Source organism: Chionomys nivalis, chromosome 22 (genome assembly GCF_950005125.1).
Source record: "Chionomys nivalis chromosome 22, mChiNiv1.1, whole genome shotgun sequence".
Classification (NCBI taxonomy): Eukaryota; Metazoa; Chordata; class Mammalia; order Rodentia; family Cricetidae; genus Chionomys; species Chionomys nivalis.
The window spans coordinates 22852838-22924926 of record NC_080107.1 but is presented as its reverse complement, the minus strand read 5'-3'; the positions used below and the strand labels follow the sequence as shown (position 1 = coordinate 22924926).

Genomic DNA, 72089 nt, shown 5'->3' with positions numbered 1-72089 from the left:
TATAGTTGTAAGGATGGAGCAGTGAAAAAAAAGAAGTATAAGAAAGCTACAGTGCATCAGGAGATAGACTGGGTTAGCAAACAGATACTTAAGTCTTAACTTGGCATTCTAAAACCGGACATTAAGGAGGCCCCCATCTTGGCAATGCTCTTGTGGTGCTAGCCTATCACAGCTGAAAGGTCAGGATCCAAGAGAAGAAGCCACCCTCACCTACCCACTGCTTACCCAGGGTCAATTGGAACACTGCACTTGATTGCTAACTGTGAATTTTTCCTCCGTCTTGAAAATAGCCCTCTTCGTTTAATAAAAATGAGTCTGCTGAATACATGAAAAGACCATCTAAATTTACCGTTTTGAACAAAAGCTAGAACTGCACAGCTGGGGCTAAAAGAACATTTACCCTGAAAACAGGTAGAGACCAAATGTACATTGTTTACAAGAGGTGGGAGGATTTTAACTCAAGTGACTGAACCACATGGTAAAAATCTTTCTTCACAAACCACATGCCTTCCAAAACTTCCAAAATCCACAGTTCCTTTCCCAGACACAATTCTGCCAAGTTTAGATCATCCTCAGATGTCACAGTTTTGATTCCTGAACTGATCTGCTTACAAATAGCAAGTCACATCTTTTAAAAATGTTTTGTTTGAACTAGTATGAAATGCCTTTTAAAAAAAATACCACCACAAAGACGATCACTAAGCACTCTTGGAATTATTTAGTGATCCAATAATTTGGGAAAATTCTTAAGGAATAAAATAGTGGCATATTTGAGGGGTTTCATGTTTGTCTAGCTGAGGAGGTATCCAACTACGAAATTCTTTGAAGACCCATCCAGGAAGAGTCTTGCTTATCAGCACAGCAGCACAAAGTGGACTTTTGTTTGATATTGCTAAGAAATTATTATTATTGTTGTTATTATTATTGTCATCTCATTTTCTTTTCTCATGTGCTCATGTCTACTGAACCTGCAGCAGATTGTTCGGCAATTGAAACATGCTTATGTCTGCTGAGTCCTGGAAATTGCTTTTAAAACATTTCAAAGTTGAAGAATAATAACATCAACCACGTTTTTAGCTAATAAGAGTGTAATAGACAGATGTCCTCAGACCAAAGTCTACTCCCGCATATCTTGCTTTGTTGCTCCTTTGGGATGGTATGGATGTGTAGGAAATTAAAAAAAAAAAAAAAAAAAAACTGGAATTGCAAAAGGAAGAACAGATATTGGTGATAGAGGTGGTAGAATGCACCATTCCTAGGCTTTTCTTTTTTCTCAAAATCAAACAAAAATTGTTGCTGTGGATAGCCCGAACAGGCAACTCTCAGCATGAACCCTTTCTAACTAGTGGATGATTGTTTTTCTACTGTCATGTCCAAATGACAAAGGAAAACATCAAAAATAAAAATAAAAAGTTTGCATCTGTGGGGTACCACCTACATCTGCCTACAGATCTCCATGACGCAAATTGAGTCTAAAGTACGTGTGTGCCTAAGCAGAGGGGGCTGGGGCTTAGCATGAGAGTGAGATTGGCAACGAAGTGCATTAGTGGGCTGAATGATGCCTGCCTGATAAACAACATTTGGGTTCACCGCAGGAGGATTTGGAAAGAGAGGCTGCTTGCAAGAAGCTGCATACACTTAAGGAGAGAGCTCTCAGAGGAAACAAAATAGAATTCTGTTAATTACTGATGGTGACAAACAAAAATCACTTCTAAGATCCCCTGGGTAAATTGGGAGGGGGAAAGAGGTTACGAAGAGCGGGGAGGAGAACATAAAGGAATGAGATGATTGAGTTTAAGGAAGGACAGAGAGAGAGCAAGGAAAAAGATATTTTAATGGAGGCAGTCATTATGGGGTTAGAAAGAAACCTGGTGCTTGGGAAAGTCCCAGGAAACCACTAAGATGACCTTGGCTAAGGCCAGTGAAGAGTGTACCTGACCTGACCTTCCTCTGTAATCAGATTGATAATTACCCTAATTGTCATCACAGAATCTTCATCTAGTAACTGATGGAACCAGATGTAGAGATCCACAGCTAAGCACTGAACAAAGCTCCGGGAGTCCAGTCAAAGAGAGGGAAGAAAGATCATATGAGCCAAGGAATCAAGATCATGATGGGGAAACCCACAGAGACAGTTGACCCAGCTAGTGGGAGCTCACTGACCCTGGACTGACAGCTGGGTAACCTGTGTAGGACCAAACTAGGGCCTCTGACTAGGGGTGACAGTTCTGTGGCTTGCGTAGGCTGTGGGCCCACTGGCAGTGGGAGCAGGATTTGTCCCTAGTAATAAATTTATCCCCAGTGATAGTGAACTGGCCTTTTGAAGCCCATCCCCAATGAAGGGATAGCTTGTTTAGCTTCAGTACATGGGAAGGGACTTTGTCCTTCCTCAACTTGATAGGCCAGACATTGTAGATTCCCCATTGGAGGCCTTGCCCTTTCTGAGGAGTGGATAGGGGTTGGGCAAGGGGACGGTAGGTAGGGGAAGAACTGGTTGGTATGTAAAATGAAAAAAACTTTTAAATACAAAATTAAAAAAGAGAGACACACAAAAATCATTTCTTCAGATTATCACCTGTATACTCATAGGGTTGGGATGGGGAGTGAAAAGTCACTATAAAACCTTAAACCTTGGAGAATTTGGAAGACATTTGAGATAGTCTATTTCCATAGCTTCAGCTGCATTAAAACTAATTCAGTGCTAACACATTGAAGGCTTATTTCTGTCCCACAATGTGTGTAGTATATTCAAATACAATGTGCATTTATTGAATTTATGTCTTAAACAGCAATCATGGTAAACTGAATTAAAACTCTAATCATTTATCCATGAATGCCAAGGATTATTGTGCATGCAGTCCCCCCTTTTGAAATACTGTGACTGTCACACGTCCTCCTCAATTCTTGATGCTTTTTCTTGGCTTAATGCATTACCTGTCTCTTCAAGACCATTTTGAAAAGGAGCAATAACTCTCAGCAACACTATACCATTCCCCAAAGCCAAAGAACTTTAGCTTTCCCCACAAAGTGTGATGTTTATGAGTAACTTGTGGCTGTCCTTTATCAAATTAAGAGTTCCCTCTATTCAGAGTTTGATATAGACCTTGGCTTATGAATAGGAATTTAATCCTAGCATAAGCTTTTTCTTATGTGTGTTGAGATGGCCTCATATTATTTTTCCTTTGCTAGTTTGTAAAGTCCACTGACTTTTAAAATTATAATAAACCAATTTACATTCTAAGAAAAAATTCTAATAGTCTTTGAAATGGTATCCTTTCTGCGCAATGGTATATTCAGTTTGCTAAACAGCATGTGATGGGCAAAATGTTTGGTTAATGACAAATGTCACTGTCATTGAGAGTGGTTCCATGAGATTATATCATCTAATGATGTCATTTTCTTCTTTCTAGTCATGTTTCTTGCTCCCCCTTGTAACACATTAGGTAGGTTTTGAGATTTTAGGAACTTAGTAATCTTAACATTCACATGGGTCAAACTTACTTTTTGTAGTTGTTCGCAATAATTTATTTTTTTTAATTTCAGAACAGCCTGTAACCATAATGTTTAGCCATATCATAATACCAGTTATCTCTGCCGCAGTCTTTGCAATTTATTCCTCTCCTGATCTGCTTTCTGAAGTCTTTCCAGTTTCTTTCTTTGACCATTAGGTTGTGTGCTTTGCCAGTCTCGATTGGGTGCTTCCTTTCACATTTCTTCTGCCATTTATTATCCTCTATTTCACTCTGGTTACACTGCCACCTTAAAATCTTGACCTGAGCACATACCTTTGCGATTTTCAGAGATTTTGGAGGGGGGAATGTCATACTCTATACTTATCTGTAATCATGATTTCTGAGGACACTAACAGCTTTTGAAATGTGATATTGCCATCATGTTTTATGCGGGGGTGCTACCATTCTCATTGTGCTTTGTTTGTTTGTTTGTTTGTGTTTGTTTTTGTTTTTCTTTTTTTTATCATTGGTGTTTTTTATTTTAGCCATTCTGACAGGTGTAAGATGGTATCTTTTTTTAAGTATATATTTTTTAATTTTTTTATTATTAAATAATTAATTAATTTAATTATTAAAGATTTCTGCCTCTTCCCCGCCACCACCTCCCATTCCCCCCTCTCCCAATCAAGTCTTCCTCCCTCCTCAGCCCAAAGAGCAAGCAGGTTTCCCTGCCCTGTGGGAGGTCCAAGGACCTCCCACCTCCATCCAGGTCTATTTACGTGAGCATCCAAACTACCTGGGCTCCCACAAAGCCATTACGTGCAATAGGATCAAAACCCAGTGCCATTGTTCTTCAGTTCTCAGTAGTCCTCATTGTCCGCTATGTTCAGCGAGACCGGTTTTGTCCCATGCTTTTTCAGACCCCGGCCAGCTGGCCTTGGTGAGTTCCCGATAGAACATCCCCATTGCCTCAGTGTGTGGGTGCACCCCTCGCGGTCCTGAGTTCCTTGCTCGTGCTCTCTCTCCTTCTGCTCCTCCTTTGGAGCGTGAGACTTCAGTCCAGTAGCTCTGGTTGGTACCTGTCCTGGAACTAGCTCTTGTAGACCAGGCTGACCTCGAACTCACATAGATCCACCTCTGACTCCCAAAAGCTGGAATTAAAGGTGTGCACCACCACCCAGCATCATTATACATTTTGTAATCATGAGTTATTTGGAAGCTTGCTTTTTGTAGATTTATTTGAAGTTATGTGTAGATGTGTGTCTGCAGGAATGTAGTGTATGTGATAGGGAGGCCACAAGATGATGCTGGATGCCTTGGATCTGGGGTTACAAGGGGTTGTAAACTGCCCAGTGTTAGTCATGGAAACTCAGTTCCTATCTTCTGGAAAAGCAGAAAAACAGCTTTCATCTACGAGCCATCTCTCCAGTCTCAGGGTTTCCTGTTCTTTTTCCAAATATACAAAAAAATTATGAAAACTTATAAATAACTTATTTCTTATTTAACTGCATTGTACTCCAAAATATATATATCATCAGTCATTCCTTTGAGATATTTGAGACTTAAATGATAGCATCCCATAACATATTTTTATAAATAGCATATTGTTGAAATTTTTATTTCTTAAATATTTAATTGTATATTAGATTATTTATAATGCAACACTTGATACACTTGGTTTAAATATATTATAGGGTAAAAGGGCCAGCCAAAGAAACACACTCTGACCTTTAAACCGGAGCCAAAGAAACACACTTTGTTCCTGTAACCAGAGGCAGTGAAAAAAAAAAAAAATATCCTGGCTCTGAAACTAGAGCCAAATGGTTAAAAGGGACAGTAAAGAAACACACTTTGGCCCTGAAACCAGAGTCAAAGAAACATATTCTGCACCCATCAACTGAACATCAACACCAACCAATCCTTGAGCATGAAGCCAACCAATCCCTGAATATGAAATCTAGTCAATCTCTGAGCTTTTTAAGATCAGGGGATTGAAATTTGACCAATTCCCTCCCTGAAAATCTTCTCCCTGAAAAAAACTCTGCCTCTAAGAAGCCAGATATAGGCCCTGTGCCTGTCTAGTTGGCATCTGCCCGTTTCTACCCTGGCAGAGACAGCTACTTCTCTGGATTCCTCCCGCCCAAGTAAGTATCTTCAAAGAGTTTTGGGTAAAGACCTTCTTTCCTTGGAGTGGATCAGAATCTCATATGGAAAACTCCCTGGTGGATGAGCAGAGCCAAGAAACAATGAACACCTCTGCTGAAAAAAATCCCTTAGGGAAGCAGAGAAGTAACAACTTTTCTCTGGAGCAGGAGCAGACTGCCACATTTCTATAGATGTTTCCCCCTTAGCCTAGAGAAGCAGAGAAGTTACAACCGTGGCTAGAGTTGAGAAGAAACAGACACCTCTGCTGGGAAGCTCTCTTAGGGTAGCCAAGGAAAGCTAAGCTGTACTGACTGTCTCTTGGAGACGAGCAGGACTACCAAATCCTGTGTGACCGACCATCGTCCATTGGAACCCAGCTTCAGATAGAGTCTGACTTCCTGACAAGTCAGGATACCTTTCTCCTCACAGCTGCAGGTATCCATGATTCCTTCCTTCACAGCTCTAACAATTGTCGTAAAGCCTTACATCTGACAGTTAGGGTACTTTTTCTTCGGAGCTGTAGGTATCCTTCACAGCTACAGGTACAGCCTGACTTCAGACAGTCAAGGTACCTGTCCCTCCACTCACATCTACTCTTTTCCATCTTTTGCTTGTTCTACCTTTCCTATTATTCTTTCTCTCCCATTTTATTTTATTCAAATTGATGGAGATTTTCATGCCTAAAATTAATTATTGTTGGAGGAGGGGGATCAAGACAGCTTACTGAAAAAAAGGCATCTGTCGCCAATCTTGATGAATTGAGTTTGATCTTTAGGACCCACATGGTGGAAGGAGAGAACCAGCTCCCACAAGTTGTTCTCTGTCCTCCACACCATGGTACATGTATACACAGACACACACACACAAGAGAGGGGGGAGGGAGGGAGGAAAGGAAAGAGGAAGAGAGAAAAAGAGAGACAAGATATACCCATTTATTTAATTTACTGTGGAAAAATGCACATACAACACAATGAATTATGTGAATCATTTATATGTGTGCAGTCTCAATAGTTACAAATGTTTGCTACTCTTCTAGAAGACCTAACTTTGATTTTCATGAGCACATAATCCCCATTCCTCACCCCCACCACAGAACTGTAATTAAAAATAAATATGTTTTAAACTAAAATACATTGTATTATTAAGTCAACACCACTAGATTTCTCCAGACTCTATCTTGCAAAACTTACACTCTATATCCATTAAATGGAAACTCCTCTGCCTCCTCCCACCAGGTCCTGCCAGCAACTACTCTACTTTCTGTGTTATTCTGTGTTTAAAAACTAAGCGAAATCCCATAATACTTCTGCATCTTGTAACTGGCTTATTTAACTTAGCATTATGTCCTCAGGGTTTCTTTTGTTGGTTTTCCATGCTTGTATATGTGCATGTATGAGCATGGGTGGGGCATGCAGCACGTACATGTTCATGTAGATAGAAATGTACACAGAGTCCAGTTCAGGCCTAAATCTCTGGAACACTGTATACATTCTTTGAGACAGAGTTCCTCAATGCCTTGGAGATTACCAACTAGGCTAAATTGGCCAGTGAGTCCCAGGGATCCTCCTGTCTCTATCTCCACACCACTGGGTTGATAAGCGTTACTATCACCCTGCCTAACACTTGTTTGTAAATTCTGAACTTTAACACAAGTTCTTGTGTATACAAGCCAAGTGCTTTCCCAATTGAGCCAGCAGACAAGGTTCTTCTTCTAAGGTTAAATAATACTCCATTGTGTGTCTATATCATATGTTCCCTATCAATCCTTCTATTGACGAACCACAGCTCTCTCCATGTTTCAGCTGCTTTGAACAGTTGCTATAAAGGATGCTCAAAAATGCTACTCTGAATAAAACTCTGCCATCAGATATGCTGAGATACACATCTCAAAGTAGAATTACAGGAGGGCATATCATTTTTAAAGGAATTATTGTTTTCCATGACACCTAAACTATTTTCCACTTCCATGAGCAAGGTATGGGTATCCTAATTATTGCACAAAAAATGGTGTGATAGTCTTCAGAAATATTTTAATCTATTAACTTAAATTTTTGCATAATTTTGTGCTTATCTAGAAATTATAATGTGCATTCTTTATGTAGCAAAACACCTTTTCACATTTTTCTCATCTTCTAAATAATGTCAGAACTTTGAACTATTTAATTCAATTCTCCTCCACTTTGTATGCCAATGTCTTTTGATATCATAAATCCCCTTGTATTTTAAGTTAGCATTATTATTCCTACTGCACTGTGTAATTGGCTTCCATAAGGCCTAGATACATTTTTACAGTCTTATTATTTTCTTGGCCCCTTGTTGTTCTCTTCCAGATCTTAAAGTCTGTAGTCAGCCGTGTTTTCTTTTCTTCTCTCAAAATTATCTTCAGTAACGCTTATTGGGATAGTTTGCTCTGCATAATTCTCTTGTGTTGTCTTTGGTTTTGTGTTTATTTTCTGAAGATGTTTTGTTTTGTTTGATTGAAAAATTTTTTTCTTTTTATTCCCTCACTTTTTTATTTTTTAAGAAAAGAAAACAAACTATATTTTTGTCATTTTACATACCAATTCAGAACTTGAAAACAACTGAGATGTCCCTCAATTGAAGAATGGATAAAAAAAATGTAGTAATTTACACAATGGAGTACTACTCAGCAGTAAAAAAAATAATAACAATGCCATCTGAAATTTGCGTGCAAATGGATAGAACTAGAAAAAAACATCCTGAGTGAGATAACCCAGATGCAGAAGGATGAACATGATATGTACTCCTTCATGAGAGGATACTAGCTATAAAGCAAAGGATAATGAGCCTGTAGTCCACGACCCTAGGAAGCTAAGTAACAAGGTGAACCCTAAGAAAAACATATATAGATCCCATTATGTAGGCCAAGACTGCTTGTTCATTTCTTGTCTACCCAGACCAGAAATAATCACACAGAAACTGTACTAATTATAACACTGCTTGGCCAATAGCTTAGGCATATTCTTGGTTAATTCTTATATCTTAAGTTAACCCATTTCTATTAATCTGTGTATCCTCATGTGGTTGTGGCCTACCGCTAAGGTTCCATCCAGGGTCTGTCTCCTGCAGCGGCTACATGGTGTTTCTCCTGACTCTGCTTACCCTATATATCTCTTCCAACCTGGCTATGTTCTGACTTGCCATAGGCCCAAAGCATCTTCTTTATTAACCAATGGTAATAAAACATATTTACAGAATACAGAGGGAAACCCTACATCACCCCTGGGAAAGGGAAATAGACAAGTTCTACTGGCAAAATTGGGAGCATGGACATGGAGTTGGGGAGAAGGTAGGGCAGAAGGGGGGGAGAAGGGGAGAAGGAGCAAGGGAAGGAGAACTTGAGGGGATGGGATAGTTGAGATGGAGGAAGAACAGAGAGCAAGGAAAAAGTTATTTCATTGAGGGAGCCATTATGGGATTAGCAAGAAACCTGGCACTAGAGAAATTCCCAGGAATCCACAACAATGACCCCAGCTAAGACCCTAAACAATAACAGAGAGGGTGCCCAAACTGGTCTTACCCTGTAATCAGACTGATGAATATCTTAAATATCCCCATAGAACCTTCATGCAGCAACTGATGGGGACAGGGGCAGAGACCTGAAGCAGAGCACTGGACTGAGCTCCCAAAATCCAGTTAAAGAGTGGGAGGAGTGAAAATATTAGCACAGAGGTCAAGACCATGATGAGGACACCCACTGAAACAGTCTACCTGAGCTAATGTTTGAAGATTTTTTTCAATGAGTTATAAAATGTCATGCTCCCAATTCTTTATTTTATGGTTTAATTAAAGAAACCATGCCATAGCTTACTAATTTTGTTTGGGATAATGTTATTTTGTTTGCTTGCTTGTTTTTGTTTTGTTTTGAGAACTCAACTGTTAATCTAACTGTTTCCCTAAGAAAACAACAGTTGTTTCTTCAGTTATGTTGAAGACTTTTTTATTGTCTTTCACTTTCTGTTGTTTTGCTTGACTCTTTCTTGTCATTATTTGGATTTTGTACAGCTTCTTAAACTTTTTGCTTGATGAACTTTATAATTTTGGTAATTATTCTATATTATATCTTCTGTCATTTATTACATACCCTTTCTTCTCTGTCACAGATTAAACACCTGTTAACCCTTCTCTTTGTGTTCTCTAGTCCTTTTGCATTCTCAGTGAATTCTATTATTTCATCACCTTTGACATCTAAAGTGCTTCTCTAGGGGCAAATTTCCCTTCCAAAATTATTTCTAAAAACTGCCTCACTCTACTCCCACCACCTACCCTCAGCCTTACCTCCTCTTGTCACCCAGCCAGCCCAGATTTAGAATTCAAATACGTTTAGGAAAATTTTCTTTTTAAATATTTTAATCCAAATGATCTGGGTTTTGTCACCATGGAGATGGATCTCATATATCTTAGTAATGTTATTTCACACTCATGGTGCATGAGAGAAAGCTTATGGGGTCCTTAGACAATATGTGTGCATAGATGAATCATAATCATAAACCTGAATTTTGAAAATGCATCCATATTAGAGGGATGGAGAGCTGTGTGAATGACATATTTTACTTGATGTTCTTAGTTTTTTGGTATAAAGCCTAATTCCTAAGGAAGCAAAAGAGATTCTGTTCTCTCTATTCATAATAGCCATATTGTAAACAGCCATCAATTAATCAGTGGATTATGAAAATGTATATTTATACAATAAATTATTATTCATATATTTTAGAATTATGTTATAGGAATAACCAACCACTTTCTGATTGGATTTAGGGTCTGTTTTATAAGATGGAACCTATATATGACATTGATGAAGTGATTAAGAAAGTGGGACTTTCTTATGTCATAGGTCCTTGGGTAAAACATAGCACTATTGTTATGCTAAAGAAATATAGTAACAAAATGACCCCATTTATATTTTACTATTACCCATACACCAGTGCATCATCAGAGAAGCTTCTTTCTGTAGATGGGAATTAACACAGAGACAAATCACTGAAAAATGTCTCAAGTGAGACATATAGAAGAATTCAACCATCAGTGGGATATCTTCATCAACCATCACCTCATCCAAGGCTCAGGGATCAATGCAGAAGTAGAAAGATTGTCAGAGCCAGGGATGATATATGACTCCAAAGAAAGAGCATCTTCCAGCAACAACAGGAGAGATATGAAATTGGGTTGGTAGGGAGGTAGGGAGAATCTGGGAGGAGTTGAGAGAGAGGCAAGAATGATCAAAATATATTGTATGAAAACATTTAATTAAAACAAAAATGTAAGAAGGAAGGTAAATCTAGATACTGGTCTTCTCTCCCTTTTTGGCAGTGCCTCTGTTCAATTTTCTTAATATATTTTGACTATATATGCCTCTGTCCACCACTGTAGGACAAATAATAAATTTGAACCTCAAAAATATTGAGCTTCAAGCCAAGCATCAGAAAAGCGAAGCAGCCAAACCACTAGAGAGTTCTTATGTCTTCCAAGGTTCAGATAAAGGGACAATCCTGTTCTCAATGTGATTTCAGACTACAGTACTCTCCTCCAAAGCTCAGACTGCAACTGTCTCCACCATACCTCAGACTTCACTGCTCCTGTCTCCTCCCGCCTTATATTCCTCTCCTCAGTCTTATCACTCCTGTCTCCACCTCTCTAGTTCTGGGATTAAAGATGTGTGATCCTAAGTGTTGGGATCACCTTTGTGTGAGCTCTGTTTCTCTTTTAGACAGGTTCAATCTTGTGTATCTCAGGATGGCCTTGAACTAACAGAGATCCCTCTGCCTCTGTCTCCAGAGTCCTGGTATTAAAGGTATATGTCACCATTCCCTGGCCTCTAGTGGCTTAGCTCTGCACTCTGATCTTCAGGCAAGCTCTGTTTGTTAAAACACAAACAAAATATCACTACATTTACCCTTTTTTAAAATAAAAAAGAAAGGTATAACTTATATAAGAAAAACTATATACAATAAATACAATAACCATATACAATATATAGAGGCAATAAATATATCAACAAATGTCTAGTACATTTGCATTTAACAAATTCAGAGAAAATACTCCATTATCTATCCTACCTTGGTAAGTCCAAAGTCTTGTGCCTAATTAACTTTCTACCATAACGTTCATTACCATCCCAAACCATCTTTTAAAGTCGCTCAACCTTATACATTTTGCACTTCTTTAGTGAATTTCTTTTCTTTTCTGAGTCTTGTAAACAAGGTAAACTATAACTATCTTGTCTTCAACTACCTCAAAGACCCGAGGAGGAAATAACATTAACTGAGCAAGCAGGAAGTACAAGCAAGCGACTTTCAAAACATGTAAGAAATGACAGAAACAGCAGGCTGCCTGAACAGTCACCCAAAGTCCTCTGCAACATTGGGGTATTTATCTTCAACCTCAAAGCCTAGAATATTTGACAGTCTTTTCTATAAAGTGGTATTTTTGAAGGACTGTCCTGACTTGTCTTGACAAGACCTGGCAGGCATTCTCTTTTGTATTCTGTTTTTCCAATTAGTACAGCATACTGTCAGCAGTTAAGGAAAGGGCATTTTCTTCCCAGTGGCTTGCTTTTACCAAAGAAAGTAAATTCCATGTGGAGTTTCTTTGATGACCACTTTCTTTTCTAAAGTAGATTGGTGCTGCCAGGAGCACACAAGTCTAATAGTCATTTTAAAAAGAACCTATGTTATTAAAACATCTTAAATGTCATATCTGTAAATTTCTCAAGTGTCTGAATATGAACAGTCTATTTAAAATATATCTCAGTTTGACCTTGAAAACATACCTTTTTAATCTTACCATGTCTATATTCTCCCCCTTTTCCTTTTCAGAGTAGATTCAATACTGTACCCTTTTATCCTATCATAGCTGTATCCACCTTTTTTCTTTTCAAAACAAGAACGCTGAATCTAATCTTTTTGTTCAGCTTTCCCTCTGACAATAACCAATAAGAACTTGTAACCAACTCCCTGAAACAATGACAAATATCCACAACCCACTGAATAACTAAAAACCATTCACTCCACCTCTCAGGAATGTAGGCATCATATTCTTAAATTTACTTTGTGCTGTTTCAGGACAACAACATCTTTAAGGGATCCTGAAAAGAAAATTTTGGATTAATTATCAAGTTCTCAGACAGGTAGCATTATCATTTTTTGTTTAGTTTGCATAATGGGAAAGTGCAGGGCTTGTTTCAAGAATTGACTAGAGTAGCCTGTGAGGCTGGATCATCTCAACTAGTCACCTTGAAATTGTTCTGAGCTCCTTGTAGTTCAAAGTTGATATTTAGGTGGTATTTTTCAGCTTAGTGGTGTTACCATAGTCCTGGAGGAATCGTTGTTTTAGAGTTTCATCGTCCCTTTGGAGACTTCAAAGGTTGATGTTAAGTTCACTGCAGAACACTGATAGAAACCCAGACCAAAATCATATACAGGAAGAAGGATGAAGCCTTTGTCTAGGATCAGTTAGTACTCTATATGACCATTTATATCATGACAAAAATTAAAATACATTACATTGATTGATTTAAGTATGTTGAATCAACATATTTAATAAAATAAAAAAAACTTATACTCTTATACTCCATTAAACTGGAAAGCCTGAAAAAGAAAGGAAAAAAGAAACCCTGCCTTATTCACAGCTGGTGGAGTTCCATACTAGTGAAACTATTGTGGAAATCAGTATGAAGGTTTTCCATGAAAATTAAAAATAAAACAACAATATGGGCCAACTGTTGGGCATACGACTTTATATCCTAACAGAGTCCTTGGCATATATACAACCACGTTTATACCAAAATAATGGATCCAGTATAGCTACCTACCAACAGAAGAACAGATAATGCAATTTTGGCATATATATCCAACATAATTTTACTCGGCTGTTAAAAAATGAAGTTATGGGGTTTTTTGGTGGGGGGGAAATAAATACATTTAGGAAGTGTTAAGTGAGTCATAAATGTAATAAAAAAATTGTGCTTTCTCTTTTGTATGCAAATCTTCAATTTAATGTTGGTATGAAAAGAGGTGAGTGAGAGTGGGTATCAGCTATGAATCTAAACAGGAGACAGGAGCAGAAGCAGGGTGGAGAGCAAAGGGACCTGTGTGGTACAAAAGCTGGAGGACGCAAGGGGAGAAAGAGAACAGAAACAACAAGCTGACACTAGGCAATCTAGTATTTTTATTCTAATAAAAATAAACATAGTCAAACAAAAAGTTTAAGAGAGACATTGGCATCCAGTCAGATAGCTTTCCGAGGTCAACTCTTTGGCCCACCATAGCTATACCAAGACAACTTTCTGTACTGTTAAACTTTGTACTCTTGTCCTGAATCCTAAAAACTATTCCTCTTAGTGTGTCCAAACATTCCCACTGCACGTACTATAGACTAAATACCTACACAGACGTATATCTCTGATTATTTAAACAGAATGTCCTTCCTCCAGCAGAAAGTCACTACTCTAACAGAGGCAGGCAACTGTGCCCTCCTCATCTTCAATGATCATATCTTTCCCTGTTATAAGCATCTTAAATTAGTGTGAGGTTGAAAGATCATATCTTAATATAAGTCTCCTCCATCTTCTCCATAGAACTTGTGAGTACTTACTAGTTTCCTGAAATCTATTGTAAGCATATAGACAATCTCGTATACCTAACACAGAAGATGACTCCAAGCTTCCCATTCCCAACCTAGAGAAATATGGTGACCATAGCTGGAATATGCCGAAAGTATATGTGTCTGTGTGTTTTCTCTATGTGCTTTTAAAAACACCTGTATGAAGTCAGTTCCGCACAAAACAGTTATGTATGGTAAAGGTTGATCGATGAACGCACAATGAGCTGTAGGAACAGTTTTGACACTTTTCAATACATAGTCATCAAAAAGCACAATAATCATAACATGAAAGAATTGTATGGTTCAGTTCTCATCTTTCATATGTACTTGTGTTTCCTTCCAAATGAGCTGGTCAAATGGGAAGGGGAAATTATTGAAACAGATGGGAGAAATCAATTGGAAATATTGTCATTAAACCAAAGTACACATAATTTTGAAGAATCTCAACTCTGTTTTCACAAAACAAGTTAAAAATGAAAAGTAAACAAATTGATGTCAGGGATTTTTGTTCTGAAAGCAGTTTTTATGGCATTACCCTCTTTTGACAGATTCCACTTAAACACACCTTCTCTACTGGTTTCTGATAGGATAGTCATTAAAATTTGAGACTATGACTTTACAATATCTCACAGTCTTAAAATACCTCCTGAGTCAGTCAGTAAACAACATAAAATATTCACTACCAGTGTAAGGGTAAAACAGGGGAATGCTCTTAATTCCCATAGTTCCTCATGCATCGTAGATGTAGTGGTGTACACTCAACTGCTAGAACAGTCTCTGAGAATATGCATATGCATGCATCTTTGTCAAGAGTGGGAGGAGTGGAGAAAGGTTTGGTACCTATTTGTATATACAAGCAGAGATGAAAGAGAACATTTGCTGAATTCAGTTTTGTTGATGTCAGGGTGTGCTTCTCTCTGTCTGTAGTGATACAGCTCAGCAGCTTCAGAACTTCAAGGGTTGCTCTGCCATACATTTTTTTGGAAATTGTTATTTTTTTTATATTGTATTTGTATTCTGTTTGGAGCAGAGAAGTTTCGCAGTAAACATGAAATATTAATCTAAGTCATGCTATAATCAATAATATCAAAAATGTCAAAGCCCTTGCCAATGTTTTTTTTTAACGTCTATGTCTGTGCTTCTCTAAACACTTATGTGTAGGAAGCCATTTATCTCTATGGCACTGTAAGGATGGTACTCATTAACCTTGTTACACTAAGGTTAGAGTGCTTATTCAAGTCACAGTACTAAGTGGGGTATATTCAGAAACACAGAGTTTATCTCCATAAGTCACTCTAGGATCTACACTGGAATTTTACAGTTATTTGGGTTGGCATGATATTTGATGGAGTGTGATCAACCAACACTTTGAAATATATTGAGGATTTCATTTTTTCTCCCACTAATGTTGGTAACAGCACCCAGGCACAATGAGAACCAAAACTGGTCCCAACCCCCACTATTTCCAAACATCTGCTGTGAATGCAATTGTCCACATTAAAAATGCTGCAAACCAGATTTCACAGGCAATATTCCATGCCACCAAGGGTCCGTCTGTGCAAACACACAACCACACACATCAACAAGTTTATGTATATCATATATAGCCAAGGATTGAATAACTGTATTTTTTTACTTCCTCTTCACTTTTTTTCACAAATGTTCTTTTGCTTCAGTCCTTATGCACAAAAGGCAGAATAAAGGAAAGCAAATGGGAAGAGAATATTAAATCCAAGCATTAAGTGTGAGAGAAAGAAGTGGAGAAAACAGAAGTAAAAGAGATGACAGAAAGAAGAGGTAGTATAGGGCCTCTTGAGCTGCTCCTGAATCCATGAGCAAAATGAGGAAGCTCAAAAGGTCAGAGATCATCATGCGTGTGCTTCATCACTCTATTCTGTACCATGGAACTGTCCTGAGGTTCAATGTCAGCTTCATTTTTTATCTCAAGATACATATATAGCCACATCTACCTTTATGAATAAATGAAATGGGTGTATAAAGCAACGCCACTCTCTGGCACATCATACCTCAATGCTTATCTCTATAATTTAGAGAATCAGTGCATTTCCCAAAGAAGAAGAGATGGGATTGTCTTCTATTTGTTGGTCACATCCAAACCCCACGAAATTGCAGAATGGCCCCTACAACTTTTGTGACAGATGGTTGATCATCCTCTGCCACATTCCACTTCCACGAGCAGGCAGATCATCAGCTACTTTTAGAAGGAATCCACATCTCTTTTGTTCTGTACTAATTGTCAGAAAGGCGTCTCATTTAGATCAGACATCTGCTATGTCTCAGCTTCTGTCCCACCCTCTGAACCATATGGAATGAGTTAAATCCTCCCACATGAGATCCCTCTAAAATTCTGAAGCAGTTGTGTTGCCCCTGAGTACTCCCTTACCCCAAATAAACATATGTGAAACATATGATCTGTCCTCCAAAAGGCAATATGCCAGACTGCATGGCCAATGTCTCAATGTCTTCAGAAGCCTGGCTCTATTTCCACCTTAGTTGTACTCCCCCCACACACACTATATATATATATACATACATACATACACATATACATATATATATGCATATATGTGTATGTAAAGTTGGTAGGCTGTGTTGTGATCTCTGTGAATTCCACAAGGCACATGTGTATAAAGATAAATTCATACAGCCAAGCACTAAACACATAGAGTTCATATCCATATACAAATAGGCAGACACAGTAGCCGTGTGCATATGTATGCATGCTACATGCTGTAAGTCCTTCCTTCCCCCTCAAATGCTCCCTCCTTGCCTGGCATCACTTCAGCCCATTCATTTACCTAACTACAGGCTGACTTCATCCCTCCAGAAATAAGGTGAGTGCTTTAGAGCTGTATTTAGATTGCTTGGCTCAGTCAGAGCAGTGTGCACACTCTTTGTCGTGTGTGCCAGCCCTGAGCAGATCTCTGTCACCTTTCAAGGGTGAAAGCAAACACTCAGGCACTTCACAACAGAAGAGTCCAATACCTCTGCCCATATGCAATAATGTAAGCAAATGTAGATTGTGAAAAAAACTGCAAACCTAATTTTTGGGAGGATTATGGTAAGGTATGGGATATCTGAGTCATATGGTCGATTTATTTCTTTTCTTCTTTGAGAATTCTTCCCACTGATTTCCATAGTGGTTCCACCAGTTTTCAATCCCACCAACAGTGAACAAAAGCTCCTTGTTTCTCACATCCCCTCCAGCACTTGTTGTCTGTTGATTTCCTGCTCTTTGCCAGGGTGATTGAGGCAACATAAAATCTCAAAATTGTTTTGATTTTCATTTTCCTAATTGTTAGAGATAAAGAGTGTTTTTTCAGGTGTTTCTTAGCCATTCTTTTTCTTCTTTTAATAGTACTGTTCATGTCCTTTGTCTTTTGATTCTTTATGTTCTTTTGAGTTTGTTGTGGAAGATCTGAAATAGAAGTGGATCTTCTCACTGCTGATTACTTAATTAAGAAAAAAATCCCTCACAGGTGTATCTAGTCATTTGGATTTTAGGTAATTCCGGATGTAGTCCTGACAACCAAAAATAGCCATTGCAAGCAACTTTTCTAAATTTTCAGAAGAGATACTCTACCAGTTCATGAATCATTACTAGAAGCCAATGCAGTCTTCACATTTGTCATAATCCTGCCTTTGGTTATCACCCACTCCCCACTCTTCACTGTTTGTAATGGGTCTACCTTCTTCTCAAAAGAAAGAAAGAAGGAAAGGAAGTAAGGAAGGACAGAAGGAGGGAGGGGGAAGGGAGGGAGGAAGGGGCCAGAGAGGGCTAGAGAGAGAAAGGAAGGAAGGAAGGAAGGAAGGAAGGAAGGAAGGAAGGAAGGAAGGAAGGAAGGAAGGAAGGAGAAAGTTCAGAAGTCATCAAGTACAAACCCTTAACATTGTTTTCTTCCATCTATGCTCATCCTTATCAGTTTCCAAACAGATTCCATTTCAAAATTAAAAGCACCTAGTCTTTTTTGTAAAATAAAGCACACAAACTATTCAAAATACCCCACTGAGTCAGTAGGCAAAAGACCTAAAAATACATACCTCAAAAGATTTCTAACTGGCCAATGGTATCAAAGAAAATGCCCAATATTACTAATATAAAAAAGCACAAAACAAACCACTAATGAGATATTTTTTATACTTACTGACCACTTATAAAAATAAAAGGTACGTATCAATGAGAATGTGGAGAGAAAGAGATCCAGTACATTGTTGGTAAAAATATAAAGTGGTAAGTCAGTTGTGGAAAACACTATGCAGGCTCCTGAAAAGATTAGTCAGATTGCCATATGACCCAACAATTGTATTTCTGGGTATATATCTTTAAAGAAAATAAAAATCAATATTTCAAAGAAAAACCAGCATTCTCAGATTCTTCGCAGTTTTACCTGGAATCTCCCTAAGAATTCATCATGTGTCAATGAATAAAGAAAACACAGTAATGGAATATTAGTCTTATTTTGAAAAAAAATTATACTGTTCATAGCAATGTGCATAAGTCTGAAAAACATTATGCTGAATTCAACAAGGCAGAACAATCAGATTAATGCTGCATGATCTTACATATGGAATCCAAGAGACAATCAGAAAGGGAGAGTTTCAGTGGGGATTTCTAGAGACTCAGTAAAGTATAGGAACATGTTTGAAGAATAAAAAGGCTCACTTTTCTTTTGTAGCATGAATTAGACACATAACATTGTAGCATAAATAATTATGGAGAACTAATATACAGCATGATCAATCTGAGATATATATTTCCATTTATAGCTTTATAATTATAGTTGAGCAGTAGGATAAATATTATAAACAAAAAGCAGAAATTAGTTACCAAGAATATTCTCACATAGATAGGAAACAATGAATAACCTGAAAGACTGACTTGCATAGTGTCTTAGTTACTTTTCTATTACTACGAATATATACCATAAAAACAGACACATGACTCAATGGAATTGAATCAAACACACTAACATAAATCTACATACCTGTGAACACCTGATTGTTGACAAAGAAGTCAAAAATATACAAAGCATCCTCAACAAATGGTGCTGGCATAAATGGATGGTGACACAGGAGTCTGCTGCCTGAATATAACACCCGTAGCACAGACACTGAGAACAATTAATAAATGGGACCTCCTGAAATTGAGAAGCTTCTGTAAGGCAAAGGGTACAGTCAACAAGAAAAATGGAAACCTACAGAACCGGGGGGAAAATCTTCATCAACCCACATCTGATAAAGGGCTGATCTCCAAAATATACAAAGAACTCAAGAAACTAGAAATTAAATATCAAATAATCCAATTTTAGAAAGAGGGTACAGTTCTAAGCAGAGAATTCTAAACAGAAGAATTGCAAATGGCCAAAAGGTGCTTAAGGAACTGCTCAACATTTTTAGACATCAGCGAAATGCAAATCAAAAGAACTCTGAGAATCTTATACCTGTCAGAATTGCTAAGATCAAAAACGCTAATGAAAGCTTATGCTGGAGAGGATGTGGAGAAAGCAGAACACTCCTCCATTGCTGGTGTGAGTGCGAATTTGTACAGCCAATTTGGAAATCAGTATGGCAGTTTCTCAGAAAACTGGGGCTCAATCTACCTCAAGATCCAGCAATACTCAAAAGATGCCCAATCATACTATAAGGACATTTGCTCAACCGTGTTCATAGCAGCATTATTTGTAATAACCAAAAGCTGGATGCCCCTCATCCGAAGAATGGGTAAAGAAAATTTGGTACATTTACACAGTGAAGTACTACTTAGCGGCAAAAATAATGACATCTTGAAAATTTGCAGGCAAATGGATGTAACTAGGAAAAAAAAATGTCCCTAGACACAGAAAGACAACAGCTTCCACAGCCATGGCAGTCTGTCTTCACTTCTACACTTCTGTTAATTTATCAGTTTAGCACATTCAACTAATATTTCTTCTCTGGACTACACTATAACAAGAGGAGATAATTATATTCTTATTTTATCCTTCAAGTCTATAAGTAGACTTTTAAAGAACCATCCATATTTACTGAACTATGTCACCACAGAATCCAGGAGTTTTTTTTTATAGTAGATATTGTATATCAATATCCAGAATGTACCTATCTTTCCATGCTCATTACAACCTTTGATATCCTTAATGTTAGTAATTATGTGTCTTTATATTACATATGGCCTAAGCTACATAAGAAGGACCGATGAATACAGACAGTTTTATAAGGAAGAAATATCTGAGCTCTAATGTGACCACTCATGTGGCTATTCTAACATAGAGTAGTAAGGCTGTTACTGATCAATAAGGAAAATCAGGGGCTAAAAATATACTGTTGCATGTGAGTTTTATCTCCTTAGGGGCAAAGTAAAAGCTTGGTTCAACCAGTGTAGAAGGCAATGCCTAAGAATAAAGAATACAGAATTCCTCTCCCATGTTTCGTTCAAAGGATAGATGGTTGGCTCTCTGGAGAAAGTGGTATCATACCATCTCAGAATTTCTTAGAAAATAGATCCTGAGCAGTAATTTCAGACCTGCTGCACAATCTTTATAATTAGCGACGACAAAGTGCAGATCCTTGCTCAGTTGTCTTGAGAAGCATAGTTATTATTAGATATTACTTTGACAAGCAATTTCCCAGAAATGATGGGGTTGTAACATAGCTTCATTTCTTGGTGCTGTGATAAAACATCCCAACAAAAGCAACTTAATGGAGAAAGGGTTTGTTTGGCTCACAATTGCAGCGGATCTCATCACTATCTGGAAGTCAAGGTGGCAGAAACATAACACAGTCACATTATTTCCACACTAGAGGGAAATGTAATCAGTAACTGCACACATGCTGGCACTCAGCTCACTCTCACCGTTTCACTCAGTCAGGTTCTAGCCCACAAAATGATGCCACACACACACACACACAGAGAGAGAGAGAGAGACAGAGAGAGAGACAGAGAGAGAGAGACAGAGAGAGAGAGACAGAGAGAGACAGAGAGAGAGACAGAGAGAGAGAGACAGACAGAGACAGAGAGACAGAGACAGAGACAGAGAGAGAGAGAGGATCTTCCCACCTCAGTTGACCAAGTTAAGAAAATCTCCCTGAAGCTCTACCAGAGGCTCCTCTCCCAGTGAGTCCAGGTTTTTATAAGCTACCAGTTAGCACTAACCATCAGGGGCTATAGTCAGGGTTACTCAGAGAAACAGAAACAATAAGATAAACAGATATGAGAGATAAATGACAGACAGACAACAAAAGATGCAGTGAGAGAATTGGCTCTCAATTATGGATGGTGAGACTCAATCCCAAAATACATTTGCCATAGTTAGAAAAGTAGGAGGTTGACAGTGTAGTACTATTCAAGTTGGAAACTCTCAGGAGCAGACGAGGCCATTAGTGTAATTGTCAGTCTAACAAGAAAGGCCTGAGAACTGATGAAGCTGCGGGAGTAAGTCCTGGAGACCAAAGGCCAGAGAATTTGAAGTTCTGAGTTATGGGGAAAATGAACATCCTGTCTCTGGAACAGGAGGAGTAAACTTGCCTCACATCTTCCTTATTCAGTTCACTAGTTCAAATTCCAGTCTATTCCAGAAGTATCTTTACAGAAATCCACAGAAATGTTAGTGTATTGGCTGTCTGTGTCTTAAGCCAGTCAAGCCAACATCTGAAATTAACTATCATGTGGACAGTACTTACAGTCAGAAAAGGGTAGATTTTCTAGTAGACCAGTGCGTCACAAGTTTGACTGTACATTGAAAAGACCTGGGAATTTTTTAAAAATATGATACCGGAAAACAAACAATTTCTACTTCTTATAAGTTATTCAAAATTTGGGGGTGGTGATGGTCCATATTTTCAATTTGATAGGGTCTAGAATATCTAGGAGACAAGGCTTATCTCTGAGGAATTTTCTAAATTTGTTTAACTAAAATGGGAAAACACATCTTAAACATGGGTGATACCATTCTATAAACTGGTATATTGGGTTGTCAAGACAGAAAAAAAAAAACAAGCTAAGCCCACCACTGACCTTTTTCTATGCTTCCTGACTGAGTCTCCTGTGCCATGGCTTCCCCACCATGATGGATTGCACTCTTCCACTGGGAGCCAAAAATAAGGCTTTCTTCCCTTAAGTGGCTTTTGTCAGGTGACAGCAACAAGATAGAAGAGGACTACTGGCATTTTGGATTCCCAGGGTCACTCAGAGTCTAGTCAAAGTCTTGACACAATTTTAAAGCCATGACTGGTCCATGACTTAGTAAATACTGATATATGTATGTTGACTGAGGTTTCTGTCCCACCAGATCCCACATCTGTTTAGTCCCAAATAAACACACAGAAGTCTGTATTAATTATAAACTGATTGGCCTATTAGCTCAGGCTTTTTATTAACTCTTATAAATTATATTAGTCCATAACTCTTGTCTGTGTTAGCCACGTGGCTTGGTACCTTTTTTCAGCAAGGCGGTTATATCTTGCTTGCTCTGTGTCTGGATTCCTCTGTGTCTGAGTGATGACTACAGACTGACTGTTTTCCCTTCCCAGAATTCTCCTGTTCTCATTGCCCCACCTATATTTCCTCCCTGGTTGCCCTGCTTATACTTCCTGACTGGCTACTGGCCAATCAGCATTTTATTATACTACAGTTGACAGGGTATAGACCATTGTCCCACAGCATGTGAATGTCCTAATCCATTTAAGTTTCTATAAAAATAAATACCATAGACTAAGTAGTCTATAATCAATATCAGTTAATTTCTCATGGTTCTGAAGGCTGAGAAGTCTAGAATAGCAGACCTGGTGTCTAGTAAGATTTTATCACTTGGTTCCTTCAAGATTCCTTCTCGTTGTGCCCTCACATAGTGGAAGGGGCAAGGTAGATCACTTACTCTTTTATAAGCACACATATCTAGTGTATAAGGGTTCCTTTTCCTTTATCTCACCACCTTCCAAAGACTTTACATGCTGATATCACCCTATTGGTGATTAGGGTCTCCACATTGTATTTGATAGGGACACAAACATTCGGATCATAGCAAAGTATCTTGAGTCTTCCATAGGAACATGACAAATTGTGTTTGTATATTAAGTTTAAAAATAAAATAAAGATGTACCAGTGTAAAAAGAGTAGCTGACCTTAAAATTTTTTTTCTGTACCTATTTGTGTGTTTGCGGAAGTCTTCTGTATAGCTAAACACTCCTCCCTGGGAATGAAGCTCTAAGATGTCCCTTCTTTGAGCCATTAACCTCTGAAACTGAAATATTAAGGTCAAGAATTGATCCAGCAGAGCACTTCAGTATCTGGGTACCACAGGGTTAATAAGTACGAGTGGGGTAGGTGGGGTTACAAACCAGGAACACATGCCCTCTAAGTTAGTTTGCCTTCTGTTTAATTGCCCTGAAAACACACACTCTCTCATATAACCCAGAAGGTGAGAGCTGAATGAAGTTTTCTGGGTAATGGCTTGAAATGTTTTCCTTCTGAGAAGTGGTATTGAGTTACAGCATGCAGGGAACTGGGAGGAGAGAAGCAGGCAGCAGCAGGCAGCACCCTCCTAGCCCCACCTTTTCTTGGACTTGAAGGAAGGTGGACATGGGCCCTCCCAGACAAGATACAGTGAACTATCCTGTGGTTGTAGTTGACTGCTCTGGGAGTCACCTGGGGCCAGTGTTTACTAGGGTTTAGCCAGGGCCAGTGAGCAGGCATCGATGCTTTGCAGTGAAATGCCACGCAGGCAGAGAGTGACAGGCAGTCAGTAGGAGCTGAGCTTTCCCCCCTTGGACGTCTGTTTCCTGCTAGGTTCAGGAGGGGGGGGACTGGCTGCTGCTGCTGCTGCTGCTGCTGCTGGTGGTGCTGCTGCTGTCTGAATTCTCTCTCCACTCCAGGTAAGCAGACTCAGAGGGAGGGCACGCTGCAAAGCACACCTTTGTACGATGAACAAGATCCGAAAGTTTTTCCGAGGAAGTGGGCGAGTCTTGGCATTTATATTTGTAGCTTCTGTCATCTGGCTACTCTTTGACATGGCAGCTCTCCGCCTCTCATTCAGTGAGATCAGCACTGGGCTACTTAAAGAAGACATCAGGAGGAGGGAGCAGACAGGGATCAGAGTCCAGCCAGACCAAATGAAGATCCTTTACAACAACATTCCAGGAACGAGGCTGCCCCAGAATGGAGTTTGGGGAAAGGAGAACTTTAGAAAGGCAGAGGACCATGCACTCAAGGTTGACGAGCATATGGACCAAGTCCAGAGGAGAGGGAAAATGCAGCTCCCCTTGGGAAGGGGGAAAGCTGTACCTTTGTGGCATGCTGCACATCTGCGAACCCTCCCAGAGCCTCTTACTGTGCAGAAGACAGATGGGAGAGACAGCAAACCTAAAGCCTCCTCCCAGCACATGACTCCCAAGCAAACAACAGTTTCATCACAGAGGACCCCATCTGCAGCATCAAGAGGAACGCCACTGACCAATATATCAGTACACACAGAAACCTTCACTACAAAACAAGAGGCCCCAGAGAATCACAGTATCAGCAGGCATGCATCAAAGCAAACATCTGAAAGGACCCTGAATGTGACCATCAGGGTCAGGACTGACAGCTCAAAGCAGCAGTCACAGACAGTAACGAAATCGAAGACACACTTTGCCAACCCACCAATCCTGAAATCTGGGGAAGCCATAGCCATAAAGAAAACTGAGGCTCAGGACAAAGAATTAAAACACAAAGCCCATAAAGTGTTACCTCTTTTTAAGTTTATTGCTGATACAAGTCGTTTAAAGAAGCAATCTATGAATGAGACACAGCTGGGAGGCTTGCCAGAAGATGATGGCGCCAAAGTGGCACCAGGGAAGAAACCTAATATCTCAGAAAGCCAGGTTGTGGTTGTAACCAAAAAGGAGGACCCGAGGACAGATACCAAAGAGGTGCCTGATTCTAAAACCCAAACTATCGTGCCTAAATTACTGGGTGGAAGCCAAGAGAAACACTTCCCCAGGAATCAAAACGAGACATCTTCCTCTCTGCTAGCTCCACAGAGAGCAGTGTCTCAAGCCAAGCTGTCCTTAGCAGGGGGACTCCATCCAGGAAGAAGAAACTTGACTGCCAAGGCCCAGACTGTGGGATACCATCAAAGACACACAAATACCCCTGAAAATTCTGGAAGGCACCGTGTGCTGAGAATAGACGTGACCCTTTCTCCAAGGGATCCCAATGCTCCAGGTCAGTTTGGGCGCCCTGTGGTTGTTCCGCCTGGAAAGAAGAAGGAGGCAGAACGAAGATGGAAAGAAGGAAACTTCAATGTCTACCTTAGTGACCTGATTCCAGTGGACAGAGCCATTGAAGACACAAGGCCTGCGGGGTAAGACCCATTTCTAGTCTCTTTTCTTGAACCCAGTATTGGGCTTTCCTGTATAGAGAAGTTTTCTGAAATTTAATTTGTGTGAATTTTGGCCACCTAGAGAATTAATTTGACAGTTATTATTTGTTGCTAGACAAATAATCTACCATGCACATAGAGAAAAATTATGATATCAGAAATGCACAGTGTTCTGCTCATATCTCAGGTCCCCTCCTTAGGTTCCATATCCTTCCCTTTGTCAAAAACCTCTTTAGATGAGTAGAAGCATTCAATTCATGATAATCTATACCTAAGTAGTAAAACACACAGAGTAATTCTATGCCAGCAGTGACAGTGGAGTAAATTACGGTGTTGGAAGTTTTCATTGATTACAAGCTTATCAGGAGTGTGGCTGGGTTGGTGTATTCACTGATAAAGGGTTTCCTAAGACTTCCTGAAATTAAGTTGTAAAATATGAATAACCATGAGTAATGATGACTAGGACAAGAAAGGAGATGACTTAATCTCTAAACTTAAAAGTCCTTTTGTTGATGAGAAGAGCAGCCTGTTGTGCACTCGGTCACTGAAAGCATTAATGCTGGAAAAAGTCCATCAAGGAGGAACTTCAAGAACAGGCTAACAATAATCCCGCTAACAGAGGTTCTGCATTGACAGGATTCTACAAATATGTAGGCAAACTTCGTGAGCTTGAGAAAAGAGAGGGCAGGCACTATGACCTGACAATAGGTGAGGATACTCATGTAATTAGTGTCTTTTTAATTCTTCCCATTAGAAGTGTTTCACTTGCCAGTCAGTGGTGGTGCACACCTTTAATTCCAGAACATGGGAGGCAGGACAGGTGGATCTCTGTGAGTTAGAGGCCAGCCTGGTCTACAGAGCAAGTTCCAGGATAGGTTCTAAATACTACAGAAAAACCCTGTTTCAAAAAATAAAGTGTATCATTTGCCCATAGTACTGCCTTCTAAAGGTTCCCAATGGACCCTCATGATCAAACTATTAAGCTCCTTAGCTCCATCATCAGGAGGTGTATCCAATCATAGACACGATCAGAATTAAAATGCAGGCTGTGACTATCTTTGATGCACTTACAAGTGAGGCTACTTGTAGCCATATGTTTATTGCCCATTAATTAATAATATAGCTCTGATTACAGCTTGATTTTCAGTTCCCTAAGCAAGCCAGCCTGGAAGCTGGAATCACAAATGGCAAGATTAGGGCTCTGAGCTTGTGTAGTTCGTAAACAAAGGTTTTCTTTGATTTCTTTGGGAAATACTTCTTTTGAACATAGGAAGTCGGGGCAAGCTTTTGGACAGGGTTATCAGAAAGAGAAGACAAGCACAGATAAACCTTTGCTTTAGGTATTAAAAGTAGCGTCTTCAATGTGAGTTCAGTCCCAAAGAAAACAGTTCAGACTCTTAGCTACTGTCACATCGCTATTGGCCGGGTCCCACTGACCTGTCTAGATGAGACTCACGTTCCTCAACTCAGTGATGCATCCCAAAGAACACAGTAATAGTCCCAGAGGACAAAGCCAATGTCCTAGGAACTTCAGTTGTCTCTGATTATTGACCTAGTTCTTCAGAAAAATTCACATTCACAATCCCCCTTCTGTCTCTTGTGCATTATCTTCCAAAAAGGGATTCTAAAAATTATGTTTCCCTAGCTATCACCTGAAATCCTGCGTGTCACAGTATTGCACGCTAACTACAACTTTGCGTAAGGAGTACAGGAAAATAAAGTCTCTTTGAAGGCAACGTTGTTTAAATGTGCTCAGCTGGTGTTTCTACCAGCCCGGGGTAGAATCAGGCAGGGCACAGAGCACGGGCTCCAGCTCCAAGTAGAAGAAAGAAACAGTGTGTGAGGCCAAAAGCAAGCACTAAGGTTCCATGACTCCCGGAACTTGTTCATTGATAATTTAGTTAGGGGAAGTAGAGTTCTGAAGCTCAGGAAAGCTACAATCAGACTCTGTCTTCTGCGGGAGATTGTCCAGCTAGCTGTTCCTGAAACTGACACGTGTGCCTGAGATGATTCAGAGAGCACAGGGCCAAATCCCCTCCCGCTTGCCACACAAACCACCTTGGCTAAATATAGGTGTGTCTCTGGGCAAGCTGCCTGGCTGATGCTTTGCCTGCCACCCCAATCTGACGTAGACAAATCAGCCATCAGGAAGCCTACTTGTGAGACCATCCAAAGGATTTCTCGTCTTTTTGTGCACTCTACTGAAAGGAGGATAAATAAGTTTTATCTCCTTTTATTCTAACTTTGAGTATAAATCATTCATTCACATGAATGTCTGGAAGAAAATACAAAGGAGAAACACGTGGGACTTTTTGGGTAGGCAAGACTTGGAGCAAGGGATTTTTTTGTTTTGGTTTCTTTTTTCGAAACTTTGATATTATTTTTCTTCAACTTTGATAATAATGTATCTGAAATGTCTTGCTCATGACTATAATAATATTTAAGGTGATACATTTCAGGAACTTATTATAAACTATAGTAAGAATATATATACAGATTTGCATGTGTATATGGGGAGGGTGGGATAAGAACAAGACACTGTAATTCACTGAAATGCAGACTACTGCAACCTTCGGATTTCAGAACCTTAGGAATAGCTCCCTGATGTTTACATTTAGAAACAAAACTGCTATTATAGATCAATTAACACAGTAAGTGCCATATGATAACTTCTGTTGAATATAGATTGAAGAGGGATTAAAAGGACGCGTTTGCAATGTTCATTTGGTTTCATTACTCTCAATGCAAATAATGACTAGTTCCTAGTTAATAATTGAAGGCTAAATTAACTGCTATGCTAGGACAAGGCTGACATGACAATGAAGAGACAGGTAGGGTTGCCAGGACAACTTCTCCTACGTTAGTTTTAAAACCAGAGTCTCACTTTTCCAGCTTTTTCCAAACCCCACAGAGATGCTTCACAATCTCGAGGTCTTATCCAAAAACTAAGGATGCCTCTCTGCAACCAGCCTTGCTCGGGCTGTGCTCAGAGCTATCTATGTTTCTCCACCTCACAGTAGATATCTAGTCTGGGACACAGGCCGTGTCTCCCAAGGTGGGCCCTCAGCAGAGGGGACGCCAGTCTCATGACACTTTAAAAAAAATTGTAGGTGATGTGAGATGATGTGTATGTGTGTGCACTTTTACATTAGTGTGAACGTGTGTGTGTGTGTGTGTGTGTGGCTTAAAGTTGATGTTGGGTGTCTTTAATTGCTCTCTTCTTCATTTACTGAGTTGGGTTCTTTTTTTTTTTTAAAGATTATTTATTTATTTATTATGTATACAATGTTCTGTGTGTGTATGTGTGCAGGCCAGAAGAGGGCACCAGACCTCATTACAGATGGTTGTGAGCCACCATGTGGTTGCTGGGAATTGAACTCAGGACCTTTGGAAGAGCAGGCAATGCTCTTAACCGCTGAGCCATCTCTCCAGCCCCTTGAGTTGGGTTCTTATGCAGACCCAGCTAGTCTAGTCAGCTTCCCCCAGGGCTCCCTTTTCTGTTTCCTCGGTTCTGAGATCATACGCGGCCACTGCCTGGTAGATTCTGCGGATCTAAACTCTTATCCCCATGCCTACCGAGTATGAGCTTTACCCGCTGAACCATCTCTCTAGCTCACACAATTATGTCTTTTATACATTCTGCTCCTGACGATCCCCTGTTGGTTTTACTAGCTGATCTCTTCCCAGTCTCCCTCAGCTCTCCACTTCCATGGCCTCACATGCTAATCCAGCATTACACTAAATCCTAGTGTAGCCTACCTGGACCACTAAATTTCACTGGCGTTGGATGGATGCAGCCTTCTCTTTGCTGGAGCACTTTGGTTCCTCAACAGCAAGAGCATCTTTTTACCTTCGCGCTGAAGTTCCAAGCTTCTGCAGAAACTGTTCTCAGCTTTACTTGCTTCTCCTCTAAGGTATAGCACAAAGCTGAGCATTCCAAAGGCAAGGGTTTGTACAATGCCGACTTGAAAAGTGTGTTTCTCTGAAATGGGGTTTGAGAACTAATGCTATCGTGAAAGGAACGAGAGGTGTTAATTCAAGGGTAGTGTATTAATCACCTTATAAATTCATAGCTGCTTCCTAATTTTTCATGTTGAATATATGGAGCGTGTTATCATTTGACTTAAGGTAACTATATCCTGCTTTACACTGAGCTATCAATTAATTCATGTTGATTCATTAGCTCTTTTTTTATTCCTTTAGTTTTAATTTTAATATTTTGACTTTCAAGTGAGGGAATTGCTTTTGTTTAGGTTTTCTTTCCTTTCAAGAAACAAAATAGAATTTCACTTTCAGCTAGAATACTTATTTATCAAATATACCTGAAATCAAATGTTCTTTTGATAGTCCCTTTAAACTGCCATATTCTTTTAAAAGTAAAACAAAGCCAAACAAACCAAAAAGCAAAATCAACCTAACCATTGAAGTCCTGCATGGTTCTTGAAGTGTGTTTGCATCAGCACTAATGAACATGCATACACGCTTCACATATACACATACCACACACAGCCCCCCCCCACACATACACACTTACATGTTGCTGAACCAAAGTCCTCTCCATCTAGAATAGGTTAATTCTGTTTTGGAAAGGCTTTCTTTGGCCCTAAAGCTATGGTTGAGATGGGACTCCAAAAATGAAGTTACTTAAAAGTGCACTTCCTGAATTTGGACTTGGAGAAAAAAAAAAATACTTCAAGGAATTTTTGCTGCCAACATTTAGCAATAAATATTTAGCAATACAATAAGAGTTGGGGCTGGAAAAATGACTTAGTAGTTAAGAGCACTTTTTGCTCTTATGGAAGACCCAGGTTGAAAACTTAGCATCCATATGGTGTCTAACAACCATTCATAACTCAAGTCCTGGTGGATGATGTCCTCTTCTGACCTACAGGGGCACCCGATACACACATGGTACAATACATATATGCAGATAAAACACTCATACACATAATACCAGACTTGAAAATTTCTAGTATAATGCACTCACTTATGTCTGCTATATCATAACAGTGCTCAGCAGCCTAGCTTAACGCTGGCTGTTACTAGATAATTCTGCCAAACTTTCCCATGAAGTCATTAAAACCCATCTTTACCGTCATAGCTCAGAGCCAGGACTATTAACCAATACTTTTCCTTCCTACCCAGAAAAGCAAAGTTATCTATTGGCACTCATCAAAATCAAAAGATAGCACTGGGCATTTCCTACAAACCTGCCAAAATTACCAAGGGAAAAGTTCCTGGAATCCTAATGTTGACTGTAGGAAGATCAGGAATGCCAAAACTAATGGGTTACTGGAGGAGGAAGACCGGCAATAGCTGATCATACATCCTCCCAAAATCTCAAGCTGCTTGAAGTTTATCAGGCTGAGAGAAAAGAGTGATGGAGGAGTTAATTTCATTGGTTAAATAAAGAAACTGCCTTAGCCCTTTAATAGGACAGAAAATTAGGTAGGCGGAGTAGACAGAACAGGATGCTGGGAAAAAGAAGCCGAGTCAGGGGTCGCCATGATTCTCCCACTCCAGACAGACACAGGTTAAGATCTTTCCTGGTAAGCCAGCTCATGGTGCTACACAAAATATTAGAAATGGGTTAGATCAATATGTAAGAGCTAGCCAATAAGAGGCTGGAACTAATGGGTCAGGCAGTGTTTAAAAGAATACAGTTTCCATGTAATTATTTTGGGGCATAAGCTAGCCATGCGGACAGCTGGGTGCCGGGGACGCAGCCCTGCCGCTCATATTACAACAAAAGAGAAAGGTAGTTAAATAAAATTAAAGCTAAGTGAAATTCAAGCTTTTATTTTCCTATGAGATAAATATGGGAATTGGTGTAGTGGGGCTGATTATGCGGGTAATAGTGATTGGAGAACATCACCTACAATAGACTAGAGCAGAGGTGAGATTTCCCAGCCAGGGAAGAGCCCATCTGTGGCAAGGAATATCATCATCTAAAAGGCATGATGTCTTTCCTGAGTATACACCTATGGGAGAAAGCACTCGTTGTTGCTTCTTCAGTAGTGTGTATATCAGTGCAAGCAAGCATCAGCACTGGTGAACAGACATGTCTAAAGAAGAGGGCTCAGAGCTGTGTTTCACAATTTTAAAAAGTCATATGTAAAAGAAAATAAGAGGAAAATGTGTTTAAGAGGCAAAAGCTAGACCATATAACATAGCAATGGTTAAATATGGCCGAGAAATAATTCCGAAGTCTTCAGGAGCTTCTCTGTCATTCACCTCTAACTAGAAAGAGGAAGACAGCCAGGTGGGGGAAATAGAAACACAATCCTGTCATTAATTAGAAGCAAAGAAAGCTACCATATGGGTTCTAACTAGCACAAACCTGAGGAAGCTAATACAGATCAGGTTCCATCCTCCTAAATGTTGCCCATGACCTAGAAATACACTTGAGAGATCATAATTAGCAAGTACAGGACTTTGAACCTATTTACTACTGTCTCAGACATCTAACCCATATTCATCATCAGCCTCATTTTATCAAATTCTTCATGTAATATTTCCCTGGGTCCTCTGGCCCCAAACATAATTTCCTGTTGTGTTCTCTGGCTGACCTGCTTCAGCAGAACTTTCCAAAGAGAGAAAGGACTCTCCTCCCTTTTCCCAACCAAGAGTATTGACTTCGTTGCATACCGTACTTTCTTCTTATTCCCAAGAACCAGCACACCAGGCCAAAGCAGCTGGTAACCTTTTATCCTTCATGTCTGTTATCCCATTTGACCACCGCAACAGCCATGACAGACTGATAAAGTATTGCATCTCCTTATGAACAAATGAGGGAATACACACACACACGAAGATAAGGGGTTACAGCTCAGAAGCGAAAGACTGGATACCAATGCTAAGTTTTCTGTCTGATCTGCCCTTACTGGGCAATAACTGCCCTTCACGAGTCTTGGTTTCTCTGACCCCAGCTAGTCTACTTCACAATGATATGCCTAGGCCTCCTTGGTCGGTGAAGGTTCTTTGTGAAGAGCAATCCATCCCTTGCTCATAAGACATTATTATTATATTATATTCCAGACAGTGATGGATTCATGTATGTGTATATATGTTACACATGCATGTGCATTTTATACTAGGCATCCAGCAGCATTAAGGATAAGAACCTGCCTTGCATGCTTTACTGGCGAGAAAAGCAAACCCACTAACAGATTCAGGATTCATGGGAACTGCCAACTTCTAATATGAGGGCTTTTTCCATAGGTTCCATAACCTCACCTCCTTCTGATTCTTTATATTCAAATGACTTTTGGAGAAATTAAGACCTTTTTCTTCCTCACGCATAGATCAGAAGTAAGAAGGCAGATGAACATTGCATAGGGAATCTCACAAGATAACAAGAATGGGTAAAGAGTTCAAGATGAGTACTTACACTACAGAGCAAGCATGAGGAGAGGACTACCTTGCCCAAGGTCACACACAGCAGGCAGGGAAGAAACATGGCCCCCAGGTGCCCTGCCCTCCCCCAGTACTATATCCAACCTAGAACTCCGCCATCTTAACTTCGGCCACTAACCCAGTTTCACCCTGCAAGCTGCCTGCTCAAAACAGACTATTGTTAAGTGGCAAGTGTTGGTGCTGGTAGGGTGTATTTCTGAGCCTGAGTCCATTCCCTCTGATGACACATCCTTGCCTCTGTGACTGCAGCATCGCCTGGCTAAAGGCTTTAGAGGGAAGCAGAAGAGTTGCCCTGCTAGCGCTCAGTCAGGTGATTTGAACTAAATGTCAAGGATCATTTGCCCTAAAAAAAAAAAAAAAAAAAAAAAAAAAAAAAGAACAAAACACAAAAGTAAAATCCTCATATCAGTATACCCTCTTATCAGCAAGAGGCAAAGAGGCTCAAATAATTTTAAGGTCTGAGGAAAGAATATAATTCCAGACAGTGCGCAATGCAGCTGGCTGCTCGATTCTCCTGATGCTCTGGAAGATAGCAGAGTGTGGGGAGTGAAGGCCGCTCAAGGCTCCCATGGAGGCTGTAGTTGAATTGCAAATGGAAGTTGAAACACATTCTTCCGACCTTCTGTTCAAACCCATAAAGACTGAGATTTGACCCACATGACGCGGTTTTGCCTCTGCTGGAATAAAATGAAAAATTCATAGAAATGAGAGAATGTTATCATTCCCTCAGCGTTCTGATGTGAAACAGTCCGGATTTGATAGGCTCCATTCAAATCAAGTCAGTGGCCAAGGACTGAGCACACAGAAGCTGAGAAGGTGAACCATCAACTTTTGGAGTCTCTTGATAAATGAACGGGCACTTGGTAGATTCAGATTAAAGACTGCTTGGGGCAGGGCAAAGCTTCGAGTCAGAAAGAAACTGTGAGTATTAGAGCGCTCTTCCAAGTTCTTACACGGGCTCTTCTGAGTGATGCCTGCCCAGTATTTTTATATCCATTGTCTCATAAAACCTGCATAATTTTTTTTGTGATGCAAGCGTCACAATCTTCACCCTAAATATGAATGATCTGAGGTTCTGAAGATTAGGTGGCATGCTGATACTTACGTCACCAGCCAGTACCACAGGGGACCAAAACTTATCTCTTCATTGTCCTTCTGCATCCCGAGCCTTTCCCCTCCCACAGTCTTACATTAGCTTTTGCTTTTTTTTTTTTTTTTTTTTTTTTTTTTCGAGACAGGGTTTCTCCATAGCTTTTGGTTCCTGTCCTGGAACTAGCTCTTGTAGACCAGGCTGGCCTCGAACTCACAGATATCCACCTGCCTCTGCCTCCCGAGTGATGGGATTAAAGGTGTGCGCCACCACCGCCCGGCTCTTACATTAGCTCCTTCAGGGAGATGAGAGTCATCACACATTTGAGGTCCCCATAATCTCTAGTCTTTGGATTGCCTCACTGATCAAAACTTAGATCCCACACCCTGTAAGACAATGAATTTGAGTAATTTCAAGCAGAGACCAGGACTTGTAGATTCTAAACCCCTAGTTTGTGTGATAAACTATTTATAATAAAATCATCAATTCTTAGTCTCAGAAAATCCCGTAAACCCAAATACTGAGGTCTGTGACTATTCCCTTGCCTGCAAAAGTAGCGGAAATCAAGACTCTGACAAATCAGAAACAAAGATAATTCGCTTTACTTGGGTCAGAGGAAAACAGTTTGAAATGGTTTTGCAACCTATGGAATCTCCATGAAACTGGGTGGATGTGGCCACTTGTATCAGGGACAGATGTTAATGTTACTAGTACTGAAAGCTATCTACCCTGCCTACTGTGCCTGCAAATAAGCGACATGAAAGCTGCCGTGGTAGACACTTGGCACGTGTTTAACCTGGGTACTGATGCAGAAGATCAGGTTCTGAAAAGTGTGTGACCTAACACTGGGTCACCCACTCAGCTCTCCCTACTTAATAGTTATGAAGAACTGAGGTGGGGGTTAAGAAAGAAACTGAAGGAAAAAGAACCTGAAAAAAGGGTGAAAATCAGAAGAGCATGCAATCTCTGGAGAGCAGGAAAATATTGAATGACCTAAAGAGACTAGACATGTCAGTTGCTTCAACCGCACTTAAGGTTAACCAATGTAAGGAAAGCCTACCCCACTGAAAATTTTGACAATCATTGGTATTTTTGGCCAGCTCTTAATTCTCCCTGTACCATCCCTCACACCTATAAATAGGTTTCATTTCACAGGGAAGGGAGAGAAAGAGGCTGACAAATTCACCCCCTCCCTCATAGCTGCTTCCTGCTTCCGTTTTACAGATTGCTTACACAGCCATCTACACAGGACTGTCTGTTCTTACACAGCCATTTGCACAGCATCCGGCTTGAACCAATCAGTGCACTCCAGCCCCACCCATTCCCTCCCAGTGATCCACTACACCATCACTGCAGGCGTTCCTGCTGCCCGCCACACTTTCTGAAAACTGAAACCTGACCTGAGAGATATAAACTACCTCAGAAAATAAAATCCAGAATTTATCTTTTTTTTCCAAAGTTCTCCTTCAACTGTTGGTGGCTATACAGTGAACTACATTTTTTTATCAGTACTTGGCAAACCTGTAATTGGTGTCTTTCTTTTTCCTTTTTCTTTCCTAAATTTGAGTACCAATATTTAATTCATGGCAAAGTATTGCAATTAATATTCTATTGGATTTCTGTAAAAATTATAAACTTTAAAGAAGATCCAAACGTGGTTTTTAAAAGGAAAGAAAGAAAATTGAGGGAGTAAACGACTAATTCAACATTTCTCTTACTTATAAGTAAACCTAGCTTTGAGTTGGAGGGAAGGTGAATTCCATATTTAAAGATATATAGGCATGTTGCCCCCCCAAATAAAAGCTCTTTCCTGCTTTAGCCTCTTAAGTCCTCGACGTGGACCAATGGCAATGGTTCTTCAGGGGTGTATTTACTTCTTAATTCCCACAGTCTGCAACAGTTCCCTACATAACGAAAAGTTGAATGCTGTGTGGCCAAACTTTTAATTGAAAAATAGAGGACAGAGACTGGCAGAATTTGGGCAACTATAATAGAAAATATCTGGGATGTTTGTCCTGAAACTCTCAGTAGAAACAACATGGATGCTAAGAATGCCAGCGAGGTCCAGAAGAAAGCGAGGCGCTCTTCAGAGGACATTTCTATCACCTCTGGGAACACGATGTCATCATGAGAAGGTATTGGCCAAAATATGGGCACTGCAAGTGTTTCTCCTGAATGTTTGCAGGGACTGAGCAGGGGGTGATGGGTAACTGCGGAGACGTAATGTTTGTTACATAGCGGTAGGGAGCTTGGCTGAATTGTGTCCTCTGTCACATAAAAATGAGCAGAAGCTGGAGGTGATGAACTTGGACGTTTGTTAAAGAGAGCAGCAAGCACAGCTTTGAAGGGTTGGCCTGGTAGCTTCTTTCCGCTTGAAGCAAAGTGTGAGAGAGAACAGGCAAATCAGGAGAAGCTATGGAGCAGAAATCATAGGTGTTACAGCAACCACGGGTAATTAATATAATCCTTAAATGTAGTCAGAAATGCTCATACTTTATAGAAATCCCAATGCAGGTTTTCTTTGTGCAGAGTAAGATTAATTTAGGCAGGCTGTTATTTTACATTCGAATCATATTTTACCGTTCGAATCATATTAAGACGTCTGATTGAAATGTGTTATTTTGACTTTACAGCACCTGAAAATATAGTACATGTTCATTTCAGCCCTCTAGTGTTTTCTTAAGTTTAATCACATATTATGAGGGTACTGAATTAACTTTACGTAAGAACCTGCATTCCCCCACTGACGGATCAGTGACTTGTGAGTCATTCCTCTGTCTCTTGTTTTGTTTATGACAAAGATTCTCAATTTCTGTGCAAACTTTCTGAGTCTGTTTTCTGGGGCTGAAGGTTGGATGTATGTTTTCCCAAGGCCTTTTGGTTATTATGCTAACCAATTGCTTTGGGAAAAGACTGAAATTACAGACCATGGTGGGTTTGCTTGTATTCTTTCTGAGAAAGCTCTGTGTCAGATATATATTTAAGTAAGAAAAGTTTTTAATCCCTGCTTTGTAGTTGGCAAGTTAAAGTTCCAAGAAGTTATGTAATTTCTCCAAGCCAGTTATTAGGGATAAGTGATATGTGACTGTATGTTTATCTGATTCCTGATCCACACTCTATTAGTGCAGAAGATCATTGTAGGCCAATGAAATGAAAACTACATCGTTTTACATTCCCATGTATGGTCTAACTAGGTAAATGAGGCTGGGTGAGTCATTGATCATCTCATGCTTCATTTTGCCCCATTTAAAGAAGTATGTGATAATACATTACACAACTGCATCTGAAGCAATCGCCATGGTATGGAATTAAATTATGTTCACAATGGTACTTTGGCAACCATAAAGAAAAAAACGAGCAAATGTTGTTTGTTTGACTATAGCATTTGCTTTTATCTGTGTCTTCTTATTCATTAAGTAAACAAAACTGAGCCATGATACTTAGCAGAAGCTCTGGTTCTCACAAATGCTGCATCGACTACTAGCTATTTTTACTCTGGAGATTTAAACTTCAATGGTTACTTCTAGAGCCTGGGTGAAGCGGAGTTGCCGTCCCAGATCTGGAACTTACTAACATAATCAAGAGCCAGTCTGTCCGTAACTTCAGCCATTCATTGATTAAAGGGGAAAGAGGTCGGAATCTTACAGTAAAATAAGTCAGAGCACTTAAGTATTTATTGACCTTCATCGCTGATTATTATGTTACCAAGAGGAGGCGTGTTAGCAGAATGGCAAATATAATTTGGAAGTTCCCACTAGGAGCTGTCCTGGAACAGTGACACAGACCAGACCCAGAATATGCCACAGCAAGGAAGTATGAGCTGCAGAGTCTGTAGGAAACCATGGCCAGGTGGAACCCACTGAGCACCTGCTCCTTCTTTGCCTGGCTCTCATTTCTGTGCCAGCAAAACGACTTGAAGTATGGCCACTCTGCAGTCATCACAGCAAGGAGCTTCCAAATAGAGAAGTGGGAAAGAGTGCGATTATTTGGCACATGTACATTGTACCATAAATACATTCATATGCTGAGTGGGGTGAAGGATATCTCTTTTGGCATTTGGCAGATGGCTATGTATACAGGCAGTCCTAAACTACTTAGTAACACTAAATAACTCAGAACGCTCTCTTCTGGTATATAATTTAATAACGGTAGCAATAGCTACCGTTCAGTGAATGCCTGTGCCAGGAACTATGGTAGGTGGTTTCTATACAGTTCATTAGGCTCTCTTAAAGGACCATCACTTTGTTTGGCAGATGTGAAAAACTGAGGCACAGAAAGAATACATAGGTTATTATTGAGGTTAGTATCTTGGTGGTAGGATTAAAATAGAATCTAACCTACAAAGCCCCTAACCTCTTCAGTGCAGTCTACACCACCAAAGAAGAGATCAAGTCTGTCATTGTTAGTCATTTCAAAAAATGCTACTGCTGAGGCATATAAAATGGTCCTGGTATATGTGTATATAAGCTGGTGACGACAGATGCGTGTGTGTGCGCACACAGAGAAATTATTTAGGACCCTTTGTGATCTCAGTGGCATATCTCCTCAGCTGTGCTTATTCCCTGGCCCAGGTGTGCAGAGCAGCTGGTTCACAACGACCTCCCCACCACCAGCATCATCATGTGCTTTGTAGATGAGGTGTGGTCCGCTCTCCTGAGGTCCGTGCACAGTGTCCTCAATCGCTCTCCTCCACACCTCATCAAGGAGATTCTGCTGGTGGATGACTTCAGCACCAAAGGTAAAGCCTGCCTTGGATCCCCCTGAGAAGTTAAAGCTTGACGGAAAGAAGGCAACAATAGTTGGTGTTCAGAGGGCAATTGGATGAAGCTTGAGTATTTGTAAATGCCAAATTATTGTTTCATGTGGAGCCACAAAAACCAATCTAAGTGCTGATCACATATTACTAACTGAGGCTGGAGACATAGCTTAGCAAGTGAGAGCACCAGCTGTTCTTCCTGGGGATCCTGCTTCAATTCCCAGCACTAACAAGGCAGCACAAAACTGCGTAAATGCAGTTTCAGGGGAGCTACCACCCTCTTCTGGCCTCAATAGGAACTGCATGCAGGCGGTACTCTGACACACCCATACACCCACAAACTCATCTTTTAAGACTATATTACTGGTCATCCAGGGAATGTCTTACCCATTCCCACGTGAGTCCTCTGCTTTGTAGGGGTGATTTTAGTGCTGCCATTCCCTGAGTTGTTCACTTGAGTCCAGAAGATGATGAATAAGTCATATTTCATGGACTGGAATGAGCGAAGTCCATTCTGTTAATAGAATTATTTTTCTACTGTCAGTAGCCAAAGTTAAACTCTATGGAAAGCAAAGAAACGGAAATTCCCTGGCTTCTTCTAAAGAACAAGAAGATCCCATGTGAAGTTAAGCCTGGAAAAGACACATTTTGAAAGGATCAGAAAGATAATGGGTTCTAGTGAAGTCTGGAAGCAGAAGCCTTCACAGTTTTTAAGGTCCCATTGTTTTCATTTCCTACATCAAAGAATTTTGATCTTTACATTACCAAATTATCTCTGTATATAGGAAGTCCCACAGGCCCAGTGATGCCACAATGGGAATTCCCAAATTTTTACCCATTTTATTTTGAACTAGCAAGAACAGCAAATGGATGGTGATGTCAAAGAAACAGCTGAGCCTTGATCTGTAACTACAGTGGTATGTGTGCTCTCTATGGTTCTGTTGTTGCAACCATAATCACAGTGAATGCAAGCAGCAATAAGATGCCAGAAGAGAATTGAAAACATTAGTAAGTGATCTTAAATAACATACAGAAAAATAGCAGCAGGCTACCAAGCAAAATGAGACCTTTGATGAGATCTTTTTTTGATGAGTTTTTTCGGGACCCTGAATCTTGTACAGTTTTGGGGTCCTCTTTAAGAAAACTATACACACCCAGTTTGTGTGGTGACACGTACACCTTTAATCCCAGCACTCAGAAGGCAGAGGCAGGTAAATCTCTGTGTTCAAGGGCATCCTGGTATATAGAGTAAGTTCCTGGACAACCATGGATACTCAGAGAAAACTTATCTCGAAACAAACAAACAAAAAAGAAATTCACATCCACAAAATTAGTGAAAAGTGAGCTGTAAATATATTCTGGAAAAATCTGATGTGGTAGCATATACCTGTAATCCTACTACCTGGGGGCAGAGGCAGGCTAATCAAGAGTTCAAACTCAGCCTGGGCTACATAGTGAAATCCAGTCTCAAAAAAAAAAAAAAAAATGACATCATAGCTTTGAATTTGACATCACAAAGACACCGCTGGTAAACCTAGTTAATTAAAGTATTCTGTGTTTGTTCTTACTCTGATACAGACTACCTAAAAGCTGATTTGGATAAATACATGTCTCAGTTTCCAAAAGTGCGAATTCTTCGCCTCAAAGAGAGACACGGCTTGATCAGAGCGAGGCTGGCAGGGGCACAGAATGCAACAGGTAAGGAACTGCTCCACCTTTGTTTTCCTCATGGGTTTGCTTTAATTTAGGACGTTTTAAAAAAAATACGGAGTTTGAAAGAATAGAACAGGAGTACCCACCTGTTCACCTCTTATGGCTATTGATTTTTGATTCTTGAAAATGCATGCTTTGTCTCCCCCCACACACAGTCATGGATACATTAGCCATATTTTCTGGGCCTTTGAAAAGGGATTCACAGACACTATGACACCATGATACTCTACACCTGAGTTTGCACTGGGCATTACAGGAAAAAAAAAAAGCATACTTTCACATTGAAAAACAGCAAATACCTATAAATATCCTTTCAACTTTTCTCATTATTCCTGAGATTTTTTTTCATTTCAAAGTCGTTTTAAAATTTCATGCGCTTTGGTTATTTTGTTTTTCTAGTCTCCCAGTCTACTCAGACCCTCACACACCACATTGACACATTGTATTATTTTAAAATTTCAGGCAATATATTTGTACAGTTGTTTAAGTGCCTGTACTTACTTACCAGGTCAAGGTCACCTGATATGGTTGGTTGGAGGGCCACAGCACAATTGAGGCCATGACAATTTTATTGGGTGCAATCAGAATTTTTATGCCTTTATCAGAAACAGAATATAATGGCAATTACCAGGATCAATACAGTTGTAGTTGCCAGGATAGAGTGACATTTGCAAGTCATACAGGGGACACAAAATTAATGTCTAAAACCAACTGTCCTGTCAAGCCTTAATGCTTCTTTGACCACTCAGGAACTGGAAGGCACATTGTGTGCCCCAGGAGCCTGACTCTAACCTGAAAAACCTATGACACATGCCTCTCAAAGCAGCTAGGCCAGGCCAACTCTGTGACTCCCTGTGCAACTGACCATATTCTGAAAATTCAGTCTTCACGTTATCTGTAGGATAAATGATTTGAGTGTGATCAATATATGCAACTTGACTATCGGTCACAGCAGTTGCTCACTTTTTGATTCTTCCTATACTGTCAGGCTGTCTTACTCCTGGTTACACTAAGATATTGACAGCTAGATCTTTGCCTTTTGTGGTTAGAAGTAACTTGTGGCTTAATCGTCTGCTTCCAAGGATTAACCTAAGGCTCACACATTTTACACAGTGATTGAACATAAATCGCTGGCCTTTGCTAGAAGCAGTTATTGGAATGAGAGTTTACAAAACAGCTTTCCCATAACTCTTCCTTTCTTAAGGTGCTATCCATGTGTAGAAGAGATCCTCTGAGACCTTGTCTCTGTCACTCTCATTTTTCTTTTGCTATTCCCTCTCTTCTTCTACCCTCTTCCTAACCTTCTTTCCCCATCAAATTCCCTTGAGAAGGTTTCTGAGGAAATTCTATGGAAATATCTGACCATCATTCTTCTTAAGTGTTCACATTGTCCAGAATTTGACCACTCTGATGAAATTTAAGACAGAGATTTTGTAGCTGAATCCCTAAGTAGTTGAAGACTTCAGCATAGTTTAATTCTTGGGTCCTCTCATCTCTCTCTTTCTGAAGCTGCCTCTCTTTTTCCCACAGTTATTTCTGTGGTTCCAAAGAGCAATAACCAATTTCCTCGTCTCTTTGTAGTGTTCTAGAGTGACTGGAAGGTAAATACTTCCTGACAGTGAGTATTCTAGAAATGCCAAAACATTCAGCATCAATTTTACATCTCTCTATGGAAGGTTCTGTGTTCCACAGTAGAAGCAGATTCCGTGACTCAGATGGTACTTTATAACCTCCATACCAACTGACTTCATCCCTACATTGCCTCTGTGAAACAAGGAAGTCATTGGATAATTGTTCTCATTGTCTCGTGCAGATTAGGGTAATGTATGCGTCTGAACCCAGACCACTGAGCCCAAAGTCAGCATTCTCAACAACTACCACTCTTTGTTGCTTGTCGGCACCACCCCGCCTCTAGAAGACTTGGCATTGCCAGTCTCCAGCTTGGAGTAAATAGATTCTCACTGCAGTCTTATTTTCTTGTACCTCAACCTCCCAAATGCTCTCATCATCCCACTGGTTTGCTAAAATAAAACTTGATATCTCTGTGTTTTAGTCAGGATTCTTCAGAAAAACAGAACTGATAGACTGAATGTAGAGGAAAGGGAGATTTATTAGATTGCCTTACACAATGCAGTCTGGGTAGTCCAATCATGGCTGACACACACACAGGAGAGGCTGAGAACAGTTGTGGCTCAGTCTATAAGACTGAGCATATTTAGGTGGTCTCATTCTGTCACTGAAGGTCTAGAGAATTACTGAAGAATAACGTTGTATTACTGAATTTTCCCGGGGAGGTGAAACACGGAATCTACTCACCTCAGATAGGGGAACCATGAAAGATGCCGCCAAAATCCAATTTAGTGAATGAATGAGTTGTATTAGTTTCCTTACAGGGCTGGGGGTGAGAGGTCACTTACAGAAGCAGAATGACTCAAAGACAGCTGCATCACCAAAGCTTACCCCAGCGTGAGTGACAGCTCACAAAAGCTGGGAACTTGGAACACACCGCACACCCTTGAGGCAGCTCAGCCGGATGCAGAGTGTCCTTCTGTGGCAGTTCAATTGGTCTGAGCCTCTTCCAGGCAGCTCAGCTGGTCTTTGTCTCTGATAGTTCTGTCCTCCCCATCTTCCAGGCAGCTGGACTTGTCTAAGAGTCTCTACTGGGCAGTCTTCACTATTTGAATACCCTCTGTAATGGAGGGGACTAGTGAATCTGATCAGTTTCAGGAAAATCCTGAAGCTATTAGAGCTGTCTAATTCCTGTCTATTTCATCTCCCCTTAGAACATCCTGTTATTTCACCTCCCTGTGGAATCCTCTCCTAAGACATTTCCCTTCAAGACGGACATGTTTTAATCTCAGAGGAAATTGTTATCCAAGACTGGCCTATAGCCCACAGTAGAAATCGAAAGTGGCTGGGTTCTGACATTAGCAAGGAAATGTCCCAGCTGCAGCAGATTATAAACCGGCTAGCAAGAGTGGAGTGATAGGGCAAGACCCAAAACCCTCTTCTTCTATCATGTTTATCTGGGCTGCCACTGGAAGCTAGTGTCCACATTAGGGTCAATAGTCCCACTTCAATTAACTTGTTGAAGAAATTGCCTCGCAAGGTGCCTGGCACCCTTTTGGGTGATTTCTGTTCCAGTCAACAGCCAAGATTAACCATGACATTTTGTAATAGAAATTTTAAGTGAGCAACAACTGTATCACAACAAAATTGGTGGTATAGTGGTAGCTAATACTTTAAATTTGTATTTATTCTTATTTATGAATTATAATATTAAGGGTGAAACCCAGGGCCTGAGCATGCTAAGAGCATGTGTTACCAGTGAGTTGTGTGCCCAGCAGCGACTTTACATTTTACCATACATTTATTGGACAAAATAATGTTACTTTATGAAATTTTTATGCATCTATGTTATTTCCATTGATTGTGCTTGTCCCCCATCATTCTCAGCTGGCCAACTGTGTTTTCCGAGCCTAATTTCCTTAGTAAAGTAAATCTATGAATAATGCAACAATATGATAGTTAAGAAATAATTTAGGAAAGGAAGCTCTCAGCTGGTATGTGGCTGAAGACTCTTCACATGTGCAAGCGTTCAAGTGCCGATATGAGCTTGGCAATTTCAAAGCAGAGAAGTTCATAGGTGCTGAGGAGAACTGACCAGAGAAGAGTGGTAAGAAGTTCGTTTAGAGGAAAAGACAAAAATAAGACTTTCGGGCAGTTCTGTGTGCCAAGTAAGAATTGTTAGAAAATCAGTGAAGGAAAGTGAACAGAGTGCTAAATGGCCCTCCATATAGAAAACAGATATCAGAAAGTCGAGAGAGGAGAAGTAGGGAATTCAGTTAGGAGGCTATTACAGTTGTCCTAGAACAAAAAAGAACAAGGTCAGTTGGAAGAACAATCAAATTCATAATTTTATAATTTACACTGTGCATAGAGGCTACAGGATACACTGTCAGATACGACAGAATGAGATAGGGAATCAGAGAAATAAAAAAAAAACAAAAAAAAAAAAACATTAAACCCTGGAACTGGAATCAGGTGGATGTTGGGGCCTTGACTGAAGGGACTGCTGTGAGTTCTTACGCAACTCATGTTTTAAAATGAAAAGTAGATGTCCATGTGGAGAAAGCTAATGAATACATCATGAAAATCATGCTACTGATCAATGAGATTTCTCCTAGCCTGCACATGCTGGGAGAATCATGCTGGCAATGATCTCACAAAGAGCCCAGCTGTTAGATAGTGGTTTGGGAGGTCGGGCTTTCTTCAGGTGAGCTTGGTTAAAACAACAGCAATTGGCTGCAGTTCTTCCCATAAAATAATGTTTAACAAATTCAAATGTAAAAATTTAAAATTGTGTCTTACATTTATCAGTACCCCTGAAAACATTGACTCAGTGTTGATATAGTAAATGTCAAACTCTTTCGACAATGACTTCTGTTAAGAAATAAAGATTAGGTGAGCCAGTGACCTCCAAGGGAGCAGACCTGAGCCAGTGACCTCTGCAGTACCAGGCCTGAGCCAGTAATCACGACAGGACCAGGCCCGAGCCAACAGCCTCTACCAGAGGAAGCCTGAGCCAGTGACCTCTGTGAAACCAGACCCAGGCAAGCAAACTCCACTGGAGTAGGCCTGAGACAGCAACCTCTGTGGGACCAGAGCCAAGCCAGTGACCTCCATGGGAGCAGGTCTAAATGACATCCAAGATTACAGAGCAACCTCTGGGAACACTGAGTGACCTCTGGGATGACTGAAACTGTGGCCTCAACTCCACCATGAGCAGTAACTATCTGAACCTTGAATCCACTGGTGCCTGGAAGATTGATCACCAGAGACACAGCCCCAGCTACACCAATTGGGAAAAGATGGATAGACAAAGTAAGAACACAGTCAACACCACAAAGGACAATACGCTACCAAAAACTAGTGACTTTACAACAGAGAAATTTGAACACCGCAGTACAGATGAAGCAGAAAAAAATAACTTAAAAATAACTTTAGAAGAATGCTTGATGTCCTTAAAGAGGAAATTAAAAATTCTCTCAGAGAAAAGGAAGAAAAGGCAAACAAAAAAAATGGAAGAAATCAGCAAGTTCCTTAAGAAAAACCAAGAAAAGACAATCAAACAGGTGAAAGAAATGACATAAGATGTGAAAACTGAAATAGAGACAAAAAAGAAAACACAAACTGAAGAGATTCTGGAAATGGAAAATATGGGGAAATGACCAAATACAAGCATAAACAGCAGAATACAAGAGATGGAAGAGAGAATCTCAAGCATTAAAGATATGATAGAGGAAACAAACTCATCAGTCAAAGAAAACATTAAATCTAACAAAAGCTTAACACAAAATGTCCTGGAAATATGGGGCAACATGAAAAGACCAAACCTAAGAATAATATGGGGTAGGTAGAAGAAGGAGGAGCTCAACTCATAAGCACAGAAAATATAATCAACAAAACCATAGAAGAAAACTTTCCCAACCTAAAGAAAGGTATGCATGTGAAGATACAAAAAGCTTACAGAACACCAAACAGACTGTACAAAAATGTCCTCTTGTCACAAAATAATCAAAACACTAAATGTAGTGGATAAAGAAGAATATTAAGCACTGTAAAGGAGAAAGATCAAGTGACATATAAAGGCAGACCTATCAGAATTACACTTGGCTTCTCAATGGAAACATTAAAAGCCAGAAAGTCCTGGTCAAGCATTATGCAGACATTAACAGACCATGGATGCCAGCCCAGACTACCATACCCAGAAAAACTTTTAATTACCATAGATGGAGAAAACAAAATTTAAGGACAGAACCAGATTTAACAAACAAACACTAGCCACAAACACAGCCCTACATAAAGTACTAGAAGGAAAACTTGAACTGAGGAAGTTAGCTACATCCACAAACACGCAGACAATAGATAATCTCACAGCAGCAAATCACAAAGAAGGGGGAAAAAACACACAATAACATCACTAACAGCAAAAACTAAAATAACGGGAACGAGCAATCTCTGGTCATTAATATTTCGTAATATAAATGGACTCAGCTCACCTTTAAAAAGACACAGGCTAACACACTGAATATGAGAACAGAATCCATCTTTTTGCTAAGTACAAGGAACACACCTCAACCTCAAAGCACACATCACCTCGGAGTAAAGGACTGGGAAAAAGATTTCCAACCAAATGTACCTAAGAAACAAGCTAGCATAGCTGTTTTAATATCTAACAAAATAGACTTCAAGCCGGGCGGTGGTGGCGCACGCCTTTAATCCCAGCACTCGGGAGGCAGAGGCAGGCGGATCTCTGGGAGTTCGAGGCCAGCCTGGTCTACAAGAGCTAGTTCCGGGAGAGGCACCAAAGCTAGAGAGAAACCCTGTCTCGAAAAAAAAACCAAAAAAAAAAAAAAAAATAGACTTCAAAGTAAAATGAATCAAAAGAGACAAAGAAGGACATTTCATATTTGTCACAGAAAATACCCATCAAGAAGAAATCTCAGTACTGAACATCTATGCCCCAAATACAAGGTAACCCTCATATGCAAAAGAAACACTACTAAAGCTTAAATGACACAATAAACCCCACACACTAATTGTGGGAGACATCAACACTCCACTCTGACCACTGGACAGAACTGCCAAGTGGAAAATTAACAGAGAAATAAGTGAACTAACTTATGTTACGGCTCAAATGGACTTGACATCTATAGAACATTCCATCCAAATATCTCCATCTGCGAAACCCTACTAGGTGCATCTTAATTGCTCACTACTGACTAGAAGAAATTCTGCTCAAGGAACCTAAAACAGACACATTTGTCTTCTCTAATTTTTGAAGGACTACCCGCATTTAAATCATAATACAAATATAAAATCGCAGATCCATTTTAACACTTAGAATAGTTGTATATGTATATACATGTATTTAATCAGGCCTCCTTATGTATAGGCGCTGCATACATGAATTCAACCAACTTTGGATTAAAAAAAATATGGAAAAATTCATTTGTACTAGATGTACACAGGCTGTTTTTTCTTGTCATTATTCCCCTGGCAGTTCAGTCTCACAGCTATTTACATAAGATGAGTTGTCATATGTAACCCAGGAATGGTTTAAAGTAAAGAAATACTGCACTGTCATATATAAATAAGCAACATCAGCATCTGAGAATGGTATCAGGAGGAAGCCTGGAACCAGCACCTTGTGGATACTAAGAGATGAGTGTAATGATTTAACAGTGGGAGGCACCTTGGGGGCACCACAAAGTCACACTGCACACTGCACAGCAGAGCTCTCATGAGAAGTTTATTGGGGTGGGGATGGGGGTGCGGAGGCAGTCTTTGAGCAAGGGTGAAAGGAACGAGAAAGAGTGGGGAGAAAAGGCAGTTGCTTTTTCTGAGGTTGGCCATTTTCATTTTATTTTATCATTTCATTTTATTGCTGTTATTGTTAATAAAGTCCATCTTCAAGCAATCTGGCATGCTAATACTCACCCTAGAAAACAGAGAATTTGTCAGGTTATGACCAAGATTGAACTAAGTTGCGCTGAATTTGAGTTTGAGCAATTCACAAAAATAGAAGGTCATTTGTCAAAAGATTGAGTATTAGGTAGATCTTAGAAGTGTACGATAGGTCAAAGGACACACATTGTTTGTGTTTAACGTCAGTCTACTCCCCATTCCCTCGTGCCTCTCAGCCTCTCTGCACAAACGCTGCAGCACACTTCCACAGATGATCCCGCCACAATTAGAAACACCACCAGGAGCCAGCTACGTACGGAGCTCTTTGTTTGCTTATCTAAGAAATCCTGAGATTTTATTTTAAAACAAATGTTTGAAAGTGGAGCGATGGCAGCCGTGCGTAGGAGAGTCTCCCCTTCCCCAAAATACAACAGTGTAAAATTCCAAAATATGTTTTCAGCAGGTGCTTCTTCCCTCAGGTCTTGGCAACAAATGAATGAGAATATTAATGAGGTAAGATTCAGGCCAGGTGGGAGTGAAAGCAGATTCGGATCCCCATCATGAGCTATGTAAGGAGTTGTTTCATAATATTACATGGTACCCTGGGTGAATTACCTTGGGAAGTTACTGTTACTCTGGTTATTTGTTCCTCAGTCTTTATCTCTTAAGCTGAAATGAGAATAGATCTACACTTAGGTTTGTAGCAAGGAACCGATAAGACACCCAGGTAGAACACAGGCACTGAGCAGTAAGGTTTAATGCTAACTATGTAGTCACATATTGGAATGGTCAGTGAAAACAATAACTAAAATAAAGGGAACCTCATCTGAAGAATTATGTTTGTCAGACTGGCATGTCTGTACAGCGTTTTCGATGAATGATTAATGTGCGTCTTAGTCAGGGCTTCTATTGCAGCAATGAAACACTGTCACACAAAAGCAAGTTGGGGAGGAGAGGGTTTATTTGGCTTCTACTCCAGATCATAGTCCATCATTGGAGGAAGTCAGAACAGTTGAAGCAGGGCTAGAACTTGGGGGTAGGATGTGATGCAAAGGCCATGAAGGGAAGCTACTTACTGCTCAACTTCCCATGGCTTTGTCATCCTGCTTGCTTACAGAACCCAGGACCACCAGTTCAGAGATGGCACCCCCACATTTTGGGGGCCATTCCCCATCAATAACTAATAAAGAAAGAATGCCTGACAGCCAGATCTTAAGGAGACATTTTTTAAAATTAGGTTTTCCTCCTTTCAAATAACTATAAATAGTTATGTATCAAGTTGACAGAAGACTAACTAGCAGAGTGTGGATGGTGCCCCCCGGGCATCGGTCCTGGGTTGTGTAGGGAAGCAAGCTGAGCATGTCAGTAAGTGGTGTTCTATGGTGTCTGCTTCAAGTTTCTGCCATTGGGTTATGCCTTGGCTTCCATTAATGGTGGACCATTGCAGCATGACTAATAAAAACCCAGAGGCAGATATTGGGGTTCAACCTGAAGGTCAGCAAAGAAAAACAGCCAGCCACTAGCTCTTACTTCTATCTCAATCCAAAATGGCAATCCTGCCTCCAGGAATCCTCAGAATGAGACTGTGTCTGAGAGCTTTCTCCTCTCCTCCTCTCTTATATTCCTGTAGGACTGGGATTAAAGGCATGTACCACTACCGCCAGTTCCTATGACAAACTAGTGTGGTGTCACAACTGCCTGGTCTGTAAGGCTGACCAGGGTGACTGATTTATTCTCCAATCTTCAGGCAAGCTTCAAGTATTAAAATACAAATAAATGAAATATCACTACAGATTATGGTTGCATCGTTTAAGCCAAATCACCCCTTTCCTCCTGAAGATGCTTCAGTCATGGTTTAACAACAGCAGCAAAGAAGCAGACAAATGACAGTAGCTTTTTTTTTCTTTTGATGGTTGTTTCTCCACAGATGTGAGTGGTGATTGCTCCACAGAATCTCTATTCCTAAAGTTTCCCCATATATTACAAACTGAAATTCTATGAACCAGGAAATCAGTGAGAATAGAAGATGCCCGTGTTCACAGTCACGCTTTTCCAACAATCCTCGACGCTTTTTAGCACGGAGCACATAATTGGCTGTATCATACCATATTTTCCAGTGTTTTGTGTTTTGTCTTCCTTTTCTTCCCACTACAGGGGATGTGCTGACATTCCTAGACTCTCATGTGGAATGCAATGTGGGCTGGCTGGAACCGCTTCTGGAAAGAGTTTACTTAAATAGGAAAAAAGTAGCCTGCCCAGTAATTGAAGTCATCAATGACAAGGACATGAGGTAACGCTGCCACATCCTGACACTGGGAAGCAACAGAGACTACTAGTCCTCATCCATGCTGTGATAAAACCCAAGAAGCATGGCCTACTTACCAAACAGGGGAAAGGCATGAGAAATATCTTGGGATCAGAACTTACCAGCTCAGTACTCTTTTTGGCTAGCACACCAACTTTCATCTATTAATAAATCCAACTCCTCATTATCAACTTCACCCCCTTTGATTGTCAGTTGAATACCAAAGTATATCTTTTTCTCAGGTTTCTAGTTGGACCCTTTATGGGAGCTTTAAGTGTATCATTTCTTCATCTAAAATGGCCATTATTGACCAAAAGATGAGCATAAGTTGAAAGCAAGCAATCAAACCGCTAACCAGCAGTGCAAAAGCATATCTATCAGCTACTCGGAGTGGATATTAGGAGGTGATGTGCAGAATCACATGGGTGAGCATCCATCCAACCCCGGACCAGTCATGAGGCTGTGTTCGTGAACTCTATAGAGACACAGCTAATCTTAGCATTCGCAACTTCATTTGTTTTGCTTGTCTTGCATTAGTTACATGACAGTGGACAACTTCCAAAGAGGTGTCTTCACGTGGCCCATGAACTTTGGCTGGAGAACAATTCCTCCAGATGTTGTTGCAAAAAGTGGGATTAAAGAAACTGACGTGATAAGGTAAGTGTGTGAAGACTGAAGACTAGGCAGCAGTCCAAGGTCTTTTTAGAAAGACAGAAAATAGGTTAAAAAAATTATACTCTATCATTCTGAAAACCAGTAGGAATTGTAGGCATTAACTAGACAGGATGGTGCATACCCCTAATCTCAGTACTTAGGAGGCAGAAGCAGGAGGATAGCACATTCAAGGGTAGCCTCAGCTACAGTCATACCCATGTCTCAAAATAAAATATTACTTCTATTCGAGACCTTATCAAAGCAAACAAAGTTCCTGAGAAGTTAGGTCGTTACTCCTTACCCCCAAATTCAATTTGAAATGCACCTGATTTAGCCCTGCCACAGGAATCCACAATAACTCTGGGATTTGTGTCAGAACCTAATTGACAGGTAAGAATCCTAGCACCGCCCACGTCTTCTCAGACTCTCATCAAGTTCAGCCCCTGGGAACCAGAAACTTTTCACTAAAGCCAAGCTGCGGGCTCCATTCCAAGACCTCCCCGAACCTATCCAAAAACAACTCCAGACTCCCACGCAGACACAGAGAACGCACTCTAGAAGTCAAGTCGTCCTGGGACCAAAGTGTAACACCATCTTTCCTTTTTGTAGGTGCCCAGTCATGGCAGGCGGATTATTCTCCATTGATAAAAGTTACTTTTATGAACTTGGAACTTATGACCCTGGTCTTGATGTTTGGGGAGGAGAAAATATGGAGCTGTCCTTCAAGGTATTCGCTACTGTTTCTTTCTTTCCTCCCTCCCTCCTTCCCTCCCTCCCTCCGTCCCTCCCTCCTCTCTTTCTTTCTAGTTAAAAATTCATCATTCTAGGGCCAGGGGAGAGGCTGAGCTGCTAAAGAGACTGGCACATAAGCGGGAGGTCCTGAGTTCAGATCTCTTGTAGAAAGCCAAGTGCAGAGACTTTTATCTGCGATTCCAGCTACTCTTGTCCAATCACTGAGTTTTATATCAGTGAGAGAAACTGTCTCAAAAATGAAGGCGGAGAGTACTTGAGGAAGACACTGTTGACCTGTGACCTCCACATACATGTAAACACCCATACACAAGCACCACAGCATATGGACACAAACACATATGTGTTTATGATTCCCAAGTGACTTTACTTTACCAACACAATCACATATGTGACTGACTGGGAAGAAACTTCACTATGGCACAGGTTCTATAGATTGTCTGATTTCCCAGACTTCATGTGGAAGAATCAACCACTGTTGTAAAACCATTGGAATTAATATTTCACAACAGTGTTTCTATGTCGAATTATGGGGGAGTTACTCTTCTTTTTCTGAACAAAACCTATGAAATTCACACTTAAAGCAAATTACTTTGGGATTCATCTGCAAAGTACAATGACTCTCTTGGAATAGTTCACTAATACATTGGAGGCAGTGGAAATGTCTGTAGTGGGGGTGACCTTGAGAATACAAATGACAAAAAAGCCCTGCAGGCCACCAGCAAGCCAAGTGTGTGTCATGGTGTGGCATCTTTGGAGACTGTATATAATGACTTAGTCACCGCTGAATCATGCTGAGAAAGCCTTTAAAAAAATAGAACATTAACATCAGCTTCCCTAGGTGACTGGGAGGTCTGTGTTCAGATGGGTATAAGTTTGGAGGTCCTGGCCAAGAATAGTTTTGAGTTGGGTACCACAGGCTGACAGATCTTCCAAAGAAGTAGGTGGATAAATGGGCATCTATAGCCTCTTCCTGATTGAACCCAAACAGGAACATTAGTGATATATTTTATATGTTGGTGTTCTGTAAAGAGTTCTTTGGAAAGGAGATAAAGAGAAATTTTACATAGATGAATCTACAGGGGAAATGAAAATGGTCCACCATACACAAGATCAAATAAAGCTACGGAGTCTTCTTTTCCATTGTGAGAGTGTTTCTAAGTTGGAAAGACTATTTCCAGGCAGTAGCATGGCATGGTTCCTTGCCTATGATTTGTGAGTGACCATTTGATAATTGGTGCTTTTCACTGACTCACCCCCAGGTCTGGATGTGTGGAGGTGAAATCGAGATTGTTCCCTGTTCCAGAGTGGGCCACATCTTCCGAAACGACAATCCGTACTCCTTCCCCAAAGACCGCATGAAGACAGTGGAGCGCAACCTGGTGCGGGTGGCTGAGGTCTGGCTTGATGAGTACAAGGACCTCTTCTACGGCCACGGGGATCACCTCATAGACCAAGGGTTGGAAGTGGGCAACCTGACCCAGCAAAGGGAGTTGCGGAAGAAGCTGAAGTGCAAAGGTTTCAAGTGGTACTTGGACAACGTCTTCCCAGACTTGAAGGCTCCCGTTGTGAGAGCTAGTGGCGTGGTAAGTTAATTTGGCCACTTAAAGTCTTCCTTGGCAAAAGCAACACAGAAACCCCCTCAAATAGGCTTAGAAAAGAATGGCATAATATACTTTAAGCAACAGACATGAATGCTGCTGAAACAAAGTATAAATGAGAGTTGTTAGAGGTGAATCTGACAAAGTCTATCATGTGGTCGTGTTGACTGATAATTAAAAATGAGTTCAGGATATAGACTTTGTCTCTTCCTTTGGAAGCTGGCATTGAGTGGAGGACAGGGATAATAAGTAAGTGAAGTATGACTATAGAATACAAAGGCTCTTGTAAAGGAACAGGCCAGGAGGGCTGACATTTTGAAATGCGTGCTGTCAAGAGATCCTCTCAGAAGATCTGAGGCCAGGCCTGGGACACAGAGCCAACGTAGCTCTGAGAGGTGGGACTTCAGCTCATATACAACTCAGGACAGGCTGGTGGCAGCCACGACATGGAGAAGTTCATCCATCAGGGCATGGATGGAGACATGTAGGTGGAGAACCATGAGAGGGTTCGTGTCCTCACAGGTGATTTTCCTCATGTTCTTCCTTCCTTGACCAATGGGGATATCCACTGGAAATACAAGCTTTAATTTGGGTTTTGTAAAGATTTTGTTGAAAATAATAAAAATATTCAAGGCTCTAAGGGAAGCTTCACAAAAGGCAAATAGTTTGAGTGGGAACCAGTGCAATATGAGGTTTTGAGAAGTTGAGACCCTACGGGGAAGCCCTGAGTCCAGCCAGGAGTACAGCTTCCTGATACGGCCTGTGACTGAAGTCCATGCGTACATTTGTGCTTAGTCTCTTACGTCGCTCTTCATATTTCTTTATAAATATCCCCAGTGTTCTTTTGTTTCCTGTCATATCCCTGCCCCATTGTGTTCAGGAAGATGTCTGACGTGCCTGTCAGTATGTCTGCTTTTTCAGAACACCCATCTCTAGCTCTTCCGAGAATCAGATCTATAGACTAGCCCCTCTCCCAGGCTGTCAAATCCCCAGATAACAAAGATGTAATAAAAAATAATGCTGTTGTCCTCACCAGGGAAATCCAGGGAGGGTATCAAAAACAGGAAAATAGTCTGAATATTTGTGCTGATTTTATAAGATATAACCAGTAAACGAATATACATGACCTGGTTTATTTATAGCAAAATGTTGTGAATAGTTCGCAAGAGAATAGAAGGATATGGGGTTGGTCACAGTAGCTCTAGCTACCTTAGGTAATTAAATAAGAAGAACAGCTTGGCCTTAGACACATCAGACCTACCACTTAGATGTTTAAATTCCATCCTCCTAACTAAGGTGGCTAGAGAAGTTCCTGAAGTTCGGTCTAGACTCTCAGCAGCAGCATTACTGAACATGAGCCACCAGAGGGCGCAATAGAACTATCTTTTGATTCCCTGTAAGCTGTCACTATCTTTGAAAAGCTATATAAAAAAAACCTGCCTGCACATGCCTGCTCTATAATGTAGAGCTCTAAAATGCTGGGCATACATTTCAAAGCGACCTCACTAGACCCTTTTCTTTTATTTCCATTCTTCGCTGTCCCACGTAAACAAATTTTAATGAAGACATCCTCTGCTCCCTTCCGACAAGAGTGTTATTACCGTTTTAAATTTTTGAGTTTTTTTTTTTTCTGATTAATATCAGATATAATTCAGTAGACCATGACAGCCAGGAAAGGTTGTCAGAAAATAAAATCTATCTTTTTGTTTCTCGCTTCATATTTTCTCATCATTCAGCCTGCACACCTAGATATTTAAGTCCAATGAAAGTTTTTTTTATTGAGAGTAGTTTTTCATAGTCGATAATATCTGAAATCAATAATAGCCTCAGCAAGCTTTGTTTTTCCCTTGAAGTACATCATTAGCAAACAGCCTACACCTAAGATTTAACAATTATGTAATGAAATGTGGGAGATCTCTACCTTTGACACTGGGAAAATCAAATAATGCAACACAGAAAGTATAAAATCTACACAATACTTTTTATTATTGTTGTTATAATTACTATTATCATTACATTGAAATGGTTTGCATTAAAGACCCAGGAGGAGAAATTCTTGCTTATACTCCAGTGCCTTCCAAGGCCTTCCTGCAGGAAGGAACTGTTTGAAAGAAAACAAAATAATATAAATAAATAAAATGAATAAACAAAATAAAACAACAAAACCATCTAAACTAGACCTCCCCAAACACTGTCTGGGTAGTGCTGGTTCTGCCACCAGGAGTTTGCAACCAAGCGGACCTGGGAAAGGAGCATGTGTGTGTCCTGAGCGCCTGCTGTGTGCTCTCACCTGGAAGGCTCTGAGTTCTAGGAGAAAGCACCTGGCTCAGCTGTGGTGGAGTCAATTTTCCAAACCTGTTTTATGATAGGATAATTTCTGAATGATCCGTGAGAACATGAGCCTCATTTCTCTGATAAAATCCAAAGAGTAATGAGGATTTCCATTTCCTTCTTTGCCTCTGGAATCGCCGCCCCCCCCCCCGGCCCGCACGTCTCCTCCTGTTTCGTGAGCTTAGTGGGCCACTGTATGTTTTCTGCGTGCTACTATTGTTCAGACCTATTGATGGTGGACTTGCCATTTGAACCTGTGAATGGAGCATGCTGGAGATCATTTTAATGGAGATCTGTCCCTCTAGAACTGCTCTACATCCCTCGTGTCAGACACCTTAGAAATGACGGATCAGTAAAACTGCTGATATCTGGTTATATTCCTTGAAGGGCAACGAGGGTTCCTAGCTCAAACAGGTGGGGCATATTTTTATTTCAAACCCAAATGAAGGTCAGTTTGTGGCTTCAGATTCTCAGAGAGAATCTAGCATCTTTGTTTTCTCCCTGTTCTAGCAGATGAACCCTTTTTCCTAGTGCCCACTGGCCAAAGGTCAGCTTAGGTGTTGTCCTTCTGCAGAAGAGCTCTGTCCCAGTTCATTGACTGGCATATGCCCGCATCTCACACTTCCCCATATCTATCTGTGAGGATGTTTCTTCTTACTTAGAGATTTCAGTAACCCCTCTCACTGTTTCTTTCTGCATTTTCTAACTCCACAAACCACTCCCTACTTATCTTCAAGCTTAGGCATGCGTTCACAGGTAGGCAGCAACCCACTAGACACCCTCCTACAAAATCTGGTGATCCTGGGGTCAACAAGGCCTCCATTGTCATACCACCCCAAAACTGGAGCTCTGTATTGAACCCCATAAAAGCTGAAAAAAAACACAAACATGGTCACCATTTTCCAAACTTAGCAGGCTTTCATAGAACATGCATAATTTCTCCTCTACAGAACACCTCCAGCAAACTGAAAAGTCTAAATTGCATTCTTAACCTCCCATCCTGGTAGTCCTGCCCAGAATGACAGAGGGGGCAAAGGAATCAACATTCCCTGCATCAGATGGTGACTGATGGGAAGCTTCCTCCATATTTGACCCTGTAAATTCATTAAAAACCCGAGTCTGCCAGAAAGGGCCTTGATGCTTGGCTCTGCCTTAGCTTTCCGTGACTTCCCTGTAATGAGTCGGAGCTTGACTGAGTCATTAGGAAAAGTCTGACAGGGAGTCAGCTGGGATCTGCTGTTCTCTGACTCAATTTAGCTATGAGTCGGTGCCTAAGATGTCAGATTGCTTTGAGGGGTCAGCTGAGGAACGTAGCCCATGACTCGGGGCTTAATGAAATCAAAGGTTGTACACTGACTTTTAAAATAGGCACTTGAATAAACTCAAGCCAAATAATAATAATAACAGAAAAAAATCTTCTCCTTCTTCTACCAACCTTTTCTCCCTTTCATTCAGCATTCCAGGAAAGAGTTAAGGAGAAGCTAATGTCTGTTGCCACTGTGGCTGAATCAACAGGCTTACGATGACAGATTAAAGCTGTGATGAGACAGGATCACACTATGTCTCTGCTAGAGCTGTGACCAAGACAGTCATCTCCTGCAAACTTTAACTAATCTATCGACTATCCATTAACCTTATGGCTGTCCACCCTCCAGTTTCCAAATGTGTCTGCATGCCTTCGTATACATTAAGATGTGTTTGTTCTTAATGAATGTTTTGTATTCTGCGTTCTGCTTCTTAGCTTGTGAATGTGGCCTTGGGCAAGTGCATTTCCGTTGAAAACACCACAGCCACGCTGGAAGACTGTGATGGGAGCAGCCAGGTAGGCTCAGACAGTTGACCTCTGTCCAGGAGAAATCCATAGATGTCCAAATGTCAATGTAATCAGTGGTCTGGTATAAGGAAGTGCCACTCAACAGAGAAGTAATATAAGTAGGCACTGACGTTGTTCCATGATGGATTTAGTCTTGACTTTCCTTGCAAAACTGGCTTAATGTACATAGTCTTTAACCTTTGTGAGTAGCAGTGCAGATAGTGCCTAACTCTAAAGCTGAAATGAATTGGCAGCACACTGGGGGCTGGTAAGCACTACCTAATGTGTGGTACTCTGTAAGTGTTGGTTGTAATGATAAAGACAAAATGCCTAAAATATGACTGGTAAGATGACTCAGCGGGTAAAGGTACTTGCCATACAAGTCTGTCCATGTGAGTTCAATCCCCGCAACCCATATGAAGGTGTGCAGAAAGAACTAGTTCCATATTACTCCTCTGACCTCCACAAACCATCTGTGACATGCATGCCTACATATAAGCATTACGCACACACATACACATGCACACACACACATGAACAAACACATGCACACAACAATAATAATAAAATTTAAAGCTTTTCTTTATCAACAGATAAAGTGGAAATGAAGTTTCTATGGAGCCATCCGAAAGAACCCATTTTATTCTCTGATTACATTCTTCTGCCCAACTTTCCCCTTTCTCTGTTATCTTAAGGGAGTGATTAACATCCCCTAAACTATGATCCTTGATGAAAAATCTTCTAACAAAATAACCACAAAATCAGAGCACAGTGGATAGAAGAGGGAGTGGGGCCAGGAAAAACAGAATTACTCCCGCCATGCAGGAGGTGAGGTTCGAGTGATTACACCCCCCCTCTCCAGCATCTGCACCCCAGATGGGAATGGTATCTGCTTTGGATGCTAAATAGCACTCACAGGAACACTGATTCATGTGTACAAACCAGCCCCCAGATTGCAGATCGCACTGTGATAGACAGATCATTTTGTGATGATGGCCTCAGCTTGCTGTCTTACTTCTTGGTGCTGATATAAGCACTGTGGCTGATACTTTCAAGAGCATCCCATTTATACGCCTCAGTCCCAAGCTTGCCCTAGAGTAGAAGACGGAGCTGTCAGTGCAATTCTTCTGTGGATCATAAACCTGAAGCCCAAGAAACACTTTCATAATTAGGAAAGGGACGAGATGATAAGTTTAAAGAATCAACGGAAAGACATGACTTTTGATTATTGACAGTTCACAGTGGAGAAAGAACAACTGCAGAATTAGTCAAAAATATATAAAAATAATCTACTCTTTTAAGACTATCCATGTAGGAACTTAGCATACCTCTAAAATCAGTATTTCACCAGAAACTCAACTTCTGCTCTTGAATACCAATGAGTTGGGAAGGAAAGACCAAAATATGAATAATAGGGTCACTGCCTTCCTTGCGTTTTGCCCCTGTTGCTCCTTTTGAGTTGCTCCTTCCTCATGGTCTGTTTGAATAACAAAAAGAACAGGAATGTAGAGGAAGTTAATTTGATAAGGGACAGAACCAATAAGTTTTAATACCTGAGTTATATTCATCTGGAACCCTCAAAAGAAATGAAATACTCAGTTTCCCCCTTAATTCCTTTCCATTGCTTTAACTAGAAGTCTTCACAGGTTTTTACTTTTAAACCTTTTTAAGGTGATGTGCAGTGTGTCTTAGTAACTACCTTAACTCCTATTCCATCGTCTGTTCTTGGTTCTCAGACACTGATGATCACCTGAGGAGTATGTTAGGGTCGACTTAAGACTCATAGGATCCAAGATGGGACTGAGATCCAGCATTTCTAACTAGTATTCAGGTGACACGATCTTGGTCCAGGGACTACACTTTGGAGTGGCAAGATTTGCCACCATTTCTTTAATACAACCTTATAGTCTAAATTAAATCCCAACTTAAAGTCAGTCATAGTGACACAGACCTGGAACTCTAGCTGTTAGGGAAGCAGAGGCAAGACAATCACAACTCTAACACGTGTCACAGACCCAGACACCTGAAAGTCATTGCTGAAGCCAAAAGCGATAGTCGTACTACAATAAGAAAGATGACAGCGGGCAGGTTAAGTAACGTACATGCTCATCAGATCAGGGCAGCCAAGGTCTCACTGTTGTTGATAAAAGTGTTTAGCAAATCCCCTGCCTCTGCTCGCTCTCTGAATGGCCTTCCCTCTGCCTATTCTCTACAGCATCAACAATTCAATTACACCTGGGTGAGACTGATTAAGCACGGGCAGTGGTGCATGGCGCCTGGCACTGATAAGGGACCCCTGAGACTCCAGCCATGTGATAACAGAAACACCAGCCTCAAGTGGCTGCACAAATCAGCATCGGGCTTTCATCCAGAACTGGTAAGCAAATGATCCATGCCATCCCTTCACCATAGAGTCAACTTCAGTCGAAGGGGGCATAAAGCTCTGATTATCAGTCCCATCAGCCAGAAGTCTCAAGTGCTGCTGGCTCACAATATAGACAGTGTGAAGGTTCACTCAGTGACAGAGTCTTGGTAAATTTTCAATATTTTGTTTTTATTTTTGGATTTGTTTGCTTTTTTCAAAATTGATTTCAAATAAGTCATTTAAATGAAGGCACCCATTTCTTCCCATTGTATTGCCACCATCATACTAGCTTTGAAAATTCATTTAAATCAATCAACAATGCCTTGTGTATCGATGAAACTTTTTCTCATTGGTTACCAGAAGAGCCTAAAGGTGCAATCTATGGACAAAACAAGAAGCTGTGTCCTTACTGCAAGTGCTGCTCTTTAGAATGGTTTGAACTCTGCGTCTGCTCTCTCTCCAGGAAAGGGATCTTTATCTCATTCCTGTGTGGTTCCACAGATAAGACTGCCGATTACAGGAGGCTGGCTGTGTGTGTCTTGCCAACTTTACATTTGGTAATAATATAGCTCCTGTTGAAAAGCAGTTTTGAGGAGAATGTTTCTGACACAGTTGTTACCCTAACAAAACACCCCGGTGTTTATCCCAATCCTCTTCAGTTTCTCTCAGTCGTGTTAACACGGGATTCAATGTCATAAACTTTGTCGTGCAATCTTGAGATGCTAGGAGTGGCCTCAGGTCAGGACTGCCTCCTCGGGTTTCTGCCACCTCACTAGCATGCAGCTTCCAACTGTCTTGCAGGCATTGGTATTGTGGATAGAGTTGGCCTCGGAGCTTGCCTAGGGGAGACTCTCTTCATTATGTTAAATGGTGAGAGAGGCCCTTAATTTTGAGTGGGATTATTCTCCCAGAAGGGGATCCTGGGCTGTGCAACATGGAGAAAGTGAGGGTGCCGTGACATTCGTCTCTCAATATCTGCTTCTCTACCGTGCATGAAATATGGCGATCCCCCCCATCTCTTGCCACAGTAAACTCCTCTACAGTTGTGGGGTGTAACCATCTCTTGCCACTGTGAATTCCTCCACAGTTTTGGGGTGTATCCTTCAACTGTGAGCTGAAATAGACTGTTACCCCTTACATTGTTTTCTCAGTATTTTATATTGGTAGTATAGAGATCATGATTCTGCCCAGAGCTGGCCCCAAAGGAAACTCATTTTATTTTGGGGTATCCCCATTTATTAGGTTATCCTTCCTTTGTTGTCATATGCCATCATTTTCTTTCTACTGGGAGCCCAAATTGGGTCCAAGATACTCATTCGTTTTCCAGTAGTATATTTTAATTTTTTTGTTTGTTGGTTTTGATTTTGGTTTGTTTTGCTCTGTTTCTCAAGACAAGGTTTCTCTGTGTAGCCCTGGCTGTCCTGGAACTCACCTTGTAGATGAGGCTGGCCTTGAACTCACAGACTCACCTGCCTCTGCCTCCTGAGTGCTGGGATTAAAAATATGTACCACCACCACCCGACTGCATCTTGTAATTTTCTGAGACACTTTCCTCCTACTGATAAGCATTATTATTGCCAGTTAATACTGCCAAATGGAGCATTATTAGTGTGTAAACTTCTCTTTTTATTTTTTGCCCTTTGGGGGAAATTTCATAAATATCTATCGACTAAATTATATCACACCTCCTACTTCTTTAACACTGCACTGAAGGTGGGAAACAAAGAGGACAGAAGGAAAGAGAGAGAATGAAAGTCAAAACCTATCCTTTCTGCAGTGAATCTTGGGAAGGATATACAAGGATATATTTAAGAGTAGGTCTTACCCATTAAGATGCCTTGGGAAAAGTAATTTACTAAGATAATAGAAACTAAGAATTTCTCTGTGATGCCTTCTGCCTTTCAAAGAAATGGATAGCCCATATTGACTTTCTTTCTCTCTCTCTCTCTCTCTCTCTCTCTCTCTCTCTCTCTCTCTCTCTCTCTCTCTCCTTTTTGTTTTTTTCTTTTGACAGTTCTCATACAAATCTTCTCAAGTCCCTGGGTTAACTGACTATCACTTTAGAAAAAGACCTTAAGCCAGCAGTTCTTACCCTGTAGGTCAGGATCCCAAGAATCAGGAAGCACAGATATTTACATTATTACTCATAACAGTAGAAAATACAGTTATGAAGTAGAAATGAAGATAATTTTGTGTCTGGTCCCCACCCCACAGCATGAGGAACTGTATAAAAAGGTAGCAGCATTAGGAAGGTTAAGAACCACTGCCTTAGACAATTAAAGGGCAAAGGGTTGAGTCTGCTCCATTGTAGAGGTCGGAGTCCACCATAGGCTGGCCTTGTTGTTTGGGGCCCATGGTAAGGCAACACATCACAGAGAGACCACAGGTTTGAACATGGCTCAGTTCATGGCCTGAAGTCAAGGGAAGTAGAAAGACGATCACACAGTCCTTATCACAAACACTGCACAGTGACCGATGAATCTAAGCCTCCTCTCAAAGATTTCACCATCTCCCAACAGTTGTACCCTGGGGACCAAGTCTTTAACATGTCAGCTTTGGGGAGGGAGATAACATTTAAGATAGAACTATAGCATTTCCTGAGATATATGTTAGTCTTAAAGAACAAGAGAAACGAAGAAAAAGATTGTGAATAATAGGAACCTCTTTCTTTTAAGAGTTTACCTCTAGATAACAATAACTTGTTAAAATTGCATAGTTCTGAATTTGCATTTTCAAGTGCTCCCTAAGTCAATCTATGCTCTGTCATTCGGCACAGAGCATTGTACACCATGCTTAAGGATCTGCTTCAAGGCCACCTACTTTGCACAACCTTAAATATATGCAAGCATTGTACTTCCAAGGTTCTGTGGGAGTCACAATTTTGTTTTAGCATGAAAATCTCCCATTTTGGTTTAAAAAACCATAAGTATATTAAAATACCTCAAAAATAACTGAAATTACCACGATCATATTTATGGAAAATTGATATTTATGAGTTAAAAATTATAAGGCCTTAATTGGTTCTAAGTTCTAGATTATCTCTCAGTTTTAATAACTGTTAAGCAACATTAAGTTCATCTGAAATACCCTTGTCTTGTTCTAACTAAATCTGAGTATTTGACATTCCATGTTGTCAGAAGTTAGGTGGGGAGATCACAAATCAAATGTGCCATCTTTAGGATTTGGTAACAGACATGAACATTCTAAGACCTGAGCTGGATTAATCAACTTCTTTCCTGTCATACTACATGATTTTTTTTTTGCACTGCAACCACCAATGAAGTAGTTAATATATTATGTGCCAACCAGAATTTTTCTTTAAATAATATAGTTATCAGTCAAATCACTAGGAAAGAAATGGCTGTTTTCTTTCTGCGGAATTAAAACCTTACAACTACAGAAGTTAGTTTGAGACAGAGACAAATTTGATGTCTTCTAAACCTTGTGCTTATGTCACTAATTTAATTCAGGAGAGTTCCTGGGGAAGTGAAAATATAATTTGCTTATTATATCTTCATATGTCAAGTTTAGTCGGTAGCTCATTCCCATCTCCTCTTTCTCCTCAGGTGGATCACATTGTCTTTGAAAACTATCAGCAATTGCTATGCATGGAAGGAAATGGTTCTCAGAAGACCCTGAAAGTGGCCACTTGTAACCCAATGGAACCATATCAAAAGTGGAAATTTGAACAATACTATGAAGGCTAAAGAAAGATGGTTTATCTAGTTAACCCTCCAGGTTATCTGTGAAAATGAGACTAAAATTGGTGACTGTATTTCTTTCCATGGTATTTTAAGTTTTCCATTTTAATAGAATTTAAATGGAAGATTATTTTTTTAAAGCACCAAACGATAACTCAGGGAAACAGGTCACCATTGGACTCGAATTCTTCTTCTATAGGTGGCCTTTGGAAGTGTCTGTGTCCTGCCCAGTGCTGTAGTGCATATTCCACGTCTTCCTCATGCACTCTGACAGGTAACCAGAACTGAAGATCTACAATGATGTCATGACCATGACTGCTGTCGAGCAGTTATTCTTGCCCATGAGTAGAGGTAAAACCAACTGGATTCTGCTTTCATCAAATACATCTTCACAGATTCTCACACCTGGAAGACTCAGCTAGCTGCACAGAGACACTGTCCTTCTGAGATATCACCGTGTTTACCTGACAGTGTATAGTAGTACTGCTCAACCCCAGGATCCTGTTGTGAGGAGCAGCAGGCTGTGTTCCCACCCAGCTTCCGCATGGCTAGCTTTACCTGAAATAATTACACAGAAACTGTATTCTTTTAAACACTGCCTGGCCCATTAGTTCCAGCCTCTTTTTGGCTAACTCTCACATCTTGATTAACCCATTTCTAATAATGTGTGTAGCACCATGAGGTGGTGGCTTACCAGAAGATCTTAACCTGCATCCATCTCGGAGAGGAAAGCTATGGAGACCGCCTGACTCGGCTTCTTTCTCCCAGCATTCTGTTCTGTCTACTCCGCCTACCTAATTTTCTGTCCTATCAGGGCCAAGGCAGTTTCTTTATTAACCAATGAAAGCAACAGATAAGACAGATGACCCTACTCCATCAGGATCCCTCCTAATGGTGAGGTTGAACAGGATGACCAGGAAGTTTTCTTCTAAATCTGAAGCAGTAGGGAAAAAAATAAGTGAAAAGGAAGAAGACTTAATGTAATCAATTCTGTGTATTCTTTCAGTTCGTTTTGCGCTTTTTAACAATACTATATTTTTAAAAAGCTGGTCATAGCAGTGAATTTATGAGATTTTTGTGTTTTTTAAGGTAAACAAAGAGGAGGTTGGGTCACAACACACTGTGTTAACAAGACCTGTACTTCATCATTGGACATTCCAACACAGAGTTAAGCGAGAGGAGCTGATAAAATTAAAGCAGAAATGATAAAGAATAGTACAAAATTTAAAATATGAAAACAATAAAAATACTGCTTTAGATTTATCAATATTCACTTGGATGAAGCATGCTAAAAATAGATTCTAAAACGTGCCAAAGCAGGCATGCATTTAAATGAGATGAACAATTTGAAGAGAGGGTTGAGTGAAGTCTGGTCCCAGACCTGGCAGAATAAGAAAGGGGTGTGCCGCTTCTGATGGGGAAAGACAGAGCAAAACCCCTCAGGTAGACCTGAGGATCACACAGGCCAGCCACGGAAAGCTCTCATGTCAAGTACACCAATCCTTAGGCATTGAAAAAGAAAGCTTAGGGACCAGGGTCTACTAGCATCCTTTTGGGAGGAAAATTGACTTTGGGAGAAAAATTGCCTCTCTAAAACCACCTACAGGCCAACTGGCGTGAATGGGTTAAGACTTCAGATCTTCAGGTGTGATTCATTCCATTGTTTCAACCACCAGTTTGGTTTGAGTTTGCCCACTGTGGTCCTACAAAGAAGATAAACCAACTTCACACTGAAGCTTCACCCCTTCAAGCTGGCCATGCTTATTCCTGCTGGTGGATTTAAGCCTTTGTTCACATGCTATTATGGTAAAACTGGACATTTTAGTTCTGGGTTTCTTTTTTGACACTTAATTTTATCTTCCAATTAGTTACCAGAAAAAGCCTGACTACTAATGAATAATGGGAAAGGAAACATTTCTTCTTTACACATTTATAGTATATATAGTATATTTAAGATGCTTCATCCAGTACCCGATGATTAGAGATGAGATAAGAGAATACTTTAAAATGAAATAATTCTTTCCAAAGCAGCCATATGAGAAGGAAAAAGAACACAAAAACAAACAAAAACCACACAAGTCTTTGGCAATGAACTAATTGAGTTAGTGACCAAACAGTACAGCGAGTGACCCATGCCATTTTTATGTGACTGAGACACCTTGAGCATCCCCATGCCCACTGGTGTATGGAGAGTCTATTTTATCCAAGGAAAATTTCCTCAGAAGAAAAGTAAGGACTTTTTAGCAACAGATAAGTCATTCTTTGGCTAGATCCACTTTTGTAAGTGAAGGAAGTAAACGTTTTTATTTTTTTTCCCAAGAAAATCTTCTGTCTACTCTGATCAATGAATACACTATCTAACTTTACCTTAACATACTTATTATATAAAGCTACCTCTGCGTACTCTCAGTAGAACAAAGGCTTTGTTTGTACTATAATGCACTTATTTAAGGTTAAAATATTAATAAACTTTCTACCATACGTTTCCCCACTTATGCTAAGATTCAAGGAACCAGTCATGAGTGAGGAATCTGTGTGGGCCTAGCCTTGAAAGGACGGACTGATCCTCAGATATACTGCCAACATTTTTAAAGCTTTGTCCCCAAAATTTGTTTTTAGAAGACAAGAATGAACATATAAATCCTACTACAGTATCTTTTCCACATAATGGCAAACCCTTGATGGAACACTTGGTGGTCCAAGTGAATCCTTCAGCAGGAGGATGGGTTATCAGGGGCTCACATTTTCTTGGCTTGGCTTAGGTTATTGCCTTTTCTTAGGAACATGCCTGTGCACCTTGTCGACCTGAACATGGGATAGCCTTGCTAATAATTTACAGAACTAAGTGGATCAAAATATGAACTTCTTGAATACTGGAAGTGCTTCCTCACCCTTCAGCATGCACAGTGGCTTTCTCTTTTCAACAGTAATGCCGAGCTCCCCCCTCCTCTCCCGTGGGATGACACAGCTGTTGTTGCTACAGTGCTGTTTTATCATGAGCGTCAAATTTGCTCAGTTCTGCTTGCTGACATTCAATTATCTGTCATTCACAGGACTGCAAAACCACCCGTGCCATGATCACAATGCATCATTAGCTTCCCCCGCACTGCTTTTGAAGCCTTTCTTCTAGATATTAGAAAACCTTCTTTCTAATGTTGACTTAAAGACTGCAAAGGGTCATGGACAGCACTTAGAGTGGATTGGACCTCAACATTTCTAGTCTCTTCTAATTTCATGAGTGTCTAACAATGATTTTCAAGGAACTCCCAGACAGGATAATGGGACTGAGGCACACCAGTAACATCAGCCTGCTTCTTGTTGTTCAAATACTTCTGCTTTTATGTAGAACACATCCAAAAAGTCAGATCTTATGTCAAGGCCCCAATAGCTCATATAAAAATCACAGAATTACAAGAAATAAAGGAAAAAGAAAAACTATCACTGAGTGCACACCCCCCAGGTTTTGTGTGTGTTCATCTTATTGTTGTATATAAAACTTTCTTCCCTCCATATGATCAGGAAGGTGTCTGTCTCTTCCTTACACTGAGGAAGGATGTGATCATCCCATCAACAATAGATAAAACCAAGTGACCATTTTATCTGGTGCTCCCAAAAGTGTTTCCTCTACTGTGTGCCACGAACATCCTTTTTTAAAGATATAGGGTTATCAATGTAGGTGAACTCAGGTAAAGTCCCTGCGTTGCACATTGCTGGTTTAAAGATAAGGAAATGAGGTTGGTTAAAAGCTTTCCGGTCTCTCTTGAATGCTTTGTAAGCAGGAAATCAACGCTGGGCCTCTATTGAGCAGCTGAAGTATAGTTGTCTGTGACAACCCTTGTAGAGCCTATAGTGATCCATGTGATGTGATGTAGGACTTCACCACCTGCTGGACCAAACTGACAGACAGAAGTGTAGAGAGCTGTTTCTCTGTGAATCTCAGTACCCAAGTCCCTTCCAACCTTTAAGTAAAACCAACAAGTAGCTCACTTTTAACAGGGATAGGAAATAAAGCTTTGGAAAACCCTTCAATTTAAAACACGAGCCACAGCTTTTCACTTCAGCTCACTTTACAGATTGTGGTGCCATAGAGATTTAACAGCTGCCACATGGGTATTCAGTGATTGCTGCAAGCCAGCTACCTAGGAAAAGAGAAATCCTACCCAAAGCTACTGTACAGAAAGTTTATTTTTGACAAATGCTCATTTCATGGACATTTTGCTTCAGTTGCATAAAGTGTTTTATTCCTCTGTGAGGCTTGGTGGATGGTGTCTCGGATATTGGGGTGCCTGTATCTGAGCCTCTATGAGACCTGCTGGATGATGTATCAGATATTGGGGTGCCTGCATATGTTTCTTGGTGAAACTTGGAGGATGCTGTCACCTGCACCTGAGCCTCTGTGAGACTTGCTGGATGGTGTCTTGGATGTTGGGGTGCCTACATATGTTGCTCTGAGAGACTTGGTGGATGGTGTTGCAGATGTTGGGGGGCCTGCACATGAGCTTCTGTGAGACTTGGTGGATGGTGTTGCAGATGTTGGGGGGCCTGCACATGAGCTTCTGAGAGACTTGGTGGATGGTGTCTTGGATGTTGGGGTGCCTGTGAATGAAAGAAAGTAAAAACAACTCCACAGTGCAAATTTAATGTCCGTTTTAACTTGAGATGACAGCTGACATTTATTGCCTCCATCAGGAAACCTTTGCAAATTTATGTGAGTCCTCCCTTATAAAAACACAAACCAATGTGAAAATTTCCGTTTTCCAACATGCAGACCAATTTCAAATATGTGGAGTTCCTATTAATGACAATCACTGATAATGACTGAAAACACATTTGTTTATATTGAAAGCTACTTGCTAGTTCATATTTATTAGTTATAAATGAGTACACAGATAATCTTTTGTATTATATGCTGCAATTAAAACTTCTGATAATGTAATTAAATATATTTTAAGGTTTATTCGACTGTTTGTAAACATCAGTTGTGCAAAGATAAGTCTTGTGTGTGGACCTGCAGTGTGTGTGTGCATGTGCGTCCTTAAATTGGGACGGGATAAAAACCCTAGGTGTCTTGTGACAGCATAAAGAAATAAAGCAATGGCAAGGGACAATTGGAACTTCCTGAGGTACCAACATGTTCCACTCTGAACTCTCTGCACAAGTTTTTTCAATAGGACTTACCCTGACCACAGTTTCTCCGACTTGAAAGAGAAGTCAGATTACATTTGTGGAAGTTTGTAGGATTCCACATACACCTTAATTCTTTTAAAAACTGAGAAGGTTTTTTCTAGTTTTATACATAGTATCTGTACAAAATGGCAGAGAGAGAGAGAGAGAGAGAGAGAGACAGAGAGAGAGAGAGAGAGAGAGAGAGAGAGAGAGAGAGAGAGAGAGAGAGAGAGAGAGAAAGCAAAGATCAAGGGAGTGATTTTGCTATTGATTTTCCTAAAAGGTTTGTTAATGGAAGAACAAACTCATAGGAGGAATATTTGAGCTAATACTTCTAAATAACAACCTTTTCTTTTCCTTCTGTTCAACTAAGGTTATTTATAGAGAAAGAATCAAATACATAACTTTAAATTTCTAGGAAAAAAATTGCTTTCAAACTTCATTTTCAATATTCTTCTGAGCTAGAAGCTAGTTACCAGTGTCACCAGCTTGTATTGTTTTTCCCAGTTATCTGGGTGATTGACTTCTGGTGCCCACTTCTGTGTGTGTGTGCGTGTGTGTGTGTGTGTGTGTGTGTGTGTGTGCTTGTGTGGTGTTGATTGTTTGGCTTTGCCCTCTCATGTGCCTCAAGAGTTGAACACACATTTTACCATTTTACTCTTATATTATGACATAATATCCAATTTTAATATTGGAAGGTATGTTTGACATTGGATTTTATAACCTTCTTGTTATTATAAAACAATGAATGCATGGCCTTCAGGAGAAGTGGTTATTTTTCTAATATTATTAAACGCATTTCTTATTTATTGTACTCTAGAAGTTTATTCTTTTCTAGAATAACTCACTTTAAATGTTTTCCTTGATCACTTTAAATGTTTTCCTTGATCACTTTGAAAAGCTTAATGTCTGTTCTTCAATTGAAAATATGCCACAAGTAGTACTCCATGCAAAAATGCAGAAATGACACTTTCATTGTGTCCAAGGGCTTAAGTGCATGACCTCAATAAGCATCTGAAGCAAAATCTCATTTTCTTTCAAAGTAATAGAAGATTTTCAAGTATATTATATATCTTACCACCGAAGTTCTCACAGTTTTGTATATAATCATTTAAAAATAAATAATGTACATTAACTGTAATTAGGTGTTCTCTTAATTTTTTGTGAAGTGGCTTGCTTAATGGTCTAAATAGCTGCTTATGTGGGAAAAAATTCACTAAATTCTAGAGAGGCTTAACAATCTTTAAACAAAGAACACAAACTTTTATTGAAAGCAAATAAGACCCGGTAGTTAGTTCTTTATTTAACAGCAGGTAGAAAGGTAAATTATAGACAGATATATAGACAGACAGACAGAAAGACGGATGGATGGATAGACAGACAGATGGACAGGTGGACGGATGGATACAAACAGACAGAACCTGGCAAATCCCATGTCTTCAAATATACGTGCTAAATGAAAGATAAATTTAGTTTTTTACAAAGGAGTAAAGCTGTCTTTAATTCCCATTCATCTGGCAACAAAAGGGAGTTAAGTCATTTAAGAAATGCCAGCATTCATGTAATCCCCATCAGGTGTCAGGTACCAGAGTCCTTACCATTCTAAACCTTGAATCGCAAAATCTCAGGTAAGCCTTCATGCATGGTTGTCAACTAATAGCGCTCCAGATGAGTTTAAATATATCAATATATATCCCATGCAAAAGGGACAAGACCTTTGCTGTTTCCAGATGACCACGACCCACATATCCACCCACCACCACCACCACCACCACGTTACCCAGGTGTTAACTCTTTCCCTGCTGTATGTGATAGGATGTGGCAATGCACAATGATCCCGAAGAACGTCAATGCTTTCCTGCCACTGCATTACCACGTCCATGAGCATGAGTGGTTTCCCAGTTGACCATACATCAAACAGTCTTTGTGGACAGAATGTTTGATGATTGGTGAATTGTGTGGCAAGAGAACACAGCTAAAAAGTTCAAGGTTATGGAGTACCATAGATGCTAATAGCGTTGTCATACCTCTTAGCCACATATACTACTCATTCCACGCAAACTTCATGGTAACTGGTCAATGCCATCTAACAAACAGGCTGACCTGTGGATAGGTCAGCAATGTTACATAAAGTGGTGCTTTGAAGTTAAGCAGAAAATGATAGGTCTCATCCGGAATCCAGGAAAGCAAACAGATTGTCTTTGTGGAATGATCAAAGGAGCTACATTAAAACAGGAAGTTATCCCAGTCCGTCAATCTCCTCCCCAACTTTATCAATCAGAAGACTGGATTCTTCTCATTTTATTTGGAAAACTGACATTTGTCCCAAAAGAAATTAGCAGGCTCAACAGTTTAAGGATAACAGATCTTACCTGGTCAGGTTGTAAAGGATTGGTTAGAAGAATAAAAGAATCACTGGAATCAAATTAAAACTTGAGTCTTTTAAATACTCTATAATACCATATGATACAATGGAAATATATTATATGACCAGGAAGAATTAAGGGACTTGTCATGGTAATGTGCAGGATTTGGTACACATAAATAAGCAATCGTCTAAGTAGGACTCACCCAGGCTTTTGCACCAAATGAGAAAGAGACAAACAAAGAGTCAAATAGCACAATGAAGACTGTATTACATTCAGACAATAAGGAATTGTCTTTTATTTGGAGCCAAACGATATTTTCATCTGTAGTAACAGAAAGTTCAGAGCAATATACACAGAAGCACAAAATGAAAATTTGCGGAATAAACTATCCAAGAGTATAAATATACTCTTTTCATAAATATTCAATGCATTATTTGACATGTGGGTGCGTATGAAGCTCCACACGTGCAATTTTAAGCTTCTTGATTTAGGCTTTGGTCCAATAAAGTATATATTCCCCGCAACTATCAGCTTTTTCCCTAAAAATACATGCTCACACCCTACTTTTAAAATAGTCGAAGATAATTATTTCCATTATCATAGTAACTAGTACAGTTATGACTGCCATTGTCTCTCATTCCCAAGCAAAGAGGATGGTTTTGAAATACTGTTAATGCAAAAAAAAAAAAGTGTGGCAATGGAGTAAAGGCATTTTCTTAAAATTGTGCTAAAATTGCCATTTTTATTTTTAATTATTTTCATTTTGTTCGACAAGATTTTTGTTTTCAGTAACAAAAATAAAACCATCCAATACAATTCTTGAGTCTATGGCTCACTGGTCATCTAGCCCCTCCCTGGATCAACTTCACAATGGATTTAATTCATTTTGAAAACATAAAGCCAGCACTTAGCACACGGAATTCTGACTGACAATTATTCAGCCTTTTAGTGAACAAATTCACTGAGTGGTGACACCTAGAAAGGCGATCTGTTGA

The 72089-nt window shown here is 40.2% G+C and overlaps 2 protein-coding genes across 2 annotated transcripts in view; one reads left to right on the top strand and one right to left on the bottom strand.

Annotated features, from left to right (window-relative positions):
- Window positions 1-24155: 24155 nt before the first annotated feature.
- Window positions 24156-63608, top strand: Galnt5 (polypeptide N-acetylgalactosaminyltransferase 5). The gene is made up of 10 exons (XM_057755687.1): window positions 24156-25576; window positions 38672-38838; window positions 40435-40554; window positions 50194-50329; window positions 50882-51001; window positions 51608-51725; window positions 53011-53334; window positions 57422-57502; window positions 59709-59870; window positions 63425-63608. Exons 1-10 carry the CDS (start codon window positions 24156-24158, stop codon window positions 63563-63565), a joined length of 2790 nt encoding a protein of 929 aa, XP_057611670.1. The 3' UTR covers window positions 63566-63608.
- Window positions 63609-71341: 7733 nt separating this feature from the next.
- The window catches only part of Ermn (ermin), a 6824-nt gene continuing 6076 nt past the window's right edge, over window positions 71342-72089 (bottom strand). Inside the window, exon 3 of the mRNA XM_057755399.1 lies at window positions 71342-72089. This exon is cut by the window's right edge and continues 1017 nt beyond it. The gene's annotated coding sequence lies outside the window, so the exon portion shown is untranslated.

Coding starts and splice junctions, on each gene's coding strand:
- Galnt5 (XM_057755687.1), top strand. CDS start 24,156: ATGAACAAGATCCGAAAGTTTTTCCGAGGAAGTGGGCGAGTCTTGGCA. Junction 25,577..38,671: donor GAAGACACAAGGCCTGCGGG/GTAAGACCCATT, acceptor TCCCTGGCCCAG/GTGTGCAGAGCAGCTGGTTC. Junction 51,002..51,607: donor AAAGAAACTGACGTGATAAG/GTAAGTGTGTGA, acceptor TCCTTTTTGTAG/GTGCCCAGTCATGGCAGGCG.